This window comes from Spea bombifrons, chromosome 7, assembly GCF_027358695.1.
Source record: "Spea bombifrons isolate aSpeBom1 chromosome 7, aSpeBom1.2.pri, whole genome shotgun sequence".
NCBI classification, from domain to species: Eukaryota; Metazoa; Chordata; class Amphibia; order Anura; family Pelobatidae; genus Spea; species Spea bombifrons.
Window position 1 is genome coordinate 43,944,166 of NC_071093.1, and position 69,860 is coordinate 44,014,025.

Consider the following 69,860-nt stretch of genomic DNA (forward strand, 5'->3'; position numbering starts at 1 on the left):
ATCAAAACCAGATGCTCATTCACATAACTCTTGTTTCTAGGGGGGGCATTTGGGTTTTAAATCCAGCCATGGATTTAATGGTGGAAAAAGACCACAGAGGAACCTACCTGAAAACTAGAAGCTCAGAGGATTAGATGTCATGCACAGAAGATTGACAGATACATGGAACATTAAGCAAATCCCTAAAAGCGTGGGCAAATCAAGGGTAGGATGCCGGCATCTCCGTTGGACATCGAGAAAAGTTTTGTTTTTTGAGTATCTTATGAGATGCTTATTGTCTAGGAAGCGAGCGAGCCTCGAGATTTATGAAATCTCAGTTTTGCGAAGAGCAAATCAATGACGGTTAGATAATGAATTACTTTTCTGTGAAGTTTTAGAACAAAGCGTGACCTCTGACCCCAGCCCCTACAGAACCGCATGCAGATCAAATATTTGTAAAGTAATTACAGGGGGCTTTGAAGATGATTTTAATGCTCCTCACAAGCACAGTTCTAATGTCTTGAAAGAAATGTATCATCAAAATAAGATCTTACCAAAAATTACCCAAATTTAACTAACAGCGAACAGAACTTCTGAATGGACACTGTTTTGGGGTAACAAATTGCAATAGCCTATGCATGCTTTCAGCGAAATGTGTGTTGGATTGTAATGTTCTGTAAATGGGCCACAATAATGTGGACCCATTTTCTGGTTTGTTTTTGACCCATTTGTACAAGTACAAGGCGAGACCCCCAACAAGACAAACAATGTGTGGGCTCTTTCACTCACACTCTCATCCATGTTCTCTCACACTCTCATTCACTGTCTTTCTCACTGTCTCCCTACCGTCTCTGACAACCACTTTCGCTTCCCTGTGTCGCAACCCCCCTTTTTCTCTACCATATTCTTGTTCTTCATCTTCTTGTTATTTTCTCTTCTGTCTTCCATCTTATTTCTCCATTCGCATCTCCGCAGTCATGACCTCCCGTGATCTTCCGCAGAAATATGAGGAGAGGACGTCACCTGAAACTCCACCATTTTGTAGAAGTTCACAGGAGGTTATCTTCGGGCAAAATGGTGGAGCTACCGATAACACCCTCTTCCACTATCCTCCAATTGGGGGAGAGGACATACTGGATGCCCTGCCATTTTGCAGAAGGTCAGCAGGAGGTCATGTGGGCGGGGATGCAGACGAGGAAAGAAGAAGAGAGACGGAAGAGAGAAGAACAAGTGGAAGAAGATGCTAGAGAAGAAGTGGAGCTGCAGGAAGGGATCGTTGGAAAAGGTAGGCCAATCTGAGAGTGTGAGAGAGAGAGTGAGTGAATGAGAGTGTAGGAAAGTAACTGAGAGAGAGTAAGTGAATGTAGGCGTCGTACAACTGTGTCCAAAAATGAATGGGCCAAAAACTAAATTTTTATGGAATTTTTGGCCCATTTGCCTGTCTCTATTCTCTATTCTGTCGCAGAAAATCAATTACTCTAATAGGATTACATTTGTGGTCTACAGAAATGGCACTAATTTGCCTGAGGTCCATAATTTCCTTATGAAATAACACATCTCTTTTACATCTTAACACCTTTTTTGTTCAACTTTCCGCTTTCTCTTTACGCAATAATGAATCACTCAAACGCATCATCTTTCACCAAACAGACAGTAAAGTGTTTGGAAATTCTAACATGGCTTTTTAAAGAGGAGCTATTTCTTAAATATATTTTTTTGTAAACAGCATTGTAATCGTCCATAGACAACCGAATTGGGAAACAATTCTTACATAAAATGGGGAGGCGGGAATGCAGTGGGGTCACGTGAAGGTCAGGGTTAAAAATGAGTCAGTTTGGGTTTTAGCGAATCATATCGAGTCATCCAGTCTTTCTTCCATTCCAACAGATAATTTTACGTTGTCTACAAATCTGTCAAAACACATACAATAGACCATACATGTAACGATCTTCTCCCTCCCTCCCCCCCATGCACGTTACTATGGAAACACCTCTCCAATCTTTAATTTCTCTTCTGAATTAAGTATTAATATTCAGATTTTGATTGCCGCTTTACCTTGAGTTTCAACAAACTCGTGTTTTCGACCGAGCAGATTTCACTCGAATCGATGGAGGCCTGTCCATGCTTTTTTATGGATTTTCCTTTTTTTCCTGGCCACAAAAACGAGTTTTCCCAAAGATATTTCATTCTGTTTTTAACACGTCATAAATAGTTACAAAAATAGCTATGGAGAATACATAAATAAGTAGGACAATAAGGAATTCTGGGAGAGGTCAAGTAGACATGGTTAAATTTTGGTCTTGTCTTCCATCTGATGTATGCCTCTCTTTGTCACCTATGGCCTCCATCCTTCCTAATCACCTTGGGTTAATTCAATATTTTTGAGGGGTTGGGAGAGCTCTTTTTGTACGAATAACCTGAAAAATCTTTAAAAATCTTTTAAACAAATTCCTTTGGTTGGGTTGGACCCACACTTCTTTGGCACGGTAGCTGGAGCCCTTGGCTTGGTCTGTAGATGTTCAGATACGGTACGTTAGGCCTTTGTCTACCCCAAACCATTATCCTACATCAAAACACCAGCACCACATTCTAAAAACCCATCCAGTCTCAATAATAGGAGTACGCCGGATGGCTTTTAATCACTTTCATGACTGAGAGTGGTTATTTCAACTGGTTGAAGACAGTACCCCCAATAGAATACCAAGGTCAACATTATTTGGCCATGATCCTCCATTACCATCTCCTAACTAATTTGGCTCGCCAAATTGGTGAATTTCATTATTTGTTTTATCCATTATTCACTGAAAATCATGCTTTTTTTGGCTGTGCTGATGAATTGATTTATGAGCCAAATCAATGGAGGCTTCATTCTTCCGCTCAACAAGATTCCATGCTGGGGGGGGAGTGGAACCAAAAGCTTTGTACCCCTGTTGGGCATGAAAACCACCTGTAAAAAATTCTCCTTCAGGCTCTGCACGGGGGTTTGCAGAACCTTATATTTACCCTGTACAATTCCTGTAAAATCTTTGCTTGTCTCCTATGTTTTGGCTCAAGTCGATCTTTCTTTCTTTGTCGTTCCTCTCAGCCTGAAACCTTGCTTTCATCTCATCATGTCCTGTCTCCGCTGTTCAAAATTCATCCAGCGTCTTTTTTTCTCACATCTCTCTCTTCTTTTTTCAGTAGCAAACCTGCTTTAAAAAAGAAATCGTATGTCTGAATTATTCACACCTACGCAACTCAATCCATGAACACTTGTCAATCAACTGCTTCTTCTTGAACATATTCTTCACCTCGCCATACGCTAATCCCCACTGGACGCTAGTACTTAATGGATGAAATTTGGTTATATCAATTAACCGCAACATTTTAATGACTCTAATTATTATTATAATAACCAAGAGCAGAGCTCTTCCCTTTCTGCGCCAGCTCGTCTTAAATGTGCATTCATTTTATTGTCCAGTTGTCTCTTGTAAATTTTTATTTTACTGTAAATCTTGAAATAGTGCTATGGAATCTTCTGCTGGTATTAATATAATTTGTAATGTAAAAGCTGTCACAGCTGACTATTAAAAAATAAATTCTATAAAATATTTTATATTTTTTTATTTAAATGTTATTTTTATTATATGTATAATATATTTATATTTATTTAAATGTTATATATATATAATATATATATTATATTATATAAAATATTTTATATTATTTTATATTCATTTATTAAGATTATTTTTATTTTAATGTTATTTGATATATATACATACAGTAAATATATATATATATATATTATAATATTATAATATTATTATATATATATTATTATATATATATATTATTATATTATAATATTATAATATATTTTTCAAATAGTATTTATTATTATGTATTTTGAAATTTACTGTATTAGGTCAACTGTCAGGTTTTTTGAGATAATAAGGTTTCCAGTTTGCCCGCTACAGAATATGGTTAATTAAGCTTCCACTTCACGGAGACCATTGACTCGATGTCAAGAAAAGTAAAACAAGGCAGCCGATCTCGTGTCTATATGAAGGTCGGTTTATTGATCGGAAGAGTTAATCGAGAGACTCCTCTGAACTTCTCAACCAGCTGAGTTCAATATCACTTAATTGGATTGAGTTTGTCTTATAAAATATTTGAAGAGAATTGACACATTCGCCGTTTCACTCACACATCTGAAGTTTTTCTCCGCATTCTGAAAAAGAAGAAGCAGATCAAACTGTTTCAATGACCGCGAATGCCCGTCACTGCTTAATGTTGGGCTTTAACCCAACCATGGAAGGTTGTGTGAGAAGGCTTGGAGACTTCTCCTTCCAGGAGGACCTCTGCCCGTCTAAAAGTCGATTAGAACAACGGTAGAGTACTAATATGGGTATGATTATGGGCCATCTATGACCAGAAAACACACTTTGCCCTTTCCATTGGAATTTTACCCCAAGAAGTTCCATGAGAACCTTATTTAGTGTTCCTACAGACATTTAGGGCCTTGTTGGGTAGAAGGTCTTTATTGGCATTGTTCATTGAGATACATATAGGTCTACCAAATAAAATACATAAGATTGGGTAAGATTTTTTTTTTTTTTTTAATTTTGGGCATATTAGCTTAAATATCTATTAACATCTGGTCCTTAAAAAAAATAAGATTATTACAAAAATATATAAACATGGTTATATAAGTTTATTAAGAAAACAAATAATTGATGATCACGAAATGAAATGAAAAGGGGAGTGGCCAGGAACTTAAAAGATGAATTTTTGAAATATTTTTGTGAAATAAAATGCATTTTTATAAAAAAAAACTAAAAAAAAAAAAACCCTTTTGACTGAAAGGAGGAAGTGGACTTATGTACCAGGTTCCAAAAAAATAATTCTGCGACGTAAAATACCAAAATGGCGGGACATCGCAGTCTTTATAGAGGTGGCATTTGTGTGGATCATGTGTGAAAATGGTGTAGCATGGTCAAAAAAATTATACTTGAAAGCAGGTGAGGGTCGTGTAAACCGCATTAACTCAATTTCCAAAGCCTTGGTCTGCAAAATTTGAGTCTTCTGAATTAATTTTTATATATATATTAATCAATATATGTATAATTAATTAATATCGTATATTATTATATATATTATTATATATTAATATATATTATATATTATATATATTAATATATATCGTAAAAAAAAAACCCAAAAAACAGAATTATACCAATTACTAGATCGATAGATTATTCTAAACCCTGACGAACTTGACTGAACATCAGATAATATTTATTCTGCTCACAGAAAGGTGAGGACGAAGGCCTTGTCTAGACCACAAAATATATCAAACTCATTATTCATTCGCCCCGATACATCGAATATTTGAATTTTAATAAGTGCTATAAAAAGATTTTTTATGACAATTTGCATATTTAATGTTACGCTATTCCATTCCGGGAGAAAAAAAATAATCATTTTAGCTTAAATACTTTATTTGTCGTTTCTTACAGATATTTTCTCGAGATCTTGGCCATTTATTGTACAAATTGAGAAGACTTGACCTGTATTACGTCTAATTTTACATTTACATATACAATAAACATACTAGATGGAGGAGAAAAGAGTAGGAGCTGCTACATGGGTGCAAAGAGATGGTTACAAATACCCCCAATGGGGTTTTTAGTTAGCGTTTTATTTATTTATTAATGTCCAGTTGGGCTCGCATAATTATTTGTGAAAAGCTTAGGTTTATGCACCAAAGTAATAGACCCCCATTGAGTGGCAACCTTCAGATTTCTAACCCCACCTTTTGAAGGATCATTTACACCCCTAATCTCAGATTTGTTGGCTAAAATAGCCACGATAGAAACCATTATCCTTGCAGCTGGGGTTCCAAAGGCTCTCCTGCTTTATGCTAAGGCTGACTGGATTGTTAATTTTGGAGATTTTTAGAGGAGCTTGGATTTAGCAGGAGTTTCTGGGATGCCCAGCCATGAACTCCAACGGCTGGTCCTCACAGTGTCCTCCTGGTGGCATGCGGAGACTTCTGTGAGCAGATGTGACCTTGGCTCAGCTCTGGCTTGGGCTCGTTACAGGATCCAAGCGAGAATTTACATCACATTTTCAAAAAAAAAAACAGGTTTTATATTTGTTTTAGTATATTTTAGTATGTTTGAGCCAGTCCTTTGAAGGTCACTGAACTCCCAGACCTTGGCATTTCTACTGCTGTGGCCTCCAGACTTGTTGGTGTACTATATGTTCACATACATTATTGACTGATTCTGGAGCCCTTTCTTGGAAAATAGTAGAGTAGAGTAGAGTAGAGATATCCTAGAATTTGTTTTACCAAAACATCACCTGTATTTTGCTTTCATACATACCAAGTGTCCTATTTTGCGTGGCACTTTAAAGCCGAAGGCCGCCAATGAGCTAAGCGCTGCCGACGGCTGGATACGATCACACGTCGGGTGAGTATGGAGCGATGTTGGTCTGCCAGATGGCTTGTCGAGGTCTGTTTATGGCTAATTTATACATTTTGAGCCAAATATCATCGCTGGTTCTGTCGCCGGGGCCACAGTTTAGTCAGCAGTGAATAAATCTCACAGATAAAGGGACCTACACCGTAAAGAATGCAAATTCAATCTGCCGATGGAACGGCTTCTGTTTTATTTTCTTCCTTACGTCTTCAAAGACACCGCTATCTCCACCCATAAAAAATATTCGCCGTAAGTCCTTCATGTCTACAGAGAGCCGGCCCACTTAAGATCAAAGAAAATTGATGGCAGACAGGGCCCGATTTAACGATGCGTACGTTTTGTATACACGGAGAGAAAATTAGTAAGAAGGACCCATTTGAACCATTTCCCGTTCCATCAGGACACCGACAGGCAGTCTCCTTTAACCCCTACGACTCCCCGACGGGCTCTATGTGTTTCATGGAAGCAAGTACGGCCTCGGCGAATAAAGAGTTAATAGAGCCGGTTGTTTCATTGCGATTTAAGTATAAATGCGGATATATGCTTTTGCTTCAATTCCAGTTCATTTCCATTAGTCTTGCCAATCATTTTCAGTCTTCTTAGAGGTGTTTGAGCGTAAAAGAAACAAAAAGATTAGGAAAGGTCCAAGTCGAAAACAAAATTCCGTCTTCCATCCAATCACGTTGCTGATAAAACTGGATGGGGATTTCCCTTAATTGTCTTTTGATCATTTCAAATTAGTTTTTCCCCTAAACTGTTCTCCGCCGTTCGGAAATTATCCGTCTTCTGTCATTTTCTTTTTTTTGCTCCCCCCGGCTGCCATAATATATGCGGTTGACGTCATCTGACACTTTGCAGACCTCGCAAGTCTTTTGTTGATTTAAATAGTGAAATTAATTTTATTTATTTTTTCCCCCCCAAGACCCGACGATTCTGTCGGGGGCGAACGTGACACATTCCGGCGGACGTCTTTCCACAGCTCCGGTAATGAGAAAAAAAAGTACATCATGTCTTAGCGTCGTTTACAAATCTTTAATAAGACGTTAGCGCTCTCAGAATCAATATTCACTTTAGGAAAAAAACTCTCGCGGTCCCGAAATATTCGTATATTCGAGTTTTGTCCCTACGGCAGCCATGTTTCGGTATCTTATAAATGATGTGCCAGGGTGAAGGTTTTCATGAACCGAAAGGATGGATATTAGGTTATATTATCTATATTAACCCCTTAAGGACAATGAGCGGTCCCTAAACCCATTGAAAACAATGCATTTTGAGCCCATATATGTACAGGCGTTGTCGTTAAGGGGTTAATAAGTGGTAAAATGGAACGGTGGAGACCAAACCTTTTTTTTTCTCTGTGAATTTTTTTAAGTATTCTTGGGATTTCAAGGGTTTGCCGTTTGTTGGAAGAGTTTTCTTTTTAAGGTTAAAGAGGGGGATTTTGGGGCATGGGGAGATATCCAAGCAATGGTACATAAAAGATGTCAACCTGTTAGGTTTATTAAGGGGTCGGGGTTGCATCCTCTATCCCGCCGGTGGAACAGTGACCAAAAGGTATTTTATAAATGCTTCTTATAGCCAACCACTCCTTGGTCCACAGTCTTTAGATGTTCTCAGACTGTATCTGGATTCTATCTTCCCCATTACTGTAAAGAGTTAAAAATTCGAGGCAATTAAAATAAAAAACATTTTTTTACCACCACCCTACAATCTTGGGTTTAGCGTGAAAGCCTTAATGCCCTGTTTATGCGCACGTTAGCAACTCTTGGGAACTTCATCCTTAATCTGCGTAGAGCAAGGTTAATGCGATGCTTCGAACGGCCCGTTATGACTCAAAGAATACGGCTGAAGGCTGCTCGTTAAGTCACCCAAAAGCACCGTAGATCTGATGCCCTATGAAGTACAGAAGGTGGCATTGACGCGTGTGACAGGAGACATCTTAGAGAATATTATTTCCATAGCACTCAGAGGATGACACTCACATCGTGCCCTTTTATAAAAAATATAAAATAATGTTTTAAAAAAAATAAATATAAAAAATAAATATTTAAATATGATTTTTTTTTTCTGGATGCCTGCCTTTTCGTGAGGCTTTATTATTGTTAGTAAAAAGCTTGAATTCCATCAACCTGCAGGGTCGATAAAAATTTTAGGAGAAGGAGCGTAATATTTTATTTAGCAATTTTCTCGCTTGTGCTCGGAATAATAGCGATTTCATTTACAGCAACTTTATTTTTACTTTGGGAGTAATTCTGGGTTTGGGGCTACATTCTGCTGCTGTCGCTCCGATTTTCCATGGACGCAAACAACACTGGCTGGTTGAAATAGTGCATGGTTTGGTAATAAGTTAAAAGTCAACACAATCCCTGGTTTTCTAGCACAAAGTACGGCAGTCCCCACCCCCGAGGATCTGCCTGGCTCTGCGTTAGCACTTACTGAGATATCACATCACATTACGGTAACCCTACATGACCCAAGCTCTGAATCATCACTTCCAGGGTTAATGAGTTTTAATTCTTTAACTTTAATTAGGTTTATTCTACATCAATTAAAGTATTCCAAACAAATTAAGTACATGGGGGGGCCACTACACTATTAGAGCTCTGCACCGTTCGTCACTTAGAGATAGAGAGGCAACCTGTGGCACACAATGCGGGCAAAGCTACGAGTGGCCAAAAATGTCCATCTTTGCTTTACAATGAGCAAGCAATGCAGCTCTTTAAATGGCCACTAGGGGGTGATAGAGATATTGGATTTTTTAATGGGGCTGAATTTTTTTTAAAAAATGTTAAATCGTGCCAAGAGGTCATTAGGAGATGATAAAAATATGTAGATAGATATCTCAACTCCCTTTTTTTTCAAATCACAGAAAAGAAGAAGGCGAGATAGCGCAGGTGCCATTGCGTTATGCTATAAGCTATGGCATTTTATGTTTCTAATTTAAAATTCTGTATATTTTTTTTTTTACCGTCTCTCTCTTTTGCTACATATTCATCAATGCCTCTTGTGTTTGCAGAGAAATTAAATGCAATTAACTAGCTGTAATTACAAATGCATTTGGCGCAATGCTACAGCCTCTATTTTGGGAACCATAGCTGTGCATCTTCTTGTTATAAACCACATTTTTAGGCATCTGATTTCCACTCTTAATTTTATTTCTAAAGCGACAAACACAATGCCATTGTCTGAGCTGTTTTTGTGCTACTTTTAGTATTCATTTCCTAACAGCGATGTCTGTTCTCTGAAGGCAAGTATTATTATCCTTTTGTTTTGCTGAATTATCCGAGTCAAATTGATAATCAGATAATAATCGACACAAATGCAAAAGTTTGGCCTTTTTAAAAAAAAAATTGCAGGTTTCTCAGTTTATTTTTTTTGTAAATGGAAGTTAGATCGTTGCGTTGAGGAACGTTGGACATTTGTGAATATCCTTATGTTTCTTTCTACCCCATTCCTTCTAGAGTGTAAGCTCTGTGGCTAATGTACCGGTTCGTCATAGTCTCTCAGTCCTAGTTTTGTCAGACCCTTTTAATGTAGGGACTGTAAGAAGCGCTGCGGGAGTTACAGAAATAAAAGAGAATAATATAGCGCTATAGAAATAAAAGAGAATAATAATCGTGCAGCACCTCCCGTTGCCCGCGCAAAATGCTAATTTTAACTGTATATTCATTCACAGAGTCTGTAAATTAGGATAGATTGTAAGCTCCTTTGAGCAGGCCCTTCCTTACCGCATGTTTCTGAAAGTCAGATTGTTACGTTATTCACTATTTCTTATGTCCTGTTTACCCGTTGTACAGCGCTGCTGAATATGATGGCGCTATATTATAGTTCAGAAAAGGATTTCCAGGTTAAAAATAAAATATTATAAAAAAATGTCCTCTCTCTGGCGCAGAAATGGTTAAAGCTGCACACTCATCTGACACAAAGTAGTTAACGTGCCTTGAATTCTTCCAAGGGTTTGAAGAGTTAATGAGTTGCATACATCTGTGGCTAATTAAGGGTTAAAGTAACACCGTGCTGCATCTTGCACACTCACCCGCTCCTTAAAGGGTTAACATTGGCCTTTATAAAGAGGATGTTATCGTGGCGCTGTAGGTTATATGATGCGGGGCATCGCTTGCCGAGGGGTCAGCGTTACGTTGTTGCTTGTCTTGGCGCTAATAAGGAGGAGAGACGGCGTTCTGGTAGCAAAGGCTCATTAGGAGCTGAATGTCGTTTAACCCCACGTAGTCCTAGTAATGACCCACATCACGGGGAGCGCCATGGTGACGACAAAGGGTATCATTCTTATTGGTCGCGTAGGGCCTTTTGCCCTCTCTGGAGCGGAAATAGTTAAAACGAGGGATCAAATATCTAATTTGAATGAAATATCTAAATATGAAAATAAAAATCAACAACTGCAGCCGAGACGTAAAAAACCTTCCAGGATAGCTGTTTTAGTACAGCGCTGCGGAATATGACGGCGCCATATAAATCAATGAATTATTACATTTAAGGTTTTTCAACACGTTTGCTACTTATTATCCAGAAATAAAGTTACATCGTTCTGGGTCACATTCTGTTTTTTTTTTGAGGATTTTCATCAAATGTTTGCTGTGATTACACAGACCCAGTGAGGCATGTTGATCATTAATTGCCTCTACCCCTTCTGCTGGGAGTCTGTTCCACGTATCTAGTACCTCCCCTGTAAAGCAAAGCTTCCTTACGCCCATCCTATCACTGTGCATCGATCGCGTCTTTGTGTGTCCGATGGAGACTGCATAGCAACTGAAAAGCGCCGTCGATGATATTTTTGCAACGGAACATATTAGAAACCGAAATTCCGTTGGATCAATGGGGGGGTCAAAAAAGGTCAGAGTAGGTTCGCAGCGTCCCATTTAGAATGTCTGTTCGTTTTATGTGTCACTCCGGCAAACAAAGGGTTAAAGGCCTGACTTGGCGACTACTTTTGTGGAAAAGGGAGAGAGTCACCCGCATTATCAGCTTCGTTGGGCAAACAAAGGAAGGACTCGTTTGTTCAGCCTGGGGTTTGATGTCTGGAGTTGCCAAACAATTGATTTTGATCATTTACAGGCCAAAAAAAAAAAGATTACAAATTGTAATGATTAACCCTTTCATCACAGGGGGACACAGAAGTTACCCCGGAACAAAACTTTTTACACGGTGACTCAGAATCTGCTGGCCCCGTTCGGCCCCCGTCTAGTCTGCCCGTTTCTTCTGCCGTAAAGACTCAAACCTTCATCAGTCGTTGGCCTTGGCTTGGATTACCCTCACTGTATTAGGCTCTACTGCCTCTGCTGATTGGCGGTTCCGATTATCTTCCACCTTCTCGATACAGTTAAATGCATAACCTCTTGTTCTACCCCTTTCGCTCCCTGGACGTGATTAATGCCTCTCCCCGTAGGAATGTCCCTGAGACATTGTAATTAAAACTCAGTCAATGCGTGACATCACACCTCATTCGTGAGCTGCGCTTCATCTCCCCAAGTTACCTGAGAGCGCAGAGAGCGGTTCCTTTCACTCTGTGCCTTGTGTTTCAGGTCAGTCTCCACGTGGCCGGGTATTTTAAGCCCGATGACATTCTCATAACTTAAACATGTCACGTTTCTCATATAGGATTCTCTGTGCTAAGTAGTTGTTGACAACATGGGCAGAGAACCCCGAGAGAGAGAGCGGCGTGCGCCGGGGATTGGGATAAACAGGAATGTCCTGAGTCCCCGACTTATCTCTTTATCATCCTGATTTCTTGAGAGTCGGGGTTCAGTGGGGGTCACGTAACGTGTGATCCTGCGGTAGTAGCGTGGCGTCTCGTACACAGTGCAAGCTGCGCTGAAGACGGGCTGACGGTGCACACGGTATGTGAGTTGGGTGTCTGGGTATCTTAGTGTGTGTGTGTCTGAGAATGTTAGTGTGTGTGAATGTCTGGGTATATTGTATAAGTGTAAGTGTGTGTGTTAGTGTGTGTGTGAGTGTCTGGCTATATAAGTGTAAATGCATGTGTTAGTGTGTGTGTGTCTGAGTATATTAGTGTAAGTGTGTGTGCTGGGTGTGTTAGCATGTCTCGGTGTGTTAGCATGTCTCGGTGTGTTAGCGTGTCTCGGTGTGTTAGCATGTCTCGGTGTGTTAGCATGTCTCGGTGTGTTAGCGTGTCTCGGTGTGTTAGTGTGTCTCGGTGTGTTAGCGTGTCTCGGTGTGTTAGCTTGTCTCGGTGTGTTAGGGTGTCTCGGTATGTTAGCGTGTCTCGGTGTGTTAGCGTGTCTCGGTGTGTTAGTGTGTCTCGGTGTGTTAGTGTGTCTCGGTGTGTTAGCGTGTCTCGGTGTGTTAGCATGTCTCGGTGTGTTAGCGTGTCTCGGTGTGTTAGCGTGTCTCGGTGTGTAAGCGTGTCTCGGTGTGTAAGCGTGCCTCGGTGTGTTAGCATGTCTCGGTGTGTTAGCGTGTCTCGGTGCGTTAGCATGTCTCGGTGTGTTAGCGTGTCTCTGTGTGTTAGCGTGTCTCTGTGTGTTAGCGTGTTTCGGTGCGTGTTAGTGTGACAGTCTGGGTGTATGTGTTAATGTGAATGTCCCCCCTGAGGTCAGACTCTGGATCTGCCGCTGGTTGACAACCAGGTTACTTTTCATAAATATATATTTCCTCCGTCATCTCTAATGTCCGCCCGAGCTGAGGCTACTACTGAGCCGGTCTCTCACACCTACTTCAACCACCTGATTACAATCCCTCCAGATGCAATTTAGCTTGAAGATACATATATTTTGCAATTTAATCAAAAAAGGAGATTTCCTTAAGCAGCCCATGACCTCATCTCCTCGGCAGGCTTGGATAGAGACCTGGAAAAAAAATTCCTTCCGCAAAAAAACCCCGCACTTGCTGAAATGACACATTTTCTGAGCAGATTATTCCGCCGGTCGCTGGAACCTTCAGGCACGGAGTCGATGCATTTTATTTGCCGCTAATGGGAGAAAATTAGGAATCCGACGTTGAGCCGCCTTCTCGGAAATCGCATTTCTGACGCTTTATTTATTTATAAAGTGCTTGGTAGTCATTTGTTCGGATAAAAGACAGCGGGACTGTTTAAAATGTATGGATTCGGAATGGAAAGACGTCGAGCAATCTGCCGGAGATCCGCTCAGGTTTGGATGATTGTGCGGGTATTTAAGACCATTAAATTCAATTTTTGAAACTCATCTATTTTTGGCTGGATTTTTGGGGGTTTTTTTTGGCAAAGAAAGATATTTCGGGATATAACGGGTTATAAGGACGCGATGAGTTAGAATTTCTGAATCCAGTCAATGTGAGTCTTCTTCTGGATCAAGGTTGACCATGATGGACTTGTTCCCGCATGGTAGACAGTATGAGCACATGGTGGTGGCATTTGGACGTGTCTACCCTTCATGACATCCCACATCCTCACCTGGTTGTCTCTGCGTAGGTTGTACAACCCGAAGGCCGACCCTGGGGGAAAAAAATCCAAATCTTAAGAATGGCCGCCCACCCCAAATAAAAAATGGCGTCCCTGGCAATGGGGCACACCGGTAAACACTACGTTATACTGCTGGATTCCATCCATGGAGTCCCACTCCACAAGACGATCCACAAGACGATCCACAAGACGATCCACAACGAAAAAGCAAAAAAAGAAAGCATTATGGTACAGAAAGTGGGCGAGATCGTCTTGTGGATCACAAGACGATCTCGCCCACTTTCTGTACCATAATGCTTTCTTTTTTTGCTTTTTCGTTGTATCGACAATTTCACATCTGTACATAATTAGGTAACAATGTATCCAGAATTAGCAACCCCAACCATACAAGGAGCCAGGTAACCCTGGATCCCCTCCAGTACTTGAGGAGGCCAAGAACATTCTACTCACCTTCTGCCTACAATCAGATTATTATTAATTATAATATTCTAGTTGGGAGGTCCCTAATCTCACCAACCAGCCAATTAACTCTTTCTAGGACCATGGCAAAGTCTCTATAGTTCATTTTTCTTCTGGCGTTGGGCGTCTTTAAGAGTCAGTATATGATGTCATATCCCAACACTCAACATTAACAATGAACGCATGTAGGAGGCCGTTGGATTAAGCCTCTGGCAGCGCTGAAGGTAAATACGCCACTGTTCACTTTACATTATGAAGGCCCAACCCCAGTGAGCTTCTGCTGTAGTAAGAGCTCGGCTGGCCCTGTATAATGTATAGTTAAATCAGTGAGAATTCTTTGAAGTATTGAATTATACATTATACCGGGCCAGCTCAGCCCTTCACGCTGGAAAAATCTGCAAGCGTTGGCCCTTCGCTGTGAATAGGGGAACCAACTCTCCTCCCAACCCCCCCTTTAGTGAACGTACCCCAAAGACTGATATAAAAATAGGAATTTTTCCATTTCATAACAATTTCCAGGGCTAGAATTCTATGTTCTACACTCTATATTCTGCCCACGGAATTATTCCTCCCTATCCTCGTGATCTATTTTATTTTTCTTTTAAAAAGGAATCCCTCTATGAAGCCATTATATATCTCTACACAATGCGCTAAGCGCAGAGATAAAAATAACCCCAAAGAGAGCTATAAATATCAAACTGGGGCTATTGAAAGATTCCATAGAATTTTTTGACTCTTGAGCCCAGTAGAATATTACGTTTCTCGCCGACCTGCAATACAAAGAGTACCCCGCCAGCATGATGAAATTTTTCATTGTCCCGTCCCAAGGCTTCTTATACGCTGCGGATTAATTAAAGTGCCTGAACAAGGTTATCTCATCATATATATGGATGTGAAAACATTGTGATACTGTGTAAGCATATATTATTATCGGTGTATAGGCTTAAAATAGCAGCATTAGCTTTAATAGAAATTATCGCTTAAAAAAAAAGGGGGGGTTTAGGATACCTACCTGGTTTTGAAACATATCAAATTTGTATCAAATAATAGCAACATAATTTTCTTATAGTTAGAAATCGATCTTTAACCCCTGGGTTTAAAGGGTTAAAAAGACCTCCTTGTTATATTTGTACATCGCCGCAGCATATCATAGTGCTATATGAGTCAATATAAAGAGTAATGAATAATAATAATAATAATTATTATTATTAATAATAATGATTAATAATAATATAATTATGACTTTATTACAGTTATATTTTTTATGTTATTATAAATATATAATTAATTATGTTATAATAATAATAATAATAATAATAATAATACAAATATTACTACTTCTACTACTACTACCACTACTGGTAATAATAATAACAACAATAATAACAACAATAATTATTATTATAATAATAATAATAATAATAATAATAATTATTATTATTATTATTATTATTATTATTATTATTATTATTATTATTATTTTTATGTGCAATCCTTCCCAAATGGAGAATTTACAAAATGTAAATGTTTTTTTTCCTGATAATATTATATATCTTCATATATCTACTTTTACAGCCCTACCACCCTCAACTTCCTTATTTGCTTGATTGATTTAGAAAAGAATTGGGGGGGAAATACCTGTTCTTGCAATAAGAAGTGTATAACACCCCAGCCATGAATCGATCACACACTTGGTTTGGCAATGCAGTGATGTGGATTAGGCGGGAGTTGGGATGGGGGGGGGGAGTTGGTGGGGGGGGGGTTGTCAGTCCTCAGGCACAGTCTGGTCCTGCAGAATGACACTCATGCCTCTCAGCTCACACAGGGAGCAAGGAGCACTCAGATGCCTTGTAAGCTGAGGGTGCACTTGCCATCAGCAGCCTCACCTACTGAATATCCATTACTGGGAGTCTATGAGTAAAGGACAAATAGATTCACTCCTACTGCAGAGGCAAGAAGGACTTGATTCAGCTGCTGAAGTGGAACCCTCTGTATCCTCCAGCCACCTGCGTGCAAGGAAAGTCTGTTGCTGATCCAAGGGGCTTGTTTGAAAGGCAATGTAAGGGTTTATATTTATTTGATGCACTTTGGAAGCAGATGTGTTGATATTAGGCACATTGCATGGGGTTTTGAAGACTCCGGTCTGCTGCTGGCAGAGAGAGGAGAAGGATTGACCTCCCTAGCAGGTGGACAGCCTCACCTGGAGAAGACACCCGAGTAAAAGCATTGAGGACAGTTCGGAGTCATTAATGAGTTGCTGGGGCTCCCTTTAAATGTGATAATTCAATTGTCTGCCGGGATGGAAAGAGTGTAATTATATCTGGAAGGAGACAAGTTAGAGACATACAGGTAAGACAGTATGGGGGGGGGCACCTGAACCGCTCTCCAGCTCCTGGGCAATTCTATAGAACCTCTCTTCAGCTCCTAAACTATTCTACTGAACCTCTCCCCAGCACCAGAGACATTCTGTAGAAGCTCTCCCCAGCTCCTGAGACATTCTGTAGAAGCTCTCCCCAACACCTTGGGCATTCTGTAGAAGCTCTCCCCAGCACCTTGGGCATTCTGTAGAAGCTCTCCCCAGCACCTTGGGCATTCTGTAGAAGCTCTCCCCAGCACCTTGGGCATTCTGTAGAAGCTCTCCCTAGCACCTTGGGCATTCTGTAGAAGCTCTCCCCAGCACCTTGGGCATTCTGTAGAAGCTCTCCCTAGCACCTTGGGCATTCTGTAGAAGCTCTCCCCAGCACCTTGGGCATTCTGTAGAAGCTCTCCCCAGCACCTTGGGCATTCTGTAGAAGCTCTCCCCAGCACCTTGGGCATTCTGTAGAAGCTCTCCCCAGCACCTTGGGCATTCTGTAGAAGCTCTCCCTAGCACCTTGGGCATTCTGTAGAAGCTCTCCCTAGCACCTTGGGCATTCTGTAGAAGCTCTCCCTAGCACCTTGGGCATTCTGTAGAAGCTCTCCCCAGCACCTTGGGCATTCTGTAGAAGCTCTCCCTAGCACCTTGGGCATTCTGTAGAAGCTCTCCCCAGCACCTTGGGCATTCTGTAGAAGCTCTCCCCAGCACCTTGGGCATTCTGTAGAAGCTCTCCCCAGCACCTTGGGCATTCTGTAGAAGCTCTCCCCAGCACCTTGGGCATTCTGTAGAAGCTCTCCCTAGCACCTTGGGCATTCTGTAGAAGCTCTCCCTAGCACCTTGGGCATTCTGTAGAAGCTCTCCCTAGCACCTTGGGCATTCTGTAGAAGCTCTCCCCAGCACCAGAGACATTCTGTAGAAGATCTCCCTAGCACCTTGGGCATTCTGTAGAAGCTCTCCCTAGCACCTGAGACATTTTGAAGAATCTCTTTATAGGACCTGAAATATTTTATAGAACCTCTCTACAGCTCCTGAGCAATTTGATAAAAGCTCTCTCCAGCTCCTACACCATTCCATAGGATCTCTCTCTCTGGCTCCTAAACATTCTATAGACTCTCTCTCCAGCCCCTTAGCCATGCTAAGAAGAGAAGGTTCCTGTGCTGAACGGACGCTGTCTCGGTGCATATCACCCGGTGCAGTCCCTTTTACCCGTAGGAAGAGCTTCGACATCCTTAGCAAGAGAGCAGATTTTTTAAAGATTCCTGTTTTGGTAAAATGTTGCAAATATATTGTATTTCTATAAGATATTGTAACACCGCTAATCAATGACCGGTGAAGTTACCGGTGAAGTTACATAATTGTGTGTATCAGGTGGAGCATATTTTGAGCTGTGCCGGGAACCTCTTCATAAAGTGATTTATGGCCGTTTTCATGAATGCGTTCAACTTGTGATATCGCTTGATCTGCCCCAACTCCAAACCCTTACAACCCATCTCATCTCTGCATGGAATCCTAATAACTACGTTTCATTTCCCGGGTTAACCCAAGCTAAGATTTGCTGAATGTGTTGCAGTGTTGTGTGTAGCAACATTCGTCGCCGTCAAAGCCGCTGGGTATCGTTAGACCGATCAATCCCGTCCCGGGCAAGGGAACGGGAAATAGGGGGAATCACTGCTCTGCCATGGAAAGAAGAAGAATGCACTGGGAGGGATGTTCTGGAATGCAATGAGTTAAATAAAGCCTGAACTCTGTATATATGGGGCTGTATACAGGACATCAGATTCAGATACTCAATATATATGGATGTGTAAGGAAGTTTTACTTTACTGAGGGAGTGGTTGATGAGTGGAACAGCCAACCAGCAGAAGTGGTAGAGGGTAATACAGTGAGGGTATTAAACAGGCATGGGATAGACATACGGCTCCTGAATCTAAGACGAGACCCACGACTGATTAAGGTTTGAGTCTTTACAGCAGGAGAAACAGGTAGGCTAGACGGGGGCCGAATGGGGCCGATCTGCCGGAGGATTTTATGCTGTTACGCTGTATGCTAGGTGGTATAACCCTTTACCTACCATCAGTGTGAGCTCTACCGCCTTCCGTTCTGCACATTCCTAGGGCATTAAAATATGTGAAATCTCTTGTACACCTGGTAAGGGTTAATACCTCGCGTTAACGCACTTAATAATTCCACTTACTCTGTGTTCACGTTCCCTTTTAACAACTTCTGCCGTGTTCTGAAAGTGCATTAAAATTAACATGCTTTGCAAGCAGAGTGCATGTAATGAGAGTCAGTCCGCTGGTGGGTATCAGTGTGATACTTAATACCGCTATGTGGACCCCTACCTGAAATAACACAGTATGCAGCGGCACGAGATATACCGGTTATATATATATATATATATATATATACATAGCTCATGTTTTAAGCTTAGAAATGATAGTTTCAATAAGTATCTGCTAGAATCCAATATACTACGCGATACGATTCATGCCCAGGATATAACGGTATATAATGCAGTGACCGTCACGGGTATCATATAAATAAGTGTTTAATATAAAAGGACGCGTGATGCAGTAACAGCCATGGAAACAGACAGCGGTCTCATAGAATGCAGCAAAATATACAATTCTACCTCCTATATACCAATTATATGGAACACACAAGGCCGTGATATGGTGCAGTAACACATGATAGAAGAGTTGATTAGTTGATTCCATGTCTTACATCTCATGGTCTTTACTGGAAATGGAAACCCATTTACTTTATGTAAGTATTTTACTTTACCGAGAAGGTAGTAAGTAAGTGGAACAGCCTCCCAGCAGAAGTGGTAGAGGGTAATACAGTGAGGGTATTAAACATGCATGGGATAGACATACGGCTCCTGAATCTAAGACGAGACCAACGACTGATTAAGGTTTGAGTCGTTACAGCAGGAGAAACGGGCGACTAGACGGGGGCCGAATGGGGCCGAATGGGGTCGATTCTATATATATGTACAGGGGGTTCATGGAGAGTGTTGAGAAGTTTGGGGATCGGTTCTAAGATCCTTATCTAAAATTAAACAAACAACTAACATTAAATGCAATTGTGTTTCTAATATTATATACAAATGCTGCTATGGCAACCTTCTTTGCCAATGCCACCGGTGTTTGGAGGTCAGCTAGAGACTTCAGACTTTGCCACCATCATGATAATGGTCCGCTTGGTAGCGGAGGGAGCAGGTTTCCGATCTACGGCCTCTGAGTGACCATTTAGTGGCCCCTGGTGTGCATACGGAAAGGGTTAACAAGACTCCAATCACTTTGTCTCCCTCTTTCCAGTTTGGGACCGTATCTATACAGTCCAAATATCGTGTCTAGGTTAATAATTGATGGCGCGCTGGGTAGTCCAGATGAACTTTCTCTTACTGAGAGCAAAGCAAATATGACGGGATGGATGGAATTGGACGATGCTAATCTGTGTTAAATGCAAAAGAAACCTCCTCGAGTGGGCAGATTGCCTCGCCGTGCGTTACAAAGTCATTAACCAACGCCGCTCAAGTGAAAGATTCGACCAGCTGTACGGAAAACCAGCCCTTGGACAGTAACTTGGTAACAAGTAAGGGTGTTCAGTGGGACGGCGCAGGGATCGGCCCCTCCAACACACGCCTCATCACTAGCTGGGTGGGGGAACCGGGGGCTTTGACGCACGTTGCCCAATACGAGGCTTGGTTGGCTACTTTGTATCGTCTTATATTTACGCGTACAGCAGATTTTAAGCAGGGTCATGACCGGTAGATGACCCGATCTCTTTACCGGTTGAAGGACATGGCTGGCTGTCCACGGACACTGTTCCCGACCTTGGCGTGCGTGGTGACATCACAGAAACATTGTATCTCACGTGGAGTTGAGGGCAGAGACCCGGGACAGCACCAAGGCAGAGGTCATCTTGGTTGACTCCAGTCTAAAAAAGGTCTACTTCTCAATACTCCTCATCTTGGCTTTGATGAGGGTGGAGGGCATCTTCTTGCCCATGACAGGTCATGTTGTGTGATATTCTGCTCCTTAGACACATACAAGAAACTGTGGATAAGAACTGTTCGGCTTTTTTATCCATTTCTGCGATAGCTCCCATGAAAGCATTGAGAAGAACAAAAATGGACAGAAGCAGGCAGTTTCCACCCACTGATGTCATTCAGCGCATGTCGTGACATCATGACTGGTCATGTGACATATAGGGCAGCAGAAGCTCAGAATCCTTACAAATATTAAGTATAAATCCCCACATTTGTCACAAATGATGATAGGAGAAGAATGCTGAATTGTAGTCAGCAGGGGGGGGTTTAAGGAACTGGCAAACGACGAGCAGAATTAGCCCAAGTGCGTAGGATTAGGTTTGCAATTTATGAAACTTACCCAAAACTTTGTTTTACGGCTCCAAGTATCCGACTGCAGAGCTACGGCTTCATTTATACAAAGTAATTCTAAGCAGCTCACGATCCGGCGTCTGATCACCAAGTTCCATGGTGGCCAAGAAGAGATGACCATTATCTCCTTGAGTGTTGACCGGGTTTCAATGGTCCCACGCCAACCTTTCTCCTTGCTTTAAGTAGATGAATACTCTTTGTCTGGCTGATACAGTGAGGTTGAATGTATCACGATGCTGAGGATGGGATGAAAAGCCCACCTTTACCGCCGGGGGAGACCATGATACCGCTGTCACCACGTCTTGTGCCCACAACAGATTAGCTTTCAAGGTAAAGATAATGACATGTTGGCAGCCTGGAAATAACAGTAATTTAGATCAAAACGGTGGGAGATACAGAGTTATAATTTGCAGAGGCGCCGGCAGTGAAAACCGAAGAGGGTTGCTCCACAGCTATACGAATCGGTGGTAAAAAAATAAAAATAAAAAATACAAAAAAAATACAAAAGTCGATAAGCTCTGAATATTTGCTGTCACTAGAAGCGGTGGAGTGGAGTCAATTCCTCAAAAACACAGGAGGTGAGCAATTAGAGACGAGAAAAATCTCCCGCGGCTCGAAGCGCGAAACCCGGCGTCCAAAATGATCCCTAATCCAGCGTTTCACGAAAATGTGGGTTGTTTTCCTTTCCTTTGAAACCCAAATGGCGGCTAAACAAACAATACCGAGTTGTTTCCTTAGAATAAAATATTTCTGAAGTCATAGGCTCACTTTTTAAGTTTTTATTTATTTATTTTTAAAAAAAAAAGAAAAATGGGTTACCGAATCATGAACCAAACTTTCTGTTTTTGCGAAATCCCCATGCGTTCCAAATAATCCGATTTATGGTTCGAGTCCAATCACCAGTGAAGCATCGTTCATGTTTTAGCCAATAGCTACTTAGCTCATCGGAGCATCCAAATGTTTTCCCACCAATTAAGCCATTTTGTGAGATGATAGGGATTAAAAATGATGACTTTTTGGGCCAAACCCCCCATAATTATTTCCCCACCTGCCCAAACCCCCTCAAACTCATCCATCCGGACCGACTAGAAGCTCATTTTCCCCACCATCATGAAGAGATCCCTCAGGTTTACAGTGAAGCCCTCTAAGATGAATTGTCAAACCAACACTTTGTACGCTACACATGGGTTTAACCCCTTAAGGACAATAGGGCGGTCCCTAAAACCCATTGAAAACAATGCATTTTGAGCCCGTACATGTACGGCCTTTGCCATTAAGGGGTTAAATGTTTCAAGCGTCTTAAATTTGAAGAACAAAGCTCTCCAAACATTGATTAAATTCTTAAAGAATAATAAGGGTGGCCGATGGACTCCATGAGCGATCCCAGCAGATAGCGTCGATCCTCAGTGTTGAGATTCTCATCCCTTTGGAGAACTTGTACTTCGTATCATGATTCTGTTGCAATGTTTTTTGCTCATTATCACGGCCGATGAGTGTGAATTCCAAGCCAAGTCAACCCGCGGTCAACGCTTTTAGAACCAGGGAGAGTATGCAAGGCTGTGGGACGCTTTAGTAAAATAGAACATATCACTTAAATAAATGAACTAATAAGAGGTGTAAACCTGAGAGGGACTGACCTGTAAATCCCATAAACTAGACATGAAGAACAATACCCCTTGTACTCTATTGGTAGCGATGTTTCAACCTGAAGAAGCCATCATCAGTCATAAGAAAGCCTGATGAAGACTACTTCAGGTTGGAAAGTTGTTACTAATATGATGGTGAGGATGAATGATGAGGTTATTTCCTAGTTAAGGGACATTTTGTAACACTGTTTCTTTTTTCTTTGTTTCAGCGATGTTTCCATTGTGTTGAAGAAGAATTGTCACCATGACCATGGATCCCATATCCCTCCCGATGGCTTCTTTCATGGAACCCACGGAATCGGACGCCAACCTGACTTTGTACAAAAACATTACTGAGAATGTAACAGTGGTGGAATCTGCTATAACGGGAATGAGTTCCGTACTTATCCCTTTTATTTACCTGTTGGTCTGCGCTATTGGACTCAGCGGCAACACTTTGGTCATTTATGTTGTCCTCCGTTATGCCAAAATGAAGACCGTCACCAACATTTACATCCTAAACCTGGCCGTTGCTGACGTTCTATTTATGTTAGGATTGCCTTTCCTTGCCACCCAAAACGCTATCTCCTACTGGCCTTTTGGGACATTTCTTTGCCGGTTGGTGATGACCGTGGACGGCATTAACCAATTCACCAGCATCTTCTGCCTCACCGTCATGAGTATCGACCGCTACTTGGCCGTGGTCCACCCAATCAAGTCAACAAAGTGGAGGAGACCAAGGGTGGCAAAGCTCATCAGCGCCACGGTTTGGACTTTCTCTTTCCTGGTTGTCCTCCCAGTAATCATCTTCTCGGACGTCCAGCAGGACTTACTGACCTGCAACATTAACTGGCCGGAACCTGTGAGCATCTGGTCCGCCGCGTTCATCATATATACGTCTGTGCTGGGTTTCTTTGGACCTCTGCTCGTAATTTGCCTCTGCTACCTTTTAATCGTAATTAAGGTAAAGTCTTCAGGGCTCCGCGTGGGATCCACGAGACGTAGAAGATCCGAGCGCAAAGTAACAAGGATGGTGGTTATTATAGTAGCCGTTTTTGTATTCTGCTGGCTTCCCTTCTACATTCTGAACATCGTGAACTTGACGTTCATCGTGCCCGAAGAGCCGGCCTTTGTCGGAGTGTACTTTTTTGTTGTCATCCTATCGTACGCCAACAGTTGCGCCAACCCCATACTGTACGGTTTCCTCTCGGACAATTTCAAGCAGAGCTTTCAGAAGGTCCTGTGCCTTCGAAAGAGCAACGGCATCAAGGACGCCGACCTGACGGAGAACCGACAGGAGAAGAGCAGCCGCGTTCAGGAGACCATGCTGACGTCACGGAACTCTGAATTCAACGGGCACATGCAGACCAGTAAGGTCTGAAAAAATGGCCGCCTGCTGGTGGGAATAGCTACATGCGCACGGAACGCTCTCGGCAAACAAACGCCTCGCTTTCATGAAGTGGAAATAGTGATCCGCGGACTCCATGTAGACTCTGTTTGAAGATCATGGTGGCCGAGTGACGTTTAAAGGAACCCGATTTGTATATATGTAAAAAAAAAAACGAAACATTTCCGATTCCATATTTGCTGCGGAGGATAGTTTTGCCTATTCTTGTTACCTATGCATTATCATCGCTATCTGGAAAAATGGTACAGACTGTTTTTTTTGTTTGTTTTTTTTATGTAAATTTCCGCACGGTTATGATTTGCTTCTCTTTTCTGGCTGCTGCTTCGACGGCGTACGTTGTTTATGGGCAAATTCGATTCTGCCGCTAATAAAAATATGGCGCTGTCACAAAATAATGCATCATGCCGCGCTATACCCAATCGGTGTCAGATGGGTTAAATTCTAAAAAAAAAAAATGAACGTACCGGCTTATTTACTCCGCTGCTTTTCTGGAGAGAGAGGAGGGCGACTAAAATGGAAAATGGGATGGGAGGGGGGATGGGAAAGAGATATTTAAATACATAAAGGGATTTAACAAAGTACAGGAGGGAAGTTTAGTTTAAAGGAGGAGAGATGTTACGCCATAATCTAAAACTAGAGGCTCAGATAAAATGTGAGGATGTTTTACTTAACTGAAAGGGTGGTAGATAAGTGGAACAGCCTCCCAGCGGAAGTGGTAGAGGGTAATACAGCGAGGGGATTAAACATGCATGGGATAGACAGACGGCTCCTGAATCTAAGACGAGACCAACGACAGCTTTTTATAAACTGCATTCGCAAACCGGTGAAGAAATTCCAAATTTATTGTTATCTAAGATTACAGAAGCCCAGACAGATCTAGAATGTTCCGTGTATCCGTGATTCCATTGGTGAAGACAAAACATGGTGCAAGCTAACGGATTACCCCTTGTCTCCTTCAACATCTAGAACGTCACAGATAAAATATAATAAGCGGGGTACCCAGAATATAAAAGGTCGGACCTGCTCCTCAAGCTCTTCAAACCCGGTGGGGGTCTGGAAGATGTCTTAATGGGTCATTTCTGTTACTGTAATGGAGGAGAACCCAAGGAGCCTTCAGAATTCACCCTCCCTCCCGACATTCAAGAAACATCTAAAAACCCACTTCTTCAGAGAAGCCGCACCATCTTAGCTGCTAGAACATCCTTGTCATTGATACCCCCACAATACCCCTCACCCTTTCTCTATGCCTTATGTTTATCACCCCATTTTCCCTCTAGATTGTAAGCTTACGAGCAGGGCTCTCTCCACCGAATGTATCGGTTTGTCTTAGTCTGTCAATTCTTGTCTTGTCATACCCCTTGAATTTATGTATTGTATTAAGCGCTGCGTAAACTGTTGGCGCTATATAAATAAAAGATAATAATAATAATAATAATAAAGAACCAATATGAGTGTCATTGTCCACGTCAACTGGGGTCACCTCTTCCAGCAATATGGAAGTCAATGTCCATGTCGATTGGGGTCACCTATAACTCTACCATCTACCAGCTAGATCTAGAACCCTCGTGATGCCCAGTAAGCAATCTAGAACAAAAGGACAACTATATTTACCCAACCGTATTTTCAATTGCTTATTCCTTCCCATAATCCCGATGGGTGGAATACTTGTCTGGCGCCGCGTACGAGTTCTAGAGGATTCTGGGTGATTTCATTTGGTGTCCGCTCATATACGAGTCTGATCTTCACCACCATGACTTGCTTTCTGGTTCAGCTCAGAGACATCTCCTCTCCTACTCTATCAAGGGTCCAAATATTTGCCTGGTCTTATAACCCCCCCCCAGTTAAAAGTGTAGACCCCTTGCTGTTTCTCATTTAGAGAAGCCCCCCATAACACAAGGGCTTCGGGCACCAATAGGTAGAGTTACCATAAAAAGTCCTGTTTTACTTCATTACTTCTGCAATGTATCCAAGAACGCAAGCTGATAACCTGACCGAAACTGACCCCGCGTAATGTAAAGATGATGAACTCTCTCCTTAATCACAGGTTCAACAAAGACTGTTCTGTAGGCCGTGGTAGCCTCTGACCTCTCTCTCTCTCTCTATTGGCTGGGTTCATTTTTAAGTTTGGACCTCAACCAGTCATATCTTTCATGAATTCCTTAAGAACAAAATATATTGCCTTCCATATAGTCTTCAAACTGAGCGATTCCCTCTATAGAACCCGCTAAGAACCATTGATTCTTAAGACAATACGGACAAATGGAATGTTTGGAATGTTCGGAAAACCTAAGAGAGCAACACGTAGAATATATATAAATATATCTATTAATTATATATCTATGAATATATCTGAATATTTATAAATATATCTATTAATTATATATCTATGAATATATCTGAATATTTATAAATATATCTATTAATTATATATATATATATATATATGAAACATACAATTTAGTCTTTTTTTTTCAAGCAGAGTACGGTATAATTTCTTTAATTATTAATATTTATTGATTTATATAGCGACATGAAATTCCGTAGAGCTATACAATGACATCATTATTATTACCAGGAGGATCGTAATCATCATTATCGTAATTATCGTATCGTTATTGATGTAGAAAATATCTCCTCTTTCTCTGCAGAAAAACGCATTTTGTCATTTGTGAAAACCGGGAACTAAAAAACATGCATTTTGTGAAATTTTTTTTGGGGGGGGTAAAGATTTTTTTGTTTTTTGAAACATCAGACCCATCTGGCATACAAGGAGTTAATGGACGTGCTTTTGTGTGTTGGTGGTTAATAAAATTGATATGACGTTCCACCCCATGAAATATCACCGGTACTCTCTATTGTCTAATAAAGCATTAACAGGAAGCTATCGATCTGGATGTTTGTATATACAGGAAGTTGCGTAAAGCATTTCATGTCGTGTGAAATGATGCTCGATGTATATATAATTTATTGGCACGGGAAATAAATATGAATGGATATATTGATGAGTCCAAATAAACTGAAGCTATTTTCTATTTGTGCTCTTTTTTTTTCTCCCCGTTTAATATTTTTAAAGTTCTTCATCATATTTAATGTATGATATTCCACGGAGATATGGTAGATGGTGGAATGTCTTCTTGGCTACGTTCCATGAGATATTTGCGTTTTGTGATTAAATGGATGAGGGCAGTTTTCTGGACCTTGGTCACCTGCATGGTTGGTTTCCTACTCTCTATGTGTTGACGAGAGGGGTAGAAGGGACTTTGCTGGCATCTCAGGAGGGTTCGGCTCTCTGGTGGACTGGCTTCACCAAGAATGAGCTTCGTCTTACAGTAAGGCCCCGCGTAAAAGTAGGAAAAATCCTAGATGTCTCCTTTAAGGGCCCGAAGACCCAAAAATCATCAAACGTAGATAAAGTTTCAGCCTCCATGGGCTTCTTCAGGGAGCTGTCAGTCTAGCTGAAATACACCCTACCTAGACCTATCCATGCCATTCCCTTCTTCAATCTGCTGGAATTCCACCTGATTAACCCTCCATGTGTCTACTTTTTCGTACCGGATCCCCAATGTTTCTTATTTTGCCAACCACGATAGGATTCAAGTAACAAACACACAATGGTTTGCACCCATGCGATTGGCCGAAAGCTACGTCTTCTGGTATCTGTGGAATATAACGCCTGACTGGCGTATACACGATTCGCACGTCTTTATCCATCCGTAAAAAAAGCTAACATTAGCAATCTGACTCATCCGCAGAATAAAAACCGACGGCGGGAACCGCCGATGTAAGAACATTTTAGAGCTCCTCTCGGCGGCTAATTACCCCGATTTATTTTCTCATCGCTTTCACGACTCAAACAGGTGAATCGCGAGGGTTATGCATTAAGCGCCATCTGCCTGTACTGCAGCTGGTCTGCTTCCGGAGGTGGGGGGGGCAGAAGCTTCAGCAGATTAATTGCTAAGGGACTACGACTCAGCGATCCGATGTAAGATCGTTGGCTCTGACGCGCTCCGATTCTCATTTGATCTTATGTTTTAGCGGGTTGTCCGCCGCGTCGTCACCCTGTTTTGATTTTTGAAGGCCAGCCGACAGGTGGAGGCGTCTCGTGTCATTTTGGGATGAAAAGGTACTAATTAAGCCAATTATTCCTCATTGCCGGCTCCTAGGTCTCACTTTTATCAATTTTCAAAAATGTTGGGTTGTTTCCTTTTTAAACCGGTTTTAGTTTTTGCCCCATAATACCGAATTTGTTCAATTTTTTTCCGTCATCATCATCATGATCCTTCTTATCTATCTTCTGTCTCGGTTAGACAGTCAGAGGTTAGTATATAAAGTACCCGTAGAGGACTGAAAACTGCTGGTATGTTAACGGCGGCCCAGGGTTAAAAGCCCCCAGGGGTTGTTCGGTACAAAGTTAAATACCCCCATCCATTCTCAGCTTGTCTGAGGGTAGTGGGGGGGGTTAAGAGGACATTTTGAAGGCCATGAGCTGTCCACACCAAAAATACCACATTTATTTAAAAAAAAAAAAAAAAGTTCAGCCTTTTGGCCCCGATCATGGAGATTTATAGAAATCCTAATTTTTTTTCCGAGAGCTTAAAGGGAATACCGAGGAGCCCTAACCTTTGCGGAAAGATGCGACTTAACACCTGGCGTAAGTTAATTGGTTAATTACGGAAATCGTTGGCTGAGGTCGGGTCACTGGCCCCCGGGGAGCCGCTCGAGGGTTAAAGACACGCGGCGCTGGCACATAATTCTAGATAATGTCTCGATTAATTACGGGGTTGGTACGGGAAAAGTTAACGCTGTTATCTAAAAATAATAGGGTTTAACTGAGGATGCCGACGCCTTTAGGGCTCCATTAACACGACTACTCTCATCATGCGCGACTGCTTGAGGAAATAAGGGCCTTAATGTTATAATGTGAGCGATGGCCACATCAAAGACATGACTGTTCCTTTAAAGGGCCGGTTCACCTTAGTGCAGCGACGTATTACTGGGGTCAAGGTCCAGGGTGGGGGCAGCCCCTCTTCTCCAAAACTAGGGGGGGCTGCGCTGTGCCGATACTCAATGGGCCCATTTCCCCAACTGGCCCGTTAATGCTATAGAAAAGTGCTATATACCTTTTACGGCACGGGGCGCCGGGATATGACATCATATCCTGGCGCTGCGCAGTGGGGATGACGGTCGCAGAGGGGGAGCTGAGACCCCCTGATGGGGGCGTGCGCAGAAAACACAGCCTTTGACTTCAATGGGAGCATTTTCCTGCCGCCGATCAGCTGTTTCGGACGGCCACGTCGGGGGCTTTGCACTGCAGCTCTGTAGCTGCAGCTTCTCCTGAAGCTGAGTATCTTATCTGAAGTGTATATTAATCCTCGTCGATGAGGATTCCCGGGGACAATTTAAATTGCGTTTTTAAGCTTCTGTTTCAAAAGATCCACAGCTTTACGAGCATCGGGAGTTCGATCGAACACAGTCGTTAATTCAGCCTCGGTCGGATGCTTAGCGGAGGTTCAAGAAACCACTTCCTTTTTTGTTCAAAATACAGGCGATGACCTCGAATCATCTTTAAAACTCATTGAAATAAAAAAAACCCCCTCTCCACGGAGATAATTGCAGCGATTCCGAATATATTTGTAGCGGCGCAGCGTATTTTTACTGTAGGCGTCTCTATTCAAACGTAAAAAAAAAACATTGAGGAACCTGTTAACAGAAAATCTACAGATTTGGATCTTTGAATGATTTTTTTTATAATCTCATATTGTTATATTTTTTTTATCTGAGTAGAAAGTGAGCTTCTTAAAAACAGATTCTGGTTTTCCAGACAGGGTGGTAGATAAGTGGAACAGCCTTTCGGCAGAGGTGGTAGAGGGTAATACGCATCACATTTAGTAAATATCTTTACCATAAAAGGACGTTCTTGATTTAAGATTTTAAGGTTACTGCCGAGAGTTCGATTCAGCTCGTTTAAAGCCCCCCCCAGCATTTTGAGAGTTAATTCTGTTTCCTGCTTCTCATGTGACCCTTTGCATGCTTTTAGTGAGTATAGGGGTCTTTTAAGTGCCCCACTCCATTTTTTATTTACAGACGCCAGGAGGGCGGAAATATCGGGTTGCATCCTTACAGTAAAAAAAAACAACAGAAAATGGCCATTTTGGGGAAAAAAAACAAATACAAAGAGACAGAGACCCTGAAAGAGGCTCAAACATTCAGAGACCGCCGGGGTCATTCATCAAAGGCTGACGGTTGTAAAAGGGACTGCTTCTTACACAGCGGCACTCCATCTATCAACAGACACGTCTCACGCCTACAAGACACACCGGCCGGGATGGGGGAAACGCGGCTTTTTCTACAGTTAACCCCTTCAGTGCCGCAGATTTACTGTAAAGAGTTAAAAAAAAAAACTGTGGATGCGCAATTAACCTTTTTTTTTTAGCGGATTTTTTTTTATAAAGCGCCTGGAAATCTCATGCTGGCTGGCACTGATACAAGTGTGAGTGTGAGTGTGAGTGTGAGTGTGAGCACACATCCTCTCCTAAATAGCGAGGCAAAAGGAACAGACTTCAACCATTTCGAGGGAACAGCCCCACGAACGTATTCTCAAACTGGGTGTGAGAGGCTGACGCGGGCGCGCACGTGGGGAAAAAAACAATGAAAGGCCACGCTTTCAATCTCCAATATAATAGGAAATCAACTTAAAATTAAGGGGGTAGTAGAAGTATTATTAAACACTCGTCTACAGACACAGACAGGCCAGAAGGCTCATTGTTCCCTCAGAAATCTCATGATGCTGCCACAACCACAAGGGATTCTGGGTAGGCGCATGCAAATTAAGGCATTCACCTTTTTCCGTATATATTCCTGGCGTTGACCGTAGGCTATGTTTTGGGTGCTAGGCTTAAGCCTCGGTCTACGGATTCAGGTGCGACTACTACTTCAAGATCGGGTACAAAACAGCTCTGAGTGGACGCGATGGGACAGCCTATAGCCCAGGCGCTCTCATACGTGTTATCTCTTATCTCCAGAGCCGCCGTGCATCCCCCTGAGGTCCCACTTTCACTCGATAAAACCAATTGGAGCGGATTCTGTCCATGAGTGGGATCTTGTTAGACCCCACTCTGAGCCCTTCCCGAGCCATGCCGGAGCTGACTGACAGTAAGTATATCACGCGGCAGGAGAGAATGATGCGTTCGGCTAAACACACGCTGTGCACATTAAATAGCTGGGGGTGGGGAATGGAGCAGTGCAGACAAACGCTCACTCTAACACCATTCACTAACATGCACTCACCCTAACACCATACACTAACACAGACTCACTCTAACACCATTTACTAACAAACTCTGACGCCATACAGTAATACACCCACACACTCACTCTAACACCATACACTAACACAGACTCACTCTAACACCATTCACTTACACACACTCATTCTAACACCATACACGTATACGCATACGCTCAAACACACACTTCTCTAACTTACTGACCCCCACAAAGGTCTGTATTTAATGTATCAACGCATGGTTACTAGAAGTTGTTGCACCCGCTTTAGAGCGCCCTGGACATTATTTATTTTAATCTGTAAACTCCATTACATGAGTTTATTAAGCGTATAGAATGGGAACATTTATGATTCGGGAACGTAAAAAATCACTTTAACACCGACTTAGTCAGGAGCAGTCCAGGGTTTAGTGAATTAGCCCCGAGAGATGAATTTCTTAGGGGCATTATTCATTTAATTAATAATAATAATAATAATAATAATAATAATTATTATATATATATTTTTATATATATATATATATATATATATATCACCATCGTTTACTGCATATAAAACAAATCTGAGTGTTTCATTTAAGAACATTGTAACCCTAATGATGTCATTCGCTTATTCTGCCCCGAGGAGTAGCCGGGAATAGATATGATTCCACGTTTTAAAAGCCACTTTCCATTTTTCGCGGTCGCGTGTGAAGGAAAATTTCTTATCCTTTCCTTAAATCCCCCGAGAAAAAAAAAGTATTTTGAAAAAATTTCAATTTTAAATAAAAATAAAACACTTCAGAGGGTGGGAAACGGCGGCTCGAAAACTTTCCGAGAGCTGCGTGTCATTAGAGAGCGGAGCGAGTTTCACATGAATGCAGCCAAAAGCCTGATCCCTTCCATGTGTTCGGACGCAGCGAGGAGCGGATGCCGCTTTATTCTGTGATCGGGGGGGCTAAGAGAGCGCTCAGGACAGCTTAACCCCCCCAGGAAAAAAAAAAAAAAAGGAAATCTGCCGAGTAATTTAAACCCGATTTTCTTATTTATTTTGGAGAAAGTACAAGAAAAATAAAACGAGGATCAGAGGACACTCAGTTAACGAGGGCCGGTTGCTTTCGCAGCTGCTAGAATGATTCCGGTAGAGTCATTTATCAACCCTGCCGGCGGATGGGTAAATTAGCCTCTACCACTTCTGCTGGGAGGCTGTTCCACGTATCTACTTTTAAATCAAAATTCTTGATAATACCCAGTTTAGACCAACCCTGGCGGTTCCTTTTTTTTTTAATAACAGATTCTTTTTGTGTTTTTTTTTTTTTTTTGCTACAAAGTAACTAATGGAATTCTTTTTTTCGTGGTTAACACATAAAGAACCGCAATGGGGTCAGTTGTCTGAAACACTCTTTCGTCTCGAAGATCTTCCAGAACGTTCCGATAGAAACACAATCGCTTCGCGTCGCGCCGGTTTGATAATGTTTATAATTAGCGTATGTTTTTTTGTTTTGAGGAGCACATGCTGATCTTTTAAACACGAGATATCTTGCGTGTTCTTTCTGAGCAGAGATCAAGGTCTTCCGGCTTTTTTGTGTGAGTCGCTCGTCTCGCGCATGGAAGTTCCCGTGGCTGCGGCTGGCGTTCTTTCGGAAACGGTCACCATTGATTGTTTTTTTGGAGGGTATGTATAGATCAATACGCGGTATTGTCAAGCGGATAAGAGATTTAAGAAGAAACGTCGATATTATTTTGAGTCGCGGTGCGTACCTGCCAGGATCTTACAAAGACACGGCTTCTGGCGGCTGAAAGTAAATCGAGTTTGGAGTTGTTTTCATGACAAACAGATCGATCCGTAGTAAAAGTTCGCATGACCTCACCAAAAGATCAGTTTTTTCCGGTGCATTCATTGAACTGGGTTTTCGTTTCTGCACTGTCCATGGGGCCGGGGCGTATTCAGGTCGGGGTCAGGGCAGCGGGTTCGGGGCGACGGCAGCCCCTCTGCCGGAAAATAATTTGCAGGTCGTCCTATTGGGGCGACCTGCAGATAAGTACACCGTTTTTGGAATGAAGAAGAGGACAAAGTTTTGCCCCCCGGGGGGGGGGGTAGGGGGCTTTTATCAGTAAAGCATGTTCTGTCAAATTTAACAAAATCTTCAAAACAGTAGAAAAAAAACCTCACCTCAGAGGGAACACCGGTCCACCGCCAAACTCAACGAGGTTCGAGGGGGCGCTGGGGGTTATATTACTGTATACAGCGCTGGGGGTTATATTACTGTATACAGCGCTGGGGGGTTATATTACTGTATACAGCGCTTGGGGTTATATTACTGTATACAGTGCTGGGGGTTATATTACTGTATACAGCGCTGGGGGGTTATATTACTGTATACAGCGCTGGGGGTTATATTACTGTATACAGTGCTGGGGGGTTATATTACTGTATACAGCGCTGGGGGTTATATTACTGTATACAGCGCTGGGGGGTTATATTACTGTATACAGCGCTGGGGGTTATATTACTGTATACAGCGCTGGGGGTTATATTACTGTATACAGCGCTGGGGGGTTATATTACTGTATACAGCGCTGGGGGTTATATTACTGTATACAGTGCTGGGGGTTATATTACTGTATACAGCGCTGGGGGGTTATATTACTGTATACAGCGCTGGGGGGTTATATTACTGTATACAGCGCTGGGGGGTTATATTACTGTATACAGCGCTGGGGGTTATATTACTGTATACAGCGCTGGGGATTATATTACTGTATACAGCGCTGGGGGGGTTATATTACTGTATACAGCGCTGGGGGTTATATTACTGTATACAGCACTGGGGGTTATATTACTGTATACAGTGCTGGGGGTTATATTACTGTATACAGCGTTGGGGGTTATATTACTGTATACAGTGCTGGGGGTTATATTACTGTATACAGCGCTGGGGGTTATATTACTGTATACAGTGCTGGGGGTTATATTACTGCATACAGCGCTGGGGGGTTATATTACTGTATACAGCGCTGGGGGTTATATTACTGTATACAGCACTGGGGGTTATATTACTGTATACAGCGCTGGGGGGTTATATTACTGTATACAGCGCTGGGGGTTATATTACTGTATACAGCGCTGGGGGGTTATATTACTGTATACAGCGCTGGGGGTTATATTACTGTATACAGCACTGGGGGTTATATTACTGTATACAGTGCTGGGGGTTAAGCTGAAGGAGAAAACATTTTTTTCCATGGGACAAACTATAACTGTTAAAAATGATTAGCAATATTAAAAAGCGTTATAATTATAATCGTTATTATAGTGTTGAAATTATTATAAGAAGTAGATTCTCTTTTTACCCATTAATTTTCCATTACATTTTACTTCTTTTTTCCTCTCACATACACATTATAAAATCCATCTCTAATAGCCCCTGTAGCTGCCATTATTTTCACAGCTATTTTAAAATCTTTTTTTTTTTTCTTTTTACCATTCAGAGGCCATATAATAGCCTCAAGGTTGAATTTTATATTTTCAAGAAATGGCTACAGGTTTTTAAAAGCTTGTTTCTAAATAAGTACCATTAGACCAACAAAGAAATGTCTGCCTCCCGAGGGTTAATAATTCCCTCTGTCTACTTACAGAGATAAAAAAAAGATCTTGAAAACAAAATCTGACACATAGTATATCTTTATTACATAACCATAGTACTCAAATGACAGCAATAACATAAAACAGAAGAAAAATATAGTATTTTATGTGTTTTTTTAATTCAATTATTTATGAAAGCGTTAGAAAAAAATGTAATTTATCATCATTATTCGTGTAGCAGAGTGTATATTAGACTTCCCATAAACATGTGATTAATATGAATGCATACCAGGAATACGGAGATTCGATATATTTCCAAATACTTGGGAGCCCTTTGACATAAACCATTAAACAGATTCTCTTTTGTTTAACTTGTTTCATGGTAATATCAACAAGAAATATGAAGCCGTTAGCATTCTAAACAAAGCAGCAGGAAAGATTTCCCCTTTCCCAGAAGGCAGATTAAATGTTTCATTCTATAGAATAATGCATAGTTACAATGTTGCATGTGGATAAGTGTATATGTGTGTGTGCACGCATTACATCGTATCAATAAGAAAGAAAGACTGGATGGAAGGAAATGAATGAATTAAGAAAGATAAAGAAAGAAGAAAGGAGGAACTGAAGAAAGAATGGGATGAGTGGATGAAAGGACGTAAGAAAGAAAAATGAATGAATACATGGATAGATGGATGGAAAGAAGGAGAAAGGGAAGGAGTTAAGAATGAAAAAGAAAGAAATAAAGAAACGAAGAAAGAAAGAAGAAAGGAGGAATCAAACAAAGGTTAACGGAAGAAAAGAAAAATGGGTGGAAGGAGGAAAGGAGGGAATAAAGAGAGAAAGGGATAAAGAAAGGAAGGAAGAAAGAAGAAAATGATGGTGGCAAGGAAGGAAGGCAAGACGAAAGCAGGAAAGGAAAGGAAGGAAGGAAGGAAAAGAAAGGAAGAAAGAAAGGAAGGAAGAAAGAGAAGAAGAAAGGAGGAATCGCACAAAGGATAAAGAAAGAAAGGAAAGAATGGATGGAAGGAAGGAGGAAAAGAAGGAATAAAGAAAGAAAGAGAAAGGAATGAAGAAAGGAAGGGAGAAAGAAGAAAATGATGGTGGCAAGGAAGGAAGGGAAGACGAAAGCAGGAAAGGAAAGAAAGGAAGGAAGGAAGGAAGGAAAGAAGGAAAAGAAAGAAAGAAAAATGAAAGGAAGAAAGAAAAAGACAGCTGCTCATTATTCTTGTATTTGTGTATTATAAGAACCTGTGATTATAGGAGGTTACCTCGTCACTGTAATGCATTAACTATACGCACCCCGACCGCTGATGTCTGCACTCGAAGTGAATGTGAAACAATGTGTGTTCTTCACATAATGGAGCTCTTTGCATGAAATAAAACAAACGCAGACCGTTAGCCAAGCTTGGGTGTCAGAGCCGCGTTCTACTTCTGATATAAAGGCACTAAGTAACTGGGAAAGCTTTTCTTTATAATTGGCCTTTGCCTTAATACATCGTATCTTTGCTTTAATGGGTATAATGTGTACCCAAATGGAAATATCCCAATGTCTCAAATCAAGGCAGATATTTTTATTATTATTTAAGGAAGTCTCATTATAAAGTAAAAAGGAAAGTTTAACAATGTAGCAATTTTCCCTGAAATACAGGTTTTTTTAACTTAATCTGCTAGATCCAAACTATTAATCTCCAAAGTCTTATTTCGACTAAAGACTAATTTAATCAATTTCATCAATTTTTCTTGTAAATGTAACAATATAAAATAATGCATAATTTTACCGGACGCCAAGTACTAAATCAAAGACAATATGTCCGGCTTGGAGGAAAGAAGAGAGAGAGAGAGAGAGGGGATGGGAGACAAGATCAACGACCGGGGGCCGAATGGGGCCGATCTGTCAGCACATTCTCTATGTACTGTACACTACACTATTTTAAATGCTGTAGAAAAAAAAACATCTTTTCCTTTGACCTTTAAATAATAATCCCATTCCTGTTGCCTTTTTTCCAGCCTTTTCTACCTAAAATAGGCGTCACGTTAGAATCCACGTACAGGGTGAAAATGTAATACCCCGGTCAGGCCACTTTCATCTACCAGCCCGGTGGGGAAGGGCTGCCCTCTCCCCGGTGTTCTGTTATATTCTTTATTTGCCCAAAGGGTCCTTCCACTAAACCAGAAGAAAAACAGCATCATGGGTTGTGTCTTCAGGCTAAATCTCCACACTAAAAATGGTCTAAAATAAAGCAAAAAACAACCAAGATTTATTTTTTATATATATATATATATATACATGTGTGTGTTAAATAAATATTAATAATTCTTAAAATATTTCATAAAAGAATAAATATTAGAAAAATATCTAATATTTTTTGTATATATCTATAATATATAAAATTGAATATATTATACTATATATTTAATATAGAATATAATATAATTGTATATAATAATATAATTTAATTATATATATATTATACTATATATTTAATATAGAATATGATATAATTGTATTATTACTAATTTCATATAAATGTATATAATAATATAATTTAATTATATATATATATATATATATATATATATATAATTGTGTTATTATTTTATACATTTTAAATAAAAAATATTTTAAGAATTATTTATATTTGTAATTTTTTTGTGATGAAAAAAAGGAAATATTACCGTGGTAATTAAGAGAGGTAAATTAATTTAGTTTTTTTTTTTTTTTTTATGTGGGAAGAGACTTATTGTTACAATTGTTACCCAATGTAAAGAAGACTGAATATAAATCTTCCATGTGTAAATAAGATGGCCCACTCATGTTGGGTATTTGACAAGTATGGATGATAAAGTAAGGGGGGTATTATGATATCCATCACAAGGTAGTGCTTGCGCGATCAGTAATGGTAAAGCAAGCAGATGGATCTTTATAAAAAAGCTGGAAGAGCTCAGAAAGGAAAATTATTTGGTTTTCGTGTTTTTTTCCCAATTTTGTGTTATGTTTTAGGAGGTTTCCATAGATTCATTTTAAAGCCAAAGTAGTTTTTTTGTGTGATTTCGGTGCAAAGTAAGAAAAGTGGCTTTATCACTATAGCAACGTTACCGATAGGGTAGTCGATAAGTGGAACAGCCTCCCAGCAGAAGTGGCAGAGGCTGATACATGTCAAGTAAGCTTTAATTTAAACGTCACAAACGTAGGTCTCAGCGGCGGGGAAAGCCAATCTTTTATTAGCGTGTTACATGCAAGTCATACTTACAGAGACAGATGGAAAATATTACAAGGAATAAGATAAATGCTATGCATTATTTTTACATTTATAATAACAAAGAAAATCATTCCCTTGGCCATCGGAGCGAGGAAATGAACCCTTTCATGTTATGATTAAATATTGGCTAGCTTGCTGCAAATCGTGTCAAGCCGCAATGCTAATCAGAATTCGTATGTTACCGCTGACGTGAAGGCGTGTCGGTGGGAGGCAGCGCAAATGAGAACATATTACATGTAAAGGGCTCTGTATGCGATTAAAGACATGGCCGTTTCCGCCACCGCATGCCAAGGAAGAGAGGGAGTGCGATCATATGTAGCGTGCTGCACTCTGGCGTGTATTTACATTTCCAGGTTAACGGATAAAAATGTTGAATCAATGCAAATAGCGCTGTTCTGCAGCCATGTTTAAACAATCACAATATGCTACTTTTTAAACATTTTTTGTTACATGAACATTCTCTGCTACTTCATTGTGGGAAGAGAGGCTTAACACTGGCTGTGACCGGCCGCGGCCCCCGGGACGCTATATACATTATATATGAGTGGCATATATACGCTATATGTATTTGTCTAGAACGGGAGCGGGGATAGATGTGTCTCTGCCGTCACCGATCTCCCTGCCGGTCCAAGCATTGCTAAAGACTCATGTCGTATGATGTCATAAACCAGTGCGGGGCCCCAAAGTAAAGCACTGATCGACGATACACTAAGGGAATTTAAACACGCATGGGATAGACATACGGCTCCTGAATCTAAGACGAGACCAGCGACTGATTAAGGATCGAGTCTTTAAAGCAGGAGAAACGGGCGACTAGACGGGGGCCGAATGGGGCCGATCTGCCTAGAGATAAGTCTATGAAGCCCAGCAGGCATCACCATTTCCTTCGTGCTTCGTGTGAGTAGAGAAAACAGTGGGCCCCCAAACATATTTAGACCGTGAATACTTGAAAAGAAAGCTGTTGTTTCATTCTTCTTCACATGTATACAATGCCTTCATTCATCCGCTTACATACCAGCAAACACAGACTTAAGGGTTAAGGGTTAGTGGTATGGACTGGTTGTTTGAAACAGAGTCTTTATTTATTTGTCCCTCGGTGAGTCCGAACACATAACGTTCCACGTGATATTCTGTCTTTTTATCTTCTTTAAGGAGTAGAATGTTGGGAAGCAGAATATTGAAAAGATAAACCAGTTATTATCGTCGTGGTCAACCGGCCAAGATCCAGATCATTAAAAGAGGACATATTTACGGGCATATCGTCTAACTATGGCCAGTTTCATTTACTGGACATCGGAATGCTTGATACATTGTATTAACCCCTTAATGACAAAGCCCGTACATCTACGGGCTCAAAATGCATTGTTTCCAATGGGTTTAGTGACCGCCCATTGTCCTTAAGGGGTTAAAACTTAAAGTAGAGTTTTTATACACAGTGGAGATGCAATCTTTCTGCCGCGTAATGTATTTTGATCTATACGTCAGGCTTGGAGGATCAGAGTTTCCTTCGGCCAGGAAGTTTGCAAGCTCTGTTTTATTCCCTGCAGCCGTAAAAGATTAAAATAATTTCTAGACAAAACAAAATATAATTATTTCGGCTCTTTCTTTTTCTCCTGCGACTCCCACTCTGGGATGGGATGAAATATTAGATACGACAGCCAAAGGCTACAAGGCCCAGAGCTCCAAAATAGTGAATTCTTCCTGTCCCCACAAGCTAAATTATGACCTTCTAGAAGACAATTCTTCCCATCTACTGATAGAACGTTCTTGTTTTAAGGTAAATGGAAAGATAACATTTCTAGAGAAAAAGAATGGATTCAACGTAAACAAAGTGTCCAGATAAATTCTTTCATTGGCCATTATTTACAGAAGTTGCGACCACGAGTAATAAGTGGGTACGGTTTGAAGAGGCTCAGTGGGTTTCCACCAAGATGCCGTAGAACCTAAACAGAGGATAAAAAAGTTCAACAGTTCAGGGACTTCTCATCGTGTTTTTCGGTGGAACACTCTGGAGGTCTGCCAGCTTCCTCAGCTTTCGAGCAACAGAGGACCTTCATGAAACACTCTTTGAAGCTTGGAGATAGAAAGCCGTACATGATGGGGTAGACGCAGCATTTTAGGTAAGGCACGATGGAGAGAAGGTAGTAGGTCACCATGCTGAGCTCCTTCACAGCTCCGAGCGCGGACATAATTTCGAGAACGTTCATCGGAAGCCAAATGATGACGTACACAAGAGTAAGGCCAAAAACCAATACCACCCCTTCCTTGGCCGAAGCCTGCGGGGAGTCGGCCATGTTCTTCTGGGCCCTCACCTGACCTGCGGTGAGAATGAGACTGATACAGATTAACAACAAAGGCCAAGCAAAGGTCATAACCAGCTGATAACAGGTGATAGCGATGGACCAGATGGTGGAGGGTTCCGACCAAATCTTGCAAGAGTTGAAGGAGTCTACATAAGCGTACATGAAAAACGGAATACCCAACAATAAGCAGATGACCCAGGTACAGATGCTGATCACCAGGGCCGCTTTGAGGCCAAGCTTCTTGACGGAGAACACGGGGAAATAGGCGCGTACGCATTCACTTATTGACATAATGACCAAGAAGTAGATGCTGGAGAAGGAAATCAAAGTCGACAAAGCCCAAAAAACTCTGCACAAGAACACGCCCATGGGCCAAAAGGAGTGCGCCGTCTCGACAGCAAACAGCAGCAGGCAGAGCATATAGACCAGGTCTCCTAAAGCAATGTTGAAGACGTAGATGTTGATGGCGGACCACATATGTCTGTGTCTCAAGACGACGTAGACGGCCAAGGCGTTCCCAACAAGGCCCACCAGGCAGACCAAGACGTAAAAGGCGGAAAATAGGGCAGGATTTTTCTGATCGCCGTAGTCGGAGATGTTGAAGTCGGAGAAATTCCAGTAGTCCAGGTCGAGATCCAGATCCAGGTCCTCGGGGAAGTAATCCATCGACGAGTTCATTCTTCACCAGCGGTGGGGCTCCCGGCTCTGCAGAGTAAAATTGGGATGTTTTTATTGCCATTTCATACCAACGACGGACAGTTACAGAAATGCAAAGTAAGTCAATTTGTGCATAAATACCCTATTATTGTTATTTTTATATTTTATTTATATAGCGGCAACAATTCCCGCAGCGCTTCTTACAGTCCCTACATCTACAGGTAGATTTGACAGATCTAGAACCGACAGACTAAGACGAACCGATACGTTAGGTATAGAGGTCTCTGCTCACAATCTAGAGGCATTATATATATATACATATATTTATATATAGCTGAGAAGACTTATGAGTAAAGCCTTTGTTCTTTGTGATATCCCTACGTTGATTGAGTTCCCCTGGGCTTCTCATATACATGCCACTGAGCCCAACACAGTAAAAGGGGCCGCCGGACCTGCAGAATTCAACAGCCGGCCTGGATTGGTCAGCGGGCAAATGCCAGAGGGCCGCTGGTAATCAGCGCCGCACTTACGCCAAGAAGCGTGTCAGGCCCACCGTGTCAAGGTCAGCGGATACGTGTATTATATCATGCTGTCTAATAAAGGGAGTTTCACAAAACGTTATGTTTTATTCCCGGAAACGCATCCAACAAGCGCTGCCAAGTTTACATTTCTTATCTTCCCAGCCCTCTGGACCACAAGGTTGGCCGTTTCTCCTGCTATAAAGGCTCAAACCTTAATCACTTGTTGGTCTTAGATTTAGGAGCCGTATGTCTATCCCATGCATGTTTAATACCCTCACTGTATTACCCTCTACCACTTCTGCTGGGAGGCTGTTCCACTTATCTACCACCCTCTCAGTAAAGTAAAACTTCCTTCCATTCCATCTCAGCCTCTGACCCTTTAATGTTAGAGCCTTTGGTGCTCACTCATTGACTTCATCAGAAAGGTGTTTTTTTCACCGAAGTAAAAAATGCATATTGAATGAGTATATTTGCTTTTATTCTACATATTTCTTTGAATTTTTTTCTGCGTTTTTCTTATATTTCCCCCCAAGACAGATCCCCCCTGATCTAGTTAAGCAATTAAAAAACTTTTTTTTTTTAAACTTTTTGTCAAAGACCCATTATAGACGGATGCCCCCCCACTACCCCCCCCCTTGAGACGCAGCCTTAAAGTTTTGCTGCTCAGTAATCCGCATCCTCCCAGAAATGCGCCCCGCGGGTTGCGTCGGTGTAAGCGGTGTAAGCGGTGTAAGCGGTGTAAGCGGTGTAAGCGGTGTAAGCGCGTTTCCTTATATTATAAACCACTTCAAACAGAGCAAAAAAAATAAAGGGGGGTTTAGATGGCGTTACCTTCCCAGGAATGAAGTAAAGGCAGCAGATAACATGATTTGTCTAGGTGGGGGTCTTAAGGGGGCTTAGTGAGAAAGTAAACGGACTTCAGATGGAAGACAATGTCAGTCTAGATAAAAAAGGAACCAGCATTCCGAGAAGAAGAAGAGAGTTCTGGAGTTACAAGAAGCAAACTGTGAGAGTGCCCTGGGGGGTTAACTCTCTGCATGCCAGAGGGGTAAGTTAGATAAGTGGAACAGCCTCCCAGTGGAAGTGGTAATACAGTGAGGGAATGCATGTAAAAGTACTTTCACATGCTTAATGATTAAAAAAGAAAATCTGTACTTAGCTTAGGGAGAAGCTGCAGGGCTGCAGCTTCCCACCTCTTCTTGTCCTGGCACTTCTTGCAGCCAATGAGTGGCAGGTAAGCGCTCTCATTGAAATCAATTGGAATGCTTTCTGCGCATGTGTGCGGGGTCTCGATAGGCCCCCTGCTCATAGCTTTTGCTGAGCCATCTCGGGGGGGGGCAAATGCACATGGGTAGGAGGGGGGCTGCAGAATCCCCCCATGTCTTTGCAAGGGGTTACCATGTACATTATGATGGCTGGAGTGTCCCTTTAACAAAACACATAAAACATAGATATGGGGTGAAACTGTCACCCAAAAGTAATTGTTTTCACCCAACAAGAAAAAAGTCTACTTTTCACTGCGATTCCCGCTGAGATTTTTCCTTAAAATTCAGCGAAAACAAATTTCCAAAAATTGTCACTTTGTTGCGCGTTGAAGGTTGCGAGTCAAACTAGTTGGGGACGATACATTTATTATTAATAAGATTGAGTGACAACTCCTTTAAAAAAAAAGATACTTTTTTTAACCCTTTAACCTCCATTCTTTTAAGTCTAGAGAAAAGGCTATTGTAGTCCTTGTGACAAAAGTGTTAGGATTGGCTTTCAATGTCTCCCAGATGGAGGGCAGGTAACAAGTTACTTATACGGGTTCACAGATCATGCAGGCAGACAAGCAATGTCCCAAAAAGTAGGACTTTCCAGAAGAAACTGTAGGACTTACCAGCAAGCAAGCCAGGACTTTCTAGCAGATCAGGTAGGACTTTCCAAGAGGTCAGATAGGATTTTCCAGCAGATCAGGTAGGACTTTTCAGAAGGTCAGATAGCACTTTCTAGTAGAGCAGTTATGACTTTCCACCAGGTCAGCTTGGACTTTCCAGCAGATAAGCTAGGACTTTCTAGTAGAGCAGCTAGGACTTTCCTCCAGGTCATCTAGGACTCTCTCGTAAGTCAGCTAGCACTTCTACCACTCACTTTGTGGACTCAGCCAGCTCTCTGCCTAAGAATTCCTCGTCTCCCTCGGCATGTTTGAGAATTTATCCCGGTTCCACTCTGCTCTGTGCTCCTCCTCAATTCCAGGACTCCAGGCTCTGGGAGGGGTTTCCAGAAGCTCTCCGTTCCTTGAAGTTTTATGAGGGTCTTCTCAAAACCCTCTCTTCATGCAGAAGGTAACCAGCTGTAACCATTTACCCCCCAAAAGAAGACACTTTACCATCAAACATCCCCGGCTTCGAATCCTCTGACTTCCCCAAACCGTACAAAAATCAACATCTGCTCCACAAATTCCACAGTATAAAAATCATGATTCCCAAATTTAACAAAATTAGACATTTTTGTCTTAAAAAACCCAACAGAATTAATTTAAATTAATTGAATTTTTTAAAAAGTGTTCCATTTAAAAAAAAATATCGATTTATTTGTTATTCTTATTTTTGTTATTATTTATAAATTTATTATTCTTTTTTTTATGTTTTACCACATTTTTTTTAATTTAAATCCTCTCCTTGTTTTTTTTAATCGCAGAAATGAATATAATTGGTTGGCAGGAAGGTTTTTATCATGAAAATGTGCATTTCATTATTTTGCAGTAAACGTTCAGCTCCTCATTATTTTCCTTCGTCTCGTCAGTTTATTGGACGCAGCTCCGCATGCGCGACCCCTCGGTGTATCCAAAAATTACAAACAGATGTTCCAATCGCATACCTGTTGTTTCCGACCTGAATTTGAGGCTCCGTTGGCTGCTTTTTACATTTTGTTATACGATTCTTTAAATTACGACGCATTCCCAGCTGTTTTGGGGCAAAAATGGGAAATATTAGCCACTGTGGATTCTTATGGCCATGTGTTACAGAATCCCGGGGTAGATGGCAGATACTTTGCCTGTTGGTGCAGGGTGTGGGAGGAATGTTATATTTTTGGAAGTGGTTCAGAAAATTCACTGTTATTCTAAAACTTTAGGGTCAGAGGCTTAGATGGAATGGAAGGAAGTTTTACTGTACTGAAGGGGTGGTAGATGAGTGGAACAGTCTCCCAGCAGAGGTGGTAGAGGGTAATACAGTGAGGGGATTAAACATGCATGGGATAGACATACGGCTCCTGAATCTAAGACGAGACCAACGACTGATTAAGGTTTGAGTCTTTACAGCAGGAGAAACGGGCGACTAGACGGGGGCCGGATGGGGCCGATCTGCCAGTAAATTCTATGTTTACCAAAATGCAACCACTAGAACACTATGTGGCCACACCAGGACCAGTACATAGATAGTACTTCATAATTCAGGACAGTTGGCAGCTATGCATCTGTGAATTGCTCTTCACTAACAGCTGGAAGTCTTTAAAGGACCAATCCCTGCCCTAAAGGTTGATCTCTTTTTCCACCACAGGAGCTCGGCCAGAACTTTCTCTCTGGTGGGACATTTTTGTGGCCTGTCCCGAAACTCCTGCGGCTTCCACATGCAGAGGCAATCTGATTTCTCCAGGATTTCCCAGGGTCTCTGTTCAGCGAAATCAGCCGGACCTCCCCCGGTCTGTACCGGTAACAGAGCTGGAGCGCATGGCCGTGGGGGGGTCTCGTCCCACCGGGCAGACCTCGCTCGGGGTTCCGCGGATGGTTTTTTTGATGGTGGGAATTCTGGAGGCGGCCGGTTGGGAATCAGGAAACGTCTTCTCTCGATCGCCCTCGTTTTTCCCAGGATGGCGGGGGAGGGGCTTGCGTGTCAGCAGGACATCATCTGTATGACATCAGAACCATCATATACATTTTCTTCTAATCCCTGCTTCCTTGAATCTGGAATTTCTTCTCTAAACACGAAGGTTTCGAGGCGGAATTCTGACCGTTCTCAGCTTCTTTTATCTCTAAATGGAATTCGGGGTCCAACGGCCCTAGAAGCTGTATTTTTAGACATTTCTATGAAGCATGAACCTGATTACAGTCATTTATTGGGCCATAGAGGTCTCTTTTTCAGATGATTCCGTAGCGCTGTTACGATAGCGGACGTATTTCACAGCAGAAAGAGAGCCCTGGTCCCGTGAGCTTACAGTCTATTACCGTCAGAGTTCCCAGTGAGGCTGGGGGGATAAGGACAGCACACAGACGCAGGTCGCTTTGGGGAACGGATACTTTCTTTAAACAAAGAGGGCAAATCCGTCTCTTAACCCCTTGAATGTCGGTGGGGCTGTCAGTATATTCCCTAAAGCTGTACACCAATTAGCCACAGAGGAGGGCTGTCCACGTATATCTCGGGGGGGGGGGTCCAGCCAAGTGTCCCAGTAGTAAAAAAGCCCCCCCCTCCCGATAGAAGTCTGGCAGAGCACATGCCCCACGTGTCCAGAAAGAGAACACACAGAATGCCTATAAAGGAGCAGAAAAAGGATCCGGTCATGATGAAAATGCCACCTTAAGTCACTTTGATCTATACATCCTGATAGCGATATGTAGAATTCCTATAGAAGGCTCAGCGAACAGTCCAAGTGCTTTAAAAACAGACTAGCTCCTTGGCAGCCTTCACCTGAATTAACCCCTCGAGTGAAAGAGCGGTGATTGCATAGGTTGGGACATACCGACAGGTTTCTATCTGTACCCATTGTACAGCGCTGCAGAGTGTGATAGCGCTATATTAAACAACAAATAAATATTATATGTTATGTGTGTGTGCTTGAAGAAGAGACTTAGATTGTCTCAAAAGCTTGCAATCTATCAAAATTCTCTCTCTCCCTCTCTCTCCATCTCCCTCTCTCTCTCTCTCTCCCTCTCTTTCCCACTCTCCCTCTCTCTCTCTCCAACTCCCTCTCCATCTCCCTCTCTCTCTCTCTCTCTCTCTCTCCATCTCCCTCTCTCTCCCTCTCTCTCTCCCCTCTCTCTCTCCATCTCCCTCTCTCTCCCCCTCTCTCTCTCTCCCTCTCTCTCTCTCTCCCTCTCTCTCCCTCTCTCTCTCCCTCTCTCTCCCTCTCTCTCTCTCTCCCTCTCTCTCTCCCTCTCTCTCCCTCTCTCTCCCTCTCTCTCTCCCTCTCCCCCCAGTTTGTCCTTGAAGTGAGAATTATCTCTCCCAGTTTGTTCCCAGGAAACGTCTGTTAGTATTTCTTTAAAGGGTTAAAGTTTTGCAGCTACACACAATAAATAAAATAACACTTAAGTGATTCGCGTTACAATGTAAAGTGTCGGGGGGGGGGATAGTCATCGGGGAGTCGCCGGTCCGAAGCTGCGCATGGATCGCTCGGCACTCGACCTGGCTAAAAAACTTTTGGCTATATCCAAAAAATAGTGTTTTGGGGTTTTTTTTTGGAAAGAAGTAATAATTTCCCCAACCGCGTGGAAAATGTGTGTTACATTACGTGGTTGAAGCAACCAATCAGCAATCAGGAAAGTGCTCCCATGGAGTGTTTTGCCGCGCATGCGCACGTTGGTCCGCACAGACCCCTGCCTGCATACCTCGAGCTGGCTGGAGGGAGATCTGGTCGGCTGAACACGTGTCCTGCGCTACTAACACCTGGGGGGTGGGGGAGGGGCAAAAGCGTATGGGGGGGCATTCTGCAGACCCCCCCTTTTGATCTGTATACGCATTACAATGGATATAATGACTTTAATGAAGCCGTCAGATTTCCCAGGTTGGGTTCAGCCCGGTTATCATTAAACCTTCATAAATAACTGATAAAAAACTATAAAAAAAAAATAATAATAAAATAATATTCAATTTACTAAATACAGATGAAAAAAAAATTCTCACGCAAAAAAAATAAATAAAAATAAAAAGATACAATATGTATCCGGAAAAAAAAACCTCTGCAACGGAGGGCATAAAAACCCCATAAAAAACACTATTTTTAATTCTAAACGATTCAGTAAATGGAAAAAAAAAAGGCGCGCGGATCTATAGATTAATGTGAAGGAGTCGTGTAAATTGTGTCGTACCGCGTGTTTTTTTGTCCTCCGGGACGCCGTGAATGGCATGACGGGGATTCCTCGCGTCCGACTCTTCCAAACAGGTGTCCCCCCCCCCCCGCTTGTCATTTCTTGTTTTAACAGCTGGGACTTTACTTCCAGCGTTTCAAATCACCTCCAACATCCACGCGTCCTGACGACTATTCCGCTTCCTCAAATCCTGTTATTTGTTTGCTTTCATGTTTTACGGTAAAAGCTGCTCATTAAGCCATCATTTATCATGAAATCGCCAAAATACGTTAAAAATACCCATTCGGCCCGCCTCGTGCGCCCATCCTCCCTGCTGTAAACACCTTCATCAGTCGTTGGTCTCGTCTTAGATTCAGGAGCCGTATGCCTATCCCATATATGCTTAAATCCCCTCGCTGTATTAGCCTCTACCGCTTCTGCTGGGAGGCTGTTCCACTTATCTACCACCTTCTCAGTAAAGAAAGAAAATTAAAAAAAAAAAGTTCGCCCGACCATCAAACGCAGTTCATTAATCTTTAAAGTTCTCACGCTTCGTTCTGATCAGATTAACTTTTTGGAAGTTCTGGCCAAATTGTTTGAAGAATAAAAATAATTCCATATTTATTTTCAGAGGTTTAAAAGTTTTTTTATCTATCGGTTCCATAAATTAGGTAAATAACGATGGGGGGGGGAATCACACGTAGAGTTTATTTGCTAATTTCTTGACCTCGATCTTTTAGATTTTCAGATTTAGTTTTTTTATATATTTTTTTTATTTTTCTTTTATTTTAACTGGGTGCCTTCGACCTCTGCTCGCCTTATTATTACATAATTACATCATTAATATATTCTGTATTGCACCCGTAAAAGGGTTATAAATCCATTAAACGCCAATAAAACAGTCAAAATAGATTTAAAGCGCGCATTTATATATTTATATTTTTTTTCCGTTTACCTTTATAACGCTATTTCGAGGAAACCAGGAACTGCATCACCAATGGTTCAGATCGACGTGGAATGGATTTAGATGAATAATTAATGAGCTGGGGAAATATATATATAAATTAGCATTTTTTTACATTTTAAATTAAGATTTAATTAGATAAATTACAATAAATTGTTCTACGGTAATCGTTAAGCGCGGCCCTAATTAAAAATAGGTTGAGTCTCCAGATGCTAAATTAGAAATTGCCCAGAGAGGGGCACTTTTAGTTTAGGGGGTGTGGTTAGAGGTGTGGCTATGGGTGGAGTTAATTGTATAACTGAGTGGGGTATTTAGAAGAAGAAAAATGGGTTCTATTTAATTTGGACTTCGACAACAATCCTCATCATCCCTGTCCTTCCAAGGATAAAACTTGTGGATGAGATTCTTCTAGAAACATAAAATTCCCATCAACTTCAGCCATAAATATTTTTATTTATTTGTGTTTTTTTTATTTTTTTGTGGTTTTTTTTTTTTTTTTGAACATTTTCTTTGGTTCAGAATATATTTCATCCTCTGTTAATAAGAGATATGAAATCATCTGATTCGTGCTGACCTTGCTTTTGACTTTTATCGGTGGGATTGTTGCCGTTATTCAGGCTTTTACCGCATCTATAAATAAAAGAAAAAGTCGTTTTCATGCAGAATGGGCAATCCGTCGGTGCCTGCGCCGCCGTCGCTGCATGGGGACCAAGGTTTTATTACAACGTAACACAGAAAAGCTTGGCAGAGTTTGAACCTCCAGTCTCGCTGACCCCTAATTTAAAGAATAATTTCTAAAAATGGTCCCAATTATAAAAAAAATAAAAAATTAAAAACTTCCTGCTGTTATGGTAACAAAATTGTGACGTGGTTGTGGTGAAGAGAGGGAAGGATATAAAAGGTACTGCAAGCAGGGAGACGGCGAGGTGGCGCTGGCACTTTAAGGCCATGTGATGACATCGCAGTGGCCGTGTGATGACATCATTGCTGGCCGACATCTGGAGCAGCAGATCGGGTGCATAGGGAGCGATGAGGCCCACCAGGCATTGGCCCGGGGTGGGAGGTTGGTAGTCCTGGCCTGGCTATGAATACTGAACATTCTGACCTTATCCCTACAGTAAGGTAGATGGGCAGTCCGGACCCCCCGGCAGTCCTGCCCTTCGGCTTGTACACCTGAAACGTTGGGGGAGGGGTATGATACCTGCCAAGTTTCTCTCTTTAGTTCGGCCAGTTCCTTTTCTGTTCTCCAAACTTCTGTGTCCCTCTTTCTTCCCCTAACGCTCCTTTTCCTCTGTCTAAAACCCCTCTTTCCTCCCTCTGATGCCCCTCTTTGCTCCCCTGATGCCCCTCTTTGCTCCCCTGATGCCCCTCTCTCCCCCCCCTGATGCCCCTCTTTTCTAGGAGGTCAGAATGTTTGCTGGGTATGAGGGCATCGCAGGGTTCTACAGCCCTAAAAGCCCCGATAATGTGTATAGAAGCAGCAGGAAACGGCTTTATAAATTAAACGGGGTAAATAAACCCCATTATTCTTCTTCTAAATGCCCCACTCAGTTACACAAATAGCTTTTAATCATCATGCTTTTTAGTAAGGGGGAGCCCTGAGCTTAGTTCCTATTGGCTGGAGCAGGGGCATAATAACCCAGGCAGCCAATAGGAATGAGAAGCAGTCAGCAGCTGTGAATTTGCTTTGTTTTGATAAGAAAAACGCAACATTCCATTAGAAAAAAAATACGATTCTAAATTCTACATGAAAATAGTGATTTTTTTAAAAAACCAAATCTCATATAAGAATCATTTTCATAAAAAAAAAAGCGTTTAAAGCCACGGATTTACACTAAACAAATATTTCAGACAATGAAGGGAAGATTAATTATCGTCATCGTTTACTTAAAAAACACCGTTTATATAACACCACAAAAGATAAATAAGTTACCCCTCCCCCCCCCCGGTCTGAAAAAGTCGTATTTGCAGAGCTTTGAAGAATAAAAAAACAAGGTGATTGTTGATTTTATTGTCGGGGGGCCGCACACCTGGCGAACGCCGCCTAATGCGCTTTGTTACGGGATTACGGCGCGTTCCGGTCTGCAGCTGGCGAGGTCTCTCTATCCGATGCCTCGATCTGTGGATACAAGTCGCTGAGATAAGACTTTTATCAGAACCCGCAGCCGCGCATGGGACCCCCCACACACTGCTGAATCGCGTTAATTTATTCCAAAAGGTTACGAGGCCGCTGTGTGATGTCAGAATTATGTACCGGCGGCGCACGCAGCGAGCGCGACAATCATAACGCGACCTTTCTGCCGGTCAATCTCTGCGTGACTCAGAGCGGCTTTTAATTGATGACTTTCACGCTGGAAGAAAAAAAATGAATGCGGAAAATCACTTTATTAATAATAACCCCCAGCGCTGTATACATTAATATAACCCCCCCAGCGCTGTATACAGTAATATAACCCCCAGCGCTGTATACAGTAATATAACCCCCAGCGCTGTATACAGTAATATAACCCCCCAGCGCTGTATACAGTAATATAACCCCCAGCGCTGTATACAGTAATATAACCCCCAGCGCTGTATACAGTAATATAACCCCCCAGCACTGTATACAGTAATATAACCCCCAGCGCTGTATACAGTAATATAACCCCCCGCGCTGTATACAGTAATATAAACCCCAGCGCTGTATACAGTAATATAACCCCCCAGCGCTGTATACAGTAATAACCCCCCCCCACCGCTGTATACAGTAATATAACCCCCAGCGCTGTATACAGTAATATAACCCCCAGCGCTGTATACAGTAATAACCCCCCCAGCGCTGTATACAGTAATATAACCCCAGCACTGTATACAGTAATATAAACCCCAGCGCTGTATACAGTAATATAACCCCCAGCGCTGTATACAGTAATATAACCCCCAGCGCTGTATACAGTAATATAACCCCCCCAGCACTGTATACAGTAATATAACCCCCAGCACTGTATACAGTAATATAACCCCCAGCACTGTATACAGTAACATAACCCCCAGCACTGTATACAGTAATATAACCCCCAGCACTGTATACAGTAATATAACCCCCAGCGCTGTATACAGTAATATAACCCCCAGCGCTGTATACAGTAATATAACCCCCAGCACTGTATACAGTAATATAACCCCCAGCGCTGTATACAGTAATATAACCCCCAGCGCTGTATACAGTAATATAACCCCCAGCGCTGTATACAGGAATAACCCCCAGCACTGTATACAGTAATATAACCCCCCAGCGCTGTATACAGTAATATAACCCCCAGCGCTGTATACAGTAATATAACCCCCAGCACTGTATACAGTAATATAACCCCCAGCACTGTATACAGTAATATAACCCCCAGCGCTGTATACAGTAATATAACCCCCAGCGCTGTATACAGTAATAACCCCCCAGCGCTGTATACAGTAATATAACCCCCAGCGCTGTATACAGTAATATAACCCCCCAGCGCTGTATACAGTAATATAACCCCCAGCGCTGTATACAGTAATATAACCCCCAGCGCTGTATACAGTAATATAACCCCCAGCGCTGTATACAGTAATATAACCCCAGCGCTGCATACAGTAATATAACCCCCAGCGCTGTGTACAGTAATATAACCCCCAGCGCTGTATACAGTAATATCACCCCCAGCGCTGTATACAGTAATATAACCCCCAGTGCTGTATACAGTAATATAACCCCCAGCGCTGTATACAGTAATATAACCCCCCGGCGCTGTATACAGTAATATAACCCCCAGCGCTGTATACAGTAATATAACCCCCAGCGCTGTATACAGTAATATAACCCCCAGCGCTGTATACAGTAATATAACCCCCCAGCGCTGTATACAGTAATAACCCCCAGCGCTGTATACAGTAATATAACCCCCCAGCGCTGTATACAGTAATAACCCCCAGCGCTGTATACAGTAATATAACCCCCCAGCGCTGTATACAGTAATATAACCCCCAGCGCTGTATACAGTAATATAACCCCCAGCGCTGTATACAGTAATATAATCCCCAGTGCTGTATACAGTAATATAACCCCCAACGCTGTATACAGTAATATAACCCCCAGCACTGTATACAGTAATAACCCCCAGCGCTGTATACAGTAATATAACCCCCAGCGCTGTATACAGTAATATGAGGGGAGTTATTGGCGGTTACCTTATGGTTTCCGAGTAATTCATTAACTCCCAGAATACGTCATGTGGCAGCAAGAAATCGCTGACTCCCAGCTACCCCAACCCCTGTCTGTGCCGCGGCGTCACTACTGATGGGAGTCCCCGTCGCATTCTTTCAAAGCCCCGTCAAGCTGTTAACCTTTTCAGTGCAAATATTACGCAGCCGAATGCAGGCTCGGAGCGGCCATCTACGTAGCTGGGTGTGAGCCTGAGTCTCAGGGGTTTTGCCCCAGTCGCAGGGGCAGATTCTCAGGGGTCACACAGTCTGGAGCCGACTCCTTCTTACAGTCACCCCCCCCCCCCGCTGTGATCCTATATAAGACTCCCAGTTGGTGCTTTTGCTCCCAGTATGTTATGGTAAAAAATGGCACGATTGTTCCTTTAAGGCTGAATGAACTATTCTGAAATTTCCATTTGTTCTGTTTTGGGTTTTTTTTTGTATTTGCAGTCATTTTCGAGCCGTAAAAACACATAATTACCACCATCTCTTTATTGCGGATCCCGCGGAGAGCGATACGTTAGAGGTTTCGAAACGCTCAGACGTGTTTTGGAAAGGCACTTGACCGCTCGGGGAGTCAGCCATTGTGACGGCGGCCGCACAATCCAACGTCCTCAACATTAAAAGGCGGAATAAACGCGGAATCAAAAAATTATCGCTCAACAGATGGTTTTTGGGGGGTTTTTTTGTTTTGCCAAATAAAACAACCTATTTTGCGAATGATTCGCGTCGTTCGCCGTTAAGCTCTTTGCTCGTGGCCAAAGCGGCTCGTTGTGTTCCCGCGGCCGCTCGGGCGTGAAATCTTCACAATCTGTCCTGGCAGAAGCTCGAGAAGTCTGCCGATAGCCGCGCCGGGTCTGTGGGCCGCGAGCCGGACAGCGATGGACAGCGAGACGGAAAGAGCGGCTGATGGACCGAGCGGAATGATGATTAATGGCTGGGATTCTGGCAACTGTGTAGCAAACGAGTCTAATGAAGACGTATCATTTCACCACAGGCAACCATATCTACTTCACACAGAAACATAGAACCCGCCAGCAGATCGGCCCCCATTCGGCCCCCGTCTAGTCATCCGTTTCTCCTGCTGTAAAGACTCAAACCTTAATCAGTCGTTGGTCTCGTCTTAGATTCAGGAGCCGTATGTCTATCCCATGCATGTTTAATACCCTCACTGTATTACCCTCTACCACCTCTGCTGGGAGACTGTTCCACTTATCTACCACCCTCTCAGTAAAGTAAAACCTCCTTACTTTCCATCTAAGCCTCTGACCCTCTAGTTTAAGATTATGGCCACTTGCTTTAACCCAACTAGGGAAATAAAAAAGGATCAAGGAAGGGAAATTTATCTCAAAGGAGGAGAAATGTTGGAACAAGAGGCCAGAATCTAACACTGGAGGATCAGAGACTGAGATGGAACGGAAGGAGGTTTTACTTTACTGAGAGGGAGGTGGATAAGTGGAACAGCCTCCCAGCAGAAGTGGTAGAGGGTAATACAGTGAGGGTATTAAACATGCATGGGATAGACGTACGGCTCCTGAATCTAAGACGAGACCAACGACTGATTAAGGTTTGAGTCTTTAGAGCAGGAGAAACGGGCAGACTAGACGGGGGCCGGATGGGGCCGATCTGCTGGAAAAGTCTGTGTTTCATAGCAAAACCATTGAAACCGGGATAAATGAAGGGTCTCCATGGTCGAGGAGTAGCAGGTTCTTTGGCTGTCTTGATAGGAGTTGCAGTCAAACATCAGCTTAGCGCGTCTCATCCGTAGCAGGGATTCGATTGGCCGACGTGCTTTTTGGGTAAGTAGTCTCCAGACCCCCGAAGAGTCTCCGGAAAAAAAAAGCTGCCGGTGATTAAAGTACGCTGCTTGAAAACGATGATTTTTTTTTTCCGCCCCGTTCGGTCCTTCTTGACACTTTCGATAAGAAACCGGCGGCTTTGACCTTTTCAGAAATGCGCAGGAGAACGGGTAATGATTGTGTGACTTCAAACAAATCAGACGGAAATCAAAACGCTGCAAATAACCGCATGGATTATTCATGGCGACGTGGGGGGTCCGCTCTCCAGCTTCCCCCCAGGCCAGAAAATATATCCACGGCACCACGAGAAACAAACAGAAAGGGCAAAAAACAAAAAATTATGATTTTTACGGACTTTATTTCTACGGGACGGATCGGAGTCAATACCCAGAAAAGACGATTCCCGCTGATGGAATGTGGAGAACAAGCGGAGTCTTCATTTATGTTACGAAAAGAAGCTTTTTGACTCCAACGACACCAACGCATTTTTATTAACCCCTTTATTGCCAGATGGTCACACTACGCACTTCTGCTAGGTTCTAAATTATTCTTATATGAAATAATTTTGACCATTACTGGCCGCAGGGGGTATGGATTTACCGTTATTCTTCCAAATTACTTTATTTCTGGCAAGTTTGACACCAGGTTATAGATTAACCCCTTAAGGACAACGGGTTGTCCTTAAACCCATTAATGACAATGGAGGCCATCCTTGATATGAACAGGTGACCCAGACCAGCCAAGTAGGACCAAGTCTTTTTTTTTTTCCGTATGACATCATATGTAGCTTGTAGCAATAACATCACTGCAGCTTTATGCACCAGGGTTGACTCCAAAGAGCTTCTCGTGCAAGAAGGAGTTGATCCCCCGTCATGTATAATATATTTTGGGGAGGTGACGGGAAGTATACATTATACGGGTACATTATATGGATATATTATACGGATACATTATATGGATACAGAATATGAATATATTATATGGATACATTATACGGATACATTATACGGATACAGTATATAAATATATTATATGGATACATTATACGGATACATTATATGGATATTATACGGATACACTATACGGATACAGTGTATGAATATATTATACAGATACAGTATATGGATATATTATACGGATACAGTGTATGAATATATTATACAGATACAGTATATGGATATATTATATGGATATATTATACAGATACAGTATATGGATATATTATACGGATACAGTATACGGATACATTATACGGATACATTATACGTATACATTATACGGGGCGGCTCAGATGGAGCTCTCTGGAGTTGGGGATTCATCATGCAGAGTGAAGTCAACGAGCAGAAATGTTTTGTTCTCCAAATTTATTCAATTCCCCCCGTTGGGGTAGAGAAGATACAAGACATCCAGGCAGTGGCGTGTTGTAGTCTAGACTAACCAAGCAGGTCCAGGGGGCCAACGGCAGCCCCTCTGTCGCATAACAGGCAGCCAGTTACCCTATTGTGCGTTTGCACTACTGGGGTCCGGTTAAAAGACCCATCCGGACCACCAGCCGGTTATCGTATGGAGGCCTATGCCGAATCGGCACGGTTCTTTCTAGATTACATCCTTATGATGTCAGAGGTGAGAGGAGCAGCTGGTGGCTCTTCCATAAGGCGGTGAAGGACCCCAAAGGAATCTCTCCATCCGCTGGGAATCTGTGTGTCGCCGTGTGACAGCCTCGCTTCCCTCCTGCTTCACAGAAATACATTCTTCATGCGCGGAGACGTGATAAAGGGTTTAAAATAACGCATTAACCCTCGCCCTGCAGCCTAATGTGCTGTTGGTGCAATCAGAATGTGGCGAAGCATTAAATGTTTGGCATTAACGCATTAACGCACAGCGGCGGCTCCAACGAGCAGGAAGAACTCGCGCTTTCATCCACGGTGCAGAACCGCCGGTTTGTGGAGATGCAAATAAACGATAAAAAAAAAACCACAAATTGTTCGGTGAATCATTAAATTCCTAAAAAGTACATTTTAATTTTTTTCTAGCCATGCTGGCCTCCGTATGCTCAGTAATGTCGGTCGGTGACAAAAACCTGGTTTTATCGCATTTTGTTCCAATAAACCCCCTTTATCTGCAGACCTGGAGCCGCCGTTGCTGGAAGTCATGTGATGTTTTGGGTGACTTTCCCGGCTCAAACACCGCACTGAGCTGACGCTTTATGGCGATGCTAATGAAGTCCCTTCCTCCATAGACTTTCATTAGTCAGAGAGTCCTGCTGGGTAATTAAGACTGAGCCGTTCTATTGTTATTCTACTACAGGCAAAAAAATTGTCCTTTATTTGTTTATTTAACAACAGAAAGCACAAGCTAACGGCAGGTTCAGTAGATGAATTGAGTTATGATAAGCGCAGCGACGGTTCCCATTCAACGCTCTATCGCATGACCTTCTGAATTGCTAATATTACTGCTTCTGTGCCGTTTAACATGCGCCTGCGTCACGGGAAGTTATTTTTTGAGTAAATATGGGGTGTTTTGTGATTAATATCCGCGCTTTATCTCCCCGCCGTAATTTATTGAAATGCCGGATGAAACGTCTCGCGGTGAGATTTCCGCAGCAGGCCCGTGATTGGCTGACAGCATGAAGAGATGCCATTTAAAGCTGTTTAGCGAGCGTTTAGAGCGCACATAATTGATGTGGCCTTGTGCATAGGGGTGAGATTGCGGGAATGAGGCGAGACCCACACTACCTCCATGACGTTTTAAATGCATTAATCCATGGCCAGATTTACTGTACTCAGCCACATTTCCGATGCTTCTCTGAATATTTTGAAACGTTACGGTTTATGCAGCTAATGATGATAACGAGCAGTCCATTGCTGGCCATCTGAACTTTAAGAGCCTTATTTTTGTCCTTTACTGAGAGATAGATAAGTGGAACGGCCTCCCAGCAGAGGTGGTAGAGGGTAATACAGTGAGGGTATTAAACATGCATGGGATAGACATACGGCTCCTGAATCTAAGACGAGACCAACGACTTTTTAAGGTTTGAGTCTTTACAGCAGGAGAAACGGACGACTAGACGGGGGCCGGATGGGTCTTATTTAATGTCAATGAAGGCCTGGAGTGATAGGAGTTGTATAAAAGCAACATATATTGCAGTATCATTCGTCTGACGCATACATACTTGCAGTGCAAATCCCATCACTCCAGCCCCCAAGCCAGGACTGTGCTTTGGTCTTTTCTCCCTGTGCTGTCAACCACTCGCGCTGCCTTAGAATGATGGGAGTCACATTCCTTCCTAATGGAGATGATCTCACTCTATCATGCTCAGCCAGAAATGATAACAGGATCTGTCTCCCACCAACATCTCAAGGGGTGGCCGTGACCCACTCATGATGAAGGTTGCTTTTCGTTGGATGAGCTTTTTGGGAGTTGCCATCTAACTAGTACTAAGGTGGGTCGGCCGCTAACTGATTACCAATATTATCTAAAATTGCTCTGCTTGCGGCAGATAGGAGTTGCCATCAAGCAGCTTCTGAGGCCCTCTCCATCCATCCATGGAAGAGAAGATCCCAGATTCTATTGATCGGGTTGATGGGAGTTATCATCACATAAAACGCAAAGGAAAACCGAGCAGACTGCATGAACTCAGTGGTTCGAATTTACCACCAAATTCTATGTTCCCATGGACGAGACGTTCATATTTGCTGTTGGCTGGCGGGAGAGGGCATCGGGCCGCAGCTGGAGTGCTGAGAGTTGGTCTCCTCTACGAACACGCTCTCAGTTTATTCTAGAAAGCTCTTCCACCCGTCTGTTTATCGCGACGGTTACTTTGTTGCTAAGAGCCGCTTCCCTGCTTGTTTTTCTGTTCTGCTTTCCTAAATACTTAAGCAGTAATCCCCGATATCTCTTCATCTGGCCGCCGAGAGGTCCGCGCAGGTGAGCGCTCTCTCTCTCCGAGGCTCTTATCAGCGCAGCCTGTGCTGCATTTGCAGAGAACTTCATCTCAGTTATCCCCGGCTTGGCTTTTTTCAGTATTTTCCATCATGCTATAAACACCGTCTCTCGCCTCTTTCCCCTCATTTCCCCTTTAGACCTTCCCTTTTAAATAAATATATTTGTACCTTGCTCAGCCGATAAGTCTCGCGGCGGATTAGTCCGTGTAACACAGCCCGGCGAGGGCCGGTATAATATAACGGATGACACCGTCGCGATAATAAAACAGATAATAAACACATACAATATGTCCGCCAGAAAATGCTTTTATGTATATGGCGTTTATTGACTGAGGTTATATTCTGCATTTAATGGGGCCACGGTCAATGCCAGGCATGGTAACGGGGGGCATAAAACCGTTTGCCCCCTCACCTCCGCGTTGAGTCTCTCTTCCATTTAATTTTTTTTATATAATATTTCAAAATTTTTTTTTTTCAGTACAAGAATGAAACAATGTAATGAATTATTAGTCAGAATGTAGTCTCCAATGTGAGCTCATTGTACCAAGAATCCGCCGGCAGATAAGACCCATCTAGTCTGGAGCCCTATGCCTATCCCTATGTTGTAGCCTCTGCCGCTTATGCTGGGAGGCTGTTCCGCTTAACTATAACTCTTTCAGTAAAGTCAAACTTTCTTACATTACACAGGAAAACTGTCCATTGTCCCATGAGGGGTAAGAGCCCATAAGGACTCTTTCTAGACTTCTAGTAGAGTCCTGAGCGATTGCCAATGCGAGAGACTGTATACAACGGAGGGCATAATTAACTCAGTGGAGAATATATTTGGGGTAGCTTTATTATTGGACCACTTGGACAGAAAGTTCTGGAATCTTCTGGAATCTTTATGGTTTTGGAAAGAACCCAGTGAAAGACGATCGGCTAAGAAAGATCTCGAGGGAAACGATCCGGTATCCTCTGCCGTAAAGCAATCAGCTCGGTAGGGTACGGGAGGAGTGGGCGGGTCCCAAACGCTTCAAGATGGTGACTTCCAAGTCAGTTTTAAATTGCTAGTTAAAGAAAAAAAAAATGACTTGCACAATTAATTAATTACTTGTTTACACAGCACTTCTTATTTTCATTTTTTTCACTTGGTTATTTTTTTTTTATGGAATTTACACCCATTTGCCAAAAATGCCTTTATTTTGTCATTGGCCAAAATAATAATAATAATATTATTATGTTATTTAGACGAGTCAATGCTCACTAAGGCTACTTGCACAAAGGCACAGAACAGCATGCAGTGAATTTTGATCGAGGGTGGAAAGATTGCCGAGATCTATATTTTTACAACTGACAAGAGCTAATTGAGGTGTTTCCTGGATGATTTTTATCCGTGGGCCTTTTTGACCTTTGACCGCCTCTTGTGCTGGAGAAATTCTTTTTATCCTTTCAGAAAAATCAAATCCAGGCTGCACGGGAGACTGGTGTTGGCGTAACCGAAGGTCTTGGCAAAAGACGTACAGCAATGCTTCTGTCAATTTTCCTAGGTTTGTGTAGACATTTCCAGGCATTTTGTTGGGGGGCTGGGAATTAAAAATATATGCATTACATAAAAAAATATAAAGTATTACATATTAGATAATAGTACCTTGGAGCTTTTCATGGCAAAGGTCTCTCCCCCTTCTGGAGGGGGTGGTTTCATGTAGAGGTGGGGCTATCTGCATGGGGAGGCAGGATAAGAGGACTAGCCACACATGTGGGCGGGGAGAGGGCGTTGGCCAACAGCGCTTCCTGTCTGGAAAAGAGAAAGGTGGCCCGGAGACCCAGGGAAGCAGAACTCCCCCTGGAGACTCCGGGTCAAACCTCGAGAGAGCCCAAATATTTAGAAAATGCAAACATTTAGGAGACATGTAAATATTCTAAAAAAAGACCCCTAACAATGTATTAGATATAATTATTATGTGATATATGATTAGGGATCTTACGCCTTTTATTAGAGGTTTTGTTTTTAAAACAGTTTAGACGTTTGGCATTGGCACCTGGCCAGGTAGACACATGGGTCGGGTCTGGTGGATTTCCATTTAGAGGTCATAATTGCCACTTTAGTGAAGAAGCAATAGGACATCTTAAAGGACAGCGAAATAACATATTTTCATGGTCTCCTTTTTTTTCATTTTTTAAATATTTTTACATTTTTTAAGTATTAGACCGAAACATTCTAACAAATTACAGAACTTCAATTTTATTTTAATGAGGTAAGAGATGACAGAATAAATTGGAGGAATCACTGGTGTGTGTTTCCCGCTTTCCCTTTTCTCCGACTAATTGATTGCTGATTTTCCCGCTAGTAAGAAACGCATCAGCCTTGAAAGAGAATGAATGGAACACAAAGTAACAAAAGGAAATGAAATTCATTCAATTAAACTGGTCTACAAAACAATACGATATCCCAGTCTCCGGCGTCCTCTTCTTTCATGCTTATTTCACAGGTCATCGTGTAGGTTTCCTGGATGAAAAGTAACCGGCAACCTTGGATATTTTTAAATGGGATTTTATCAGATCGTGTTATGTCTACATCATGTTTACACTCTACGGCTTTCTTAGTCTTTACAGCAGGCCACCTTTTACACCCTTTCTGCTGCATCGCGTACCGCCACTTCACTCTGCCATTTACCTGCAAGGGGGTAGAAGGGTTAGGGTTAGGGTGAGGGTTTTAGGGATCCATGTATAAAGTTGATATAGAGGCAAACGGTGATCATTGTTGACCTTATTTGCATGAACCTACCCAGAATCCCTTGTGGTTGTGGCAGCACCATGAGATTTCTGAGGGGAAAACAAGCCTTCTGGCTTGTCCGGTGTATGTAGTTGAGTGTTTAATAATGCTTAATCTAAGAGGAAGGATTTTGCCGTCACTTTTACTCACCATAACTTGTGTAGTGGTATTTCTCGTGCTACCTCAAGCCTCAAGTATTAAGCTGGTACTACAACTTTCTGCTGATAATTCCTGGTAAGGATGAAGTTTAGAGAGTCTTTGTTGTAGGTTTGTGGCTGCTTCTTGAGCCTGGAGCAAGCTGATTTTTACCAGCAGGGCCCTTTGCGGGATTGCTGTGTTCAGCTGCTTTCTGGCTGGGCTTCTGTGGTAAAACTTCAGGAGGGGAAATAGATAATATGCGGTTTTAATAAATTTGTTTAGTTACATTTAAAGCTGCGAAGCAGACAGGTTCCCTTTAACGCGGCTCTTCTCCGGAATCCTGTTTTATTTAGAATTCTTTGAGAGATTCTTGTAATGCATAATATAGCAGGTCATGCAAGTCTAATGCATGCTTTGCAAGTCTATAAGGAGACGCTGATCTGTGCTAAGAAAATCTGACTTCCAGATCAAATGTCAGACCTGAAACAAATCTGAAAATGGCAGATAATTTAGGCAGCTAATAAATTAACCCCTTAAGGACAATGGGCGGTCCCTAAACCCATTGAAAACAATGTATTTTGAGCCCGTACATGTACAGGCTTTGTCATTAAGGGGTTAAAAGTGCTTAGCGAGATTGATCACCGACTTGCTTTGTAGTCGCAAGTATCCTGACCTAAGCCAACAAGGTCCAGTGGGCGGCAGCCACTACTCAATGGGGCAATTAAAAGGGAGATCACTGATGTCCCCATCTCCCAACCAACCCAAGCCGGCACAGCTCATCCATAGTGTCCTTCCGTGCCGGGAATGGCTAAAAAGATATCTTCAAGCTGCTGAGGAACGTTGAGGAACTCCTGAGGAGGAACTCATGTTTCCATGAGACCAATGGCTTCTGGGGCGTCATGACTTCTACATCACATAATGTTTATGTCACGACTCATGTGACTTTACAGGAAGTAAATAGAGTTGGCTATTTTATGACCTTCTCTTTGTGATATTTTCACAGTAACTTCCACAGCAAAGTTTTTCACTAGTGTTTTTTTTTTGTTTTTTTTTGCTGCTTCTTAAACAAATGGCTGCCTTAGCAGATACAACCTTTTATGTGCTTCCACTTCCTGCCTCATTACCTAACATGACCTTTTATATACAACACAAAAAAAAAACCACATTAACCCTTCATGATGAGACCATTTACTGTGACGGGTGGTTCTATAGCTTAATATACTGTTAAATATTCAATTATTAATTTGGTGTGGAATCCTTCAAGCTTGAGGGGCTCTCAAAAATATCACTTAGTAAATATGTGCCGCTCGCTCTTTAACGTTTCATTTTGTTCTCGGTAATTTCGTTCGGAAATACTTAGTGATCCCAGGCATGAACAAGCATCACGTTATGTTAATAACGGCTGACCTGCTCCTGGAACTCTGATGTGAAGTCGGGTACTAAAACAAAAATGGTTCTGAATAAATTGAAGAGCTGTCCGGTGAATGGCGATGGTTGGTTGGGATCCAGGACCAACAGATGTCCCTTCAACATTCTAATGCTTCCATTGGAACGTAACGGAGAGTTCCGAGATGATTATCCTAAGTGTTTGATGGGCTTTGTTCCACCAATCATGATACTTTAGTACCTTGGCTTACCAACAGTAGACGCTTCTTCCATACCGATAGCCTCACATCCTAACATCCGCCAACACCACAGGTGCCTCCAGCCTTCAACATGTCCAAAAAATCAAAATATAAATTATAGAATTTTGAAACAAAATGGGATGTTGAAGGGAAAATCATGGATTTTTTTTCCCATTATATGGATAAAAAGAAACAATTCTAATGATTCTAATCTAATACACAAAATCTTAGTAAAACTGTTGACATTTCCATAAAAATATATAGCTACAATTATAATTGTAAGGGCTCCGAAAGTTCCACCGACCTATTATAATAACCTTTTATTTAGAGTTAAAGATTGTAAATGATGGGTTTGTGAATGTTTGGCCAGATCAAATAATCAAACAATGGAGCCAAATCAGAGGATCATAAATTTAAAGTGAAGAAGGTGGTTTTTAAGGAGTAAAGAGGCTCTAGAAGGAGAGATGTTCTCTAGTATTCTTTCTGTACTCCTTTTAGTAACATCTAATATTCCAGAACTGGTTTATGGTTGACTTGAAGGTTGGATAAAACATAACTTTCCCCAGGAATTCGACCTTTAAGAAGTATTTGGTCCATCTGCACCCAATGTCCTGATCGCTATTAAGATCTACTTTGGCTACATAGAATTCGCCAGCGAATAAGACCCATTCGGCCCCCGTCTAGTTGACCGTTTCTACTGCTATAAAGACTCAAATCAGTCGTTGGTCTTGTCTTAGATTCAGGAGCCGCATGCCTATCCCATTCATGTCCTGTATTACCCTCTACCACTTCTGCTGGGAGGCTCTTCCACTCATCTACTACCACCTCAGCAAAATAAAACCTCCTTACATTCCATCTAAGCCTCCAGTTAGAAACTATGGTCTCTAACAGTTTTCCCTTCTTTCTCGCAGCTCAAGAGCAGTAACAAGAGTTGTGCCTAGAGAAGCCTCGACATGAATGATGTATCCCTACTAATGTAAAATGTGTATGAATGTCCACGACAAGAATGTTCTGGTTCACAAAACAGCCAATAGGGTGCCAAAATCACCAAATTCTTACCGATTCTCCACCTCGACAAAAGCCTTTAGATCGGGGCTTCTTGTGCTGACGGGGAAGGGTATCTTTGGGATAAAATAAAGGCTTTTGACAGTGGCAAGATCGGAAATCTTTTTATTTGTCAGACGTGAGCTTTCCGCGTGGATAAAAGCCATACCAAATTACCCCCCCCCCCGTCTTCTCTGTCACAATGCCGATATATCCCGGGCTGCCGGTGAAAGCCGAGAGAGTAAAACGTTTCGGTTTCTCACACTTAGCAAACTGGTGTTTATCAGACTGGATAAATAAATCTTACAGGAAGAAACAGATGCAGCGGAGCGTAATACGTATCTCAAGGGACTGGGACTGGGTGATATAAATTCAGTTCAGGGAGCGGGGTTGATAACTAACTAAACATTTCCACCGGTTCATAGAAATCACCGCATTGTTTTTTTTCTTTCTTTTATGCTGTAACAAAACACAAGCTGGTACGCGTTTTATTCTAAGCGCTTCTGATGATGGTGAACAAGACGGTGGGGGGTTGGGTGGGCTATTATTTGAGCGTCACCAACATGATTTTGTAATCTCTTTATCCTTTTTCCTCCTCTCACCTCCGTGTCTTCTCCCTTTCTCTGCCTTTATAATTTTTTTTTGTCCCCCATCTCGCTATCCTTTTTTCCAATTATCTTCTGCACCAAATCATTCCACCTATGGCCAGTGAGTTCCTTTGAGGGCCGGTTAAACCCAACAGAGGGCCCAGGGTAGTCAGCGGCTGTTGGGGTGAAAGTGCCTGGTCATCCCCAGTCCAACCCTTTATACTCCATGTATCCAATACAGTCCTTAATCTTACCATATATGGGCAGAGAAAGTGTAAATGGGATCTGATTGGCTGTAGGCGCAGCCTGTCACAAACAGTAATGATAACGATGCCATTTTTTTGCCTGGGGTCTCCTTCAAGTCAATGACGCAAAACTGGGATTTCCCAAAACACAGGAATCCACCCCAGTATAAAAGGGTATAGGCTGTATGTATCTAGCGTGAGGACCAACTGAATCATATTTAAGTTAAAATATGGCTGTCCTGTCCTCCTTCATCTTATCCTCCCGCACTTTAGAACGTCTTGTACAGCTTGTCCGGGCATGTTTTTAATGCGTCGCCCTGCTTTTATTAACGTGAAAAAATGCACTGAAAGGTTTTTTTTTCCTTTTTAATATCTGCCTCTAATGCATCAGTTGCTGCAGTAAATCGGGTTCAATACATGGGTTTTTCGATGTTTTTTTTTTTTTATGTTGTTATTCATGGAATACAAAAGGACAAAGCAGAGACAGATGGAGCAAGCGTCTTTATCTGCCCTGCCGACCGTTATTACCCAGAGAAACCTGCCGATATAACGCAAGGTAATATAGAGCATTTAAATGCTAAAGGCTTTTAACCCTACAAGTGCTGCGAATGTGGAAGCTGCACAGAGAAATGGGTCGTATCCCTGGCATTTGGTGGGTTAAAATTGAAGACCATTTGCTTTTCAGGAACAGGATCCAAATCTTTTCCTCCTGATGGCTTATCATCATTATTTTACCAGTTTTTATTGTTATTATTTACTGGGCAGAAAATATAAAAAAAAATTCTGACCTCGCCACTGCTTTATTCCTCCCCCTTTTTAACCTTTATTTCACTAGATTATTTTATTATGCGTGAATATTCTGGAAGAGGAATGTGACCAAAAAAATTAGGGGGGGGGGATCTAGAACTCTAGAAATTCTGCGTGAATCTAGGAATATGATGGATGACTGATGGATCACCTAGAATTGGGCTTAATCCGAAATAACAGGTTCATCTCACCATAAAACGCGGGTCGGAGAAGTTTAAAAGTCGTCTCGATTGTTTTACCACTCGGGACTCCGAGCATCATCTTTTAATGATTTATTGAGCTTGTCTGTAGATTTCCACCAGCCGTTGTCATGTCAGGTAAATATTTAGCCAGGAAGTACACAAAGCTTTGTGTTTCATTACACAGTTATGACATCTGCTCTTGGCTCACAACCCGATTCATATCTACACTCTTCCAGGAGGTCCAGTGTCCAGTTTCCAAATTCTAGGGTTGGGTGGACTTCCATCGCCGCCTGGATCTTTGTGTAATTCATTATGACGAGGCGGCCCTGGCACTTTAAGGCCCACCAGGTATTTAGCCAATGTGCCAGATGGAATTCAATGTAGCTAAAAGTCCAACTTGGCTAGAAGAATGGAAGAGGGAGTACTTGCCCCACCTGGAAATAACATGTCCACGTCACTCCGCATTCTTTGGATAGGGCTCAGGTTTTGCCCCTTGTCCCCCCACTGGAAATATTTCTATAGATGCCCATGGTTAGAAGTCCTTGACCAATTTGTTCTTCACCGAGCTACTCAAGCACTGACCCAACCTTTCCAACGCATTCCCAAACCACGTGGCATGGAAGTCAATTGAACGCGAGTCAGATAAGTTTATGATACGATAACAACGTGGCTTCCAACTTTAGGAGAGATGAGAAACTTCGGGGAACATTATTCATTAGACAGATCCAATAAATATATAAAAATACATATTTTTCTCCAAATCCAAAAATAATCCATGTTGAGGTCCTGATCCTGTGAACGACGCGCGATCTGTATCAATTTCTAGCAATTAGTCTACGTATTGATGTAATCAATGTTACTTTTAACCATCAAAAGCTTACTAATTCTTTAAAAAAAAAAGGAAAATTGAAGTCTAACTTTTTTTTTTGCACTGTTTTCATTTGCCAAGCTTTTCTTTCAATCATTAATTAGAGACTGAACGTTCCAAAGCGTGCGTTTGATTCTGGCCCGGCTTAGATCTGTCGCCATACCCTCGGGGTGGCCTCTGGATTTTTTTAATTGAAGGACAGTTAAATATCAATGACGGCGTATAAATTAAAATCAAGTATCCTGCAGGTGCGTAAATAATTTACCAATGTTCTTGGCATCCGTAAACAGACGTCAGAATATTTAAACCACGCTGTCCAAATATTTATTTTTTTATTTTTTTTTTTTAAATCTGAAAGTTTTAAAACTAATTTGTTGACTTATTAATGGGGTGTCGAGAAACACGGATTTGATTTAGCAGCTGTCTACAGATTTCTCTACGTACCGTAATCCCGAAGCCACCGAAAACAGAAGAACGGCCAACTGGTTAATAGCGGTATTTTATTATTTTTTGGGGGAAATTACATGAATTTTCGTTGTACCTGGTCATAAAAAAATATAACCAACCATAATGTAATAACTTGGCTCTTGAGGTATAGCCTTAAAATGATTACGTCTATTGATTTTTAATTATAGGGAATTTAAAATTCCCCCGGTGTTACGCAGGCTTGGGCTCCTGGTTGCTCACTGATGTCCCATATGCTGAGAGATCTGGTCCCTGCTGGAGAGCTCATGGGAATCTCTAGCTCCGTTACAGGGCCCCTAATTAATATCAGCACCCCTTATATGCAGGGAGGGCTGGCATTTTTTTGCCCCGGGGGGCAAGTAAACTCAAGTGGTTCCCCCATCCTCTGGTTCTCCCATTACTAACACACTCACTCTATCACACACGCTAACACCCATTGCACAAACTGGGCTGTCTTCATCAAACCGGCCCCGGTTGTAGGATTTGGACCCTATATAACAGGGGTGTCCAAACTGCGGCCCTCCAGCTGCTGCAGGACTACATCTCCCATCCTCCTCAGCCAGCCCCTTAGCTGAAAGAGCATTATGGGAAATGTAGTCCTGCAGCAGCTGGAGGGCAGCAGTTCGGACACCCCTGCTATATAAGAAGGGGCAGGCAGAGCCAGGGGGGCACTTCCCCAGAGACCCTTGCTTCTATTGGACACAAAGTTGGTTCTAAAGTCCAAAATGGACCTTCTTTGAAGGAGAAAATCAACGTGACAACAACCCCTACAGAATAGTATCAAAGAGATGGCAAAATCAGTATGCGGGGGCAGAAATTCTTCCCCGTCGGAGTGATATTTTTCTCCTTATATAACAAATCTGCAATTTGATGGGATTTTAGCCATAAACCAGTCTATCCAAACCTTCTTCCACCCCAAATCCCAATTAACATACCAGTGTGTTTCCAAACACATACATTTATTACCAACCAACCTTAGAAGATTTCTCCTGTTAGCAAAATGTTTGGAACTAAATTCCTTGGATTTTTTTAATTTTTTTTTTTTTTAGAATTTTTTGAAATTGAATTTTTTTACTATGATGTCAAATTAGATCGTTTGTACCCTACAAGAATGAATCTCGTCTATCGAGATTCTGCGTACGGAACATTGAATCCCCCCCCCCTCCCCTGCTCGGAACAGATAGATATGATTATGTGATATGTCATTTAAAACAGATGTCATAAACGGATATGAAACCCTGAATACAAAGCAATAAATGAAGATAATTGATAGTTATCACTAAACTTATGACTGTCGGTGAATATAAACCGCACTTCCAAGCGATAGAAAAGCCACGGAGAGGGTTAACGTCAGTGACAGTTCTAATTTAATGGAAACTTTTTTTTTTTTTAAGTGTTTTTTTCCCTCTCTTCTCCTATGTAATAAAAGTGACTGTTTTATTATTACGCCCCCGCACATAGCCTTAGTTATCTTCTTTTGGGAGACCGGAGGATGTTAGCGAAAGTAACGAGGCAGAAAAAAAAATGATTTTTGGACCTTGTGATGTAGGAGTTTCCGTGCAAAATTAGGGCATATTTGAAGTATTTTATTATTTTATTATAAATATTTAGCTTTTTTTCCCTTCAATTATTTAAGCTGTTTATTTTACAATTATATATATATATTTGAATTATTTGCACAATAAGTACAATCATTTTAAGGATTATTTATAGGGGAAATTTAGTATGTTTGTCTTGGACGAGGAAATGTCAAATATGAGGTAATTCTACAAAAATGAGCCAATTTTTGGGCAGAAATATTTTATCACATTTATGCTCTATACATTTGTTCAGAGGCGTCTCATTAATCAGTATCCCTCATTTATGGGAAATCAATAGAAAAATAAAAGGCTGGCCAGTGGAACATTAAGATTATAGCTTGTGGAACAATGTGTGACTACCCCTCGGCGCAGAAAGGGTCGCCGGTCGGCCCTTTTAGTGGCAGAAGGTTCAACTGAGATTGGATTGTGAATCTATTCACTAACAGCTTTTTGGTGCCTCACTTTTTTTCTCAAAAATGAATTATTATTGTTGGCATAGTAGGCTCTTCCAGATTACAAGCTTTTTTTTTCTCTAGGATTAACAATGTTTAGGGTCTTTTCCTGGGGACAAGGCGAGACACTGTCATGGACCCAGAACATTAGATAAGAAGACTAAAAAAGAAGATAATACTCAAAAAAGAAATAAAAAAAAAGAAAAAGAGATTTTTTTCAAATAAAAAAATAAGAACATGTTCAAATAAAACCTCTCATGTTTCAGGGAAGGATTATCGAGGTTTTAGTTATCACCTTGACCGTGGATTTGAGGGCCGCTTGACATCATGGTCCTCGTATCCTCAAGATCCTTAGTATAGTTCTTTATACCCTATGGGTAAATCATTTATTTTATATAATGGATAGAATACGGCTGCATTCATTTTGGAATCCTGGGGATA

General features: G+C 42.0%; 2 protein-coding genes and 1 long non-coding RNA gene across 4 annotated transcripts; 2 read left to right on the forward strand and 1 right to left on the reverse strand.

The window, feature by feature from the left end:
- The first annotated feature begins 16,187 nt into the window (after nucleotides 1-16,187).
- Nucleotides 16,188-24,511, forward strand: SSTR5 (somatostatin receptor 5). 2 transcript variants are annotated; one of them, XM_053471724.1, is made up of 2 exons: nucleotides 16,188-16,671; nucleotides 22,939-24,511. In XM_053471724.1, exon 2 carries the CDS (start codon nucleotides 22,974-22,976, stop codon nucleotides 24,087-24,089), a length of 1,116 nt encoding a protein of 371 aa, XP_053327699.1. In that variant the 5' UTR covers nucleotides 16,188-16,671; nucleotides 22,939-22,973; the 3' UTR covers nucleotides 24,090-24,511. The 2 variants fall into 2 exon arrangements, with proteins under 2 accessions (XP_053327699.1, XP_053327700.1); XM_053471725.1 differs by lacking the exon at nucleotides 16,188-16,671 and adding an exon at nucleotides 20,178-20,275.
- A 10,988-nt stretch (nucleotides 24,512-35,499) lies between these two features.
- On the forward strand, nucleotides 35,500-36,081 carry LOC128502035 (uncharacterized). The gene is made up of 2 exons (XR_008355081.1): nucleotides 35,500-35,749; nucleotides 35,960-36,081. It is a non-coding gene; the product is annotated as an uncharacterized LOC128502035 (long non-coding RNA).
- Nucleotides 36,082-39,642: 3,561 nt separating this feature from the next.
- LOC128502031 (somatostatin receptor type 5-like) lies at nucleotides 39,643-43,754 on the reverse strand. Its single transcript, XM_053471727.1, has 2 exons — nucleotides 43,586-43,754; nucleotides 39,643-41,233 (listed from the first exon to the last, which is right to left on the reverse strand). Exon 2 carries the CDS (start codon nucleotides 41,204-41,206, stop codon nucleotides 40,190-40,192), a length of 1,017 nt encoding a protein of 338 aa, XP_053327702.1. The 5' UTR covers nucleotides 41,207-41,233; nucleotides 43,586-43,754; the 3' UTR covers nucleotides 39,643-40,189.
- Nucleotides 43,755-69,860: the final 26,106 nt, after the last annotated feature.

Bases quoted from the DNA above. Each gene is read 5' to 3' on its own strand.
- LOC128502031 (XM_053471727.1), bottom strand. From the start codon at position 41,206: ATGAACTCGTCGATGGATTACTTCCCCGAGGACCTGGATCTGGATCTC.
- SSTR5 (XM_053471724.1), top strand. From the start codon at position 22,974: ATGACCATGGATCCCATATCCCTCCCGATGGCTTCTTTCATGGAACCC.